Source organism: Hyaena hyaena, unplaced genomic scaffold (assembly GCF_003009895.1).
Source record: "Hyaena hyaena isolate Hyena2069 unplaced genomic scaffold, ASM300989v1 scaffold_131, whole genome shotgun sequence".
Classification (NCBI taxonomy): Eukaryota; Metazoa; Chordata; class Mammalia; order Carnivora; family Hyaenidae; genus Hyaena; species Hyaena hyaena.
In genome coordinates this window covers 1,375,634-1,431,232 of record NW_024080761.1, presented here as the reverse complement: position 1 = coordinate 1,431,232, position 55,599 = coordinate 1,375,634, and the positions used below count along the sequence as shown (strand labels likewise).

General features: G+C 54.9%; 1 protein-coding gene across 1 annotated transcript; it reads right to left on the bottom strand.

Annotated features, from left to right (window-relative positions):
• Nucleotides 1-8,202: 8,202 nt before the first annotated feature.
• On the bottom strand, nt 8,203-46,914 carry ANGPT4 (angiopoietin 4). The gene is made up of 9 exons (XM_039237755.1): nt 46,606-46,914; nt 24,755-24,910; nt 23,221-23,342; nt 20,638-20,870; nt 18,300-18,415; nt 15,953-16,054; nt 14,337-14,503; nt 9,355-9,485; nt 8,203-8,573 (listed from the first exon to the last, which is right to left on the bottom strand). The coding sequence occupies exons 1-9, from the start codon at nt 46,912-46,914 to the stop codon at nt 8,413-8,415; spliced, it is 1,497 nt and encodes a 498-aa protein (XP_039093686.1). The 3' UTR covers nt 8,203-8,412.
• Between the last annotated feature and the right edge of the window lie 8,685 nt (nt 46,915-55,599).

Genomic DNA, 55,599 nt, shown 5'->3' with positions numbered 1-55,599 from the left:
TGATTGAGTAATAGGGGTACAGCCCAAAGAGGCCAGGCTTTCTGTTCCAATCAGAAGTGCCTTTGTCACAGAAAGAAGGCACTGGTGTTCCCAGAAAACTCAGATGACCCAGAGCCAGATCATATCCTTTCTTATCCATGTTACTTCCCTGTATTAGCCAACCACTTGCACTAAGAATGATGGCCTAGAAGGAAAGGAGAAGACAGGGAACTCGGTACTTCCCTTTCCTTTCAGTGTTCCTTACTCACGATGAGCAGCAGGTAGAGAGTGTTGGTAGAAGGTGTGCACGTCAAGAAGTGACTACAAATGGTTCATTGGTTGGGTGCGGCTTCCCCACCGCCCCGGGGAGAATGACATACACACACACATATGAGCGCTGAGATACCAATGCTGTCATTTCAGTGAATCCACATAGGAGTTCAATGCTGTCCCATTTGCGTTCAGAACTGTCGCTGTACAATAGAAAGGTGAAGGGTAAAATTCATGCCAATAACTTAAATGAAAAAAATGTTTTACAACAACATTAAGTAGTGAATAAAAACACCATGGCCTGTTGAGAGAGAGACCGTAGGAGAAAGGAACAAGCACATTTTCCTGATCTTTGAACCGGGGGCTCCACGTTTTCCTTTTGCCCTGGGCCCTGCAGATCAGATTCCTGATCCTGCTTGGAATGCTTGCTGCCAGGTGCTACCTCTCAGAATCCCGCCGCCATGTTGTGAGGAAGCCCAAGTCAAATGGAAAGTGCTACCCAGGCCCGACCTTGGAGTCATCCTGGCCCACGTGACAGAAATAAAGCCTCTGGATGATTCCATCCCCACCTCTCCCAGAAGTGTCCCCTCCCCCACCCCACCCTTTACCCCTTATCCCTTCCAGACACTTCGATCTAGTGGAAGCTCAGTTGTCCTGGCATTGAGATGCGCCCTCCGGCAATGCCCTGTCTGAATTCCTGACCTACTAAATCCATGACCGGAATGAGGTCGATGGCTGCTGTTTTTCTGCCCCTGAGACTGGGGTCGTTTGATATGCAGAAATAAATGCACCGTCGTTTTATGCATTTGGGTGGCCCCCATCTTTTGTTAATACAAATGAAACTGCGGTGAATAACTTTGCACATATATTATGTATATATTCAGGGCAGATTGGTAGAAATGAAGATTACCATGTCAGAGGGCAAATGCATATGTGCTTCTGTGAGCTTTTTGCCAGGCTCCTCTCCAAACTCTTATTTCCTCCCCACATAGCTTTGGATTTACATCCGTACATGTATAATCTCCCCTCCCTGACATACCTATGTACATAGAGAGACACACACAGAGAAAAATGGACACAGGAAGATACAGCCTGATGCATTCTCCCAAACTGAACGTGTGCTTGTAATCCTCATAGGGTCAAGGAAACAAACAGTTCTCATCTCCTAAAAGCTGCCCTCACAGCCCCTTCTCACGTCCATGTATGAATTCACCACTCTTCATGTCCTTGCCTGTTGGGGACTCATATGTTCTCTACTGCTTGGCTTCTGTTCTAGTCAACAGAGCCCGTTGCATGGATATCAGGTTTGTTAGATGCTCCTTTGCCTTTCTGTCGGGTTATTGTTCTCAAACTAGGTTCCTGTGTAACCCTGGGGTCCCTTCTCAAACAAGAAGAAAAGAACAAAGGCATGGCTTGGCTTCTGTCAGTTAAAAACCTTCCCCCAAACCTTTGGAGGTCCACCCCCACTTGTCTGCTGTCAAGCTGAAGCAATGACAAAGGCTGCGTTGCAAATAATAGCAGACGTCATTTATAAAGTAGTCTTTTAGGTCGGGACAGGTCTTTCATGTACAGTAGATAGATTTTCTCCAAACTTCAAATACCTTGGCAAGATAGGTATCACAATCTCGATCTCCCCAGGAGTGGAAACCCAAGTTCTGAGAGGGCAAGCCACTGGCTCAAGGCTAAGGATCACATTGGTGAATGGGGAAGCCTATGAGCTCTGGTTTACACCCTGGCACTGGCTTCATGCTGTTTAGACCAATATCTTCTGTGTCACCTTCTCAGTCTGGCCCTCAAGGGCCCACCTACCTCAGCCCCTACCAGACCTTTGGCTTCTAACCCTTCCCTGGAGCTTTCCCCTTGGCCAGCCCCAGGGCCTTTGCATGTGCTGTTGTCGCTGCCTGGAGCCCTCTTTTCCTCTTCACCTAACTCCTCCTTGTCCTATAAGGATGCCTCCCCAACTAGTTGGTGTCATTAGAACCCACATTCATTGTACTTTAGGTTGTTTGGTTAATTTTTATTGAATTTCTGTCTCTTTCCAACTACCCCAGACTACAAGCACCTTAGAGCAAGCGTCGGTCTGTCTTGTTCATGGCCGTGTTCCCAGCGCCTAGCACTGTTGCTGGCATGTAGTAGTTAATAAATACTTGTTGAGGGAAGGGACCATCTTATTTGAGTCATGCCTGTGAAGCAATCAGAACTGGGCTGCTCATTCCCATTTTATGGATGAGGAGAGTGGGGTCCAGAGATGGCAAGTCTCCTGATTTGTGGACACAGGCCCACGTGGGCGGCTGTGGTCCTGACACCTCTCCCAGACACCAAGGTGCAGGTGAAGATGGAGGTGAGAGGCCTCAGCCAGGAGGCTTCTGGGTGCTCAGATGAAAGCAGCCTGTCCCTGTCCCTCCCCTGCCCGGGCCACGGCGGGAAGGCCAGGGAGATGGACAGGGAAAGAAGCAAAACCTTCCTCAGTAAAGATTTGAGGGGCGGTGAGCCCGTGGCCAAGTGCTGAAGCTGGGACAGGGAGTCGGGAAGTCAGAAGCAGGAAGGAAGGTCCTGTCTTGGCCCCAGGGGGGCCAAGCAGGGACAGCGGCCCTTCACTGTCCTGTGTCTGCTTCGAGCACCTGCCAGCTCCAGCCTGGCAACTGGTTATGTATTTATTGATTTTCCTTTAGTCTTGGTCACAGGGCCGGGAAGATCTAGGTGAAGCACGCCGTGGAGCAGGTGATGGGGGTCCAGAGCCACCTCTGTAGAATCTTGCTGAGTGACTTTGGCCAACTGACTTTACTTGCTGGGTCTCAGTTCCCTTGTTTGGAAAACGGAGAGATAATAGTCCCTATCCCATAGGTCGTTGTGGGGGGTCTGTGGATAATCTAAAGGAAGTTTTCATGAGGGGCCTGGTAGAGGGAAAGAATTGGAGACAAGATCACAGAGAGCTTACCATGTGCAGGCTGTGTGCTCGGTGCCTCACAACGTACTGGGCCCTCTCAGGGACTGGAGGCTCTTAAATTATCTTGTGCAGAGCAGGAGTGGACTCGGGCCTGGCTCTCTGCAGAACTGACGGGCTGAACCGATACACTCTGTTACTTATGGAGAGTAGCTCCCGCGAGCTGGGCCACAGGGACATAAAAGTCCAGTGGAAATGGGCAATTCCTCCAGGACGCTTTCCTCCTTGGAAGGAATTCATCAGGCCCACAGCCTCCGAGCTCCAGTGTAAGAACAGAGCAGACATGGGGCTGGAGAAGGACTGAGCGAGGTGGTGAACAGCCCCGACTGCAGGCTGAGCACGGGGTACCGGGGAGCTACGGAAGGTTCCAGGCAGGGGGAATGCCATGACTATAGGCGAGGAGGGAGTGCACCTGGAGATGGAGCCCTATAGCGAGACTGCTGGGATATTCTGAGCAAAAGGGGAGTCTGGGGTGAGAGCGCAGGTGTCGGAGGGGGAGCCATGCTGGACAAACCGTTTCCCTTCCTGCACCTTTGGGTGAAGGTGCCCTGGCCAGAGAGGGCAAAGGTGCCCACCGGCCATGGGCTGATCAGCTCCAGACTTACATGGAGGAAAAATATTTAACTCACTGAATTTTGGGGTCTATCTGCTACAGCAGCCTGGCTCGTACCCTAAGTTGCCATGTGGCCATATGCAAGGCATTTTACTTTTCTGAGCCTCTGTTTCCACATCTGTAAAATGGGGTCATATTGGAACCCATTGGGATTCAGAGATGGTGCATGTAAAACTAGCACGAAGGAGGTACACGGTCAGTGCCCTGTGTTCCGACCCAAGTTCCCCTTGGTTGACCCTGGGTCGGGGACACTCCCAACTTTCCATTCAGCCCAAGGGCACGTTCCTCATTTTCTCTTCCTCCTTCCGATGCCTCCACGGGCACCCAGTGCAGGGCAGTGGACCCAACTAGACCCTTGACTCAGATTGATACAATAGCCGGGTCTGGATGACTTTCAGACAGGGGTGGTCTCTCTCCTGTATTTTACAGACCGGAAAACAGGTCTAGAGAGAGCCAGGGGTTTGCCCCCGCTCCACAGAGACTCGGGCAGAGTGGTGGCTGGATTCAGTCCTTGGCGGGCACGGGGGGAGGCGTGATCTCTGATGTAAGTGCTGGGTTGGGGGGCACGCTGTCCCCCCTTGCTTACTGTGGCCCCTGCCACCCCGGTCCCCTTGTCATTCCTCATGATCACCGCAGGGCCTTTGCAATTGCTGTTCCCCCTAGTGAACTTACTCTTCCCTGGCTGCCTCTCTCTCGCTGTGTTAGTCCTCAGTTTAGGCACAACCTTTTCAGAGAGGGCTTTCCCTGATCACCTGAAGCTGGACCCTCTATAATCTATGTCTGCCTCCCATTTATTTCCCTTTTTTGCAATATATTATTAATTCAGTTTTACAAACTAAAAAAAATTTTCTTTTGGTTTGGGCCAGTCTCTCAGCCTGTTAAGTTCCGTGAGCACCGGACTCTTGTTGGCTCTACTCCCATCACGCAGCCTGGCCTTGACCCTGGCGGATCCTTGACACCTACTATGCTATGTGAATAAATGAACCGATGCGTGAATGAATAACTACATGAGTGAACGTTCCAGGCCTGGATGGCCACCATCACGTGGCATTTACGTGATTTCCCTTGTGCTGGGCTCCAGTCTCCCCACTGGGCAGGTGAGGGGAAGGGAGGCTCAGGGAGGTCTCACAGGGTAAGGCAGGAATGTGTCCGATGCTAATGGCCATTGGACATCCCTGACCTCGTGACATGTGAGAGCCTCAGTTGAGAAATTCAGTGTTAATCTAACACCGGAAAGTAACACATTTATCCTGGAGGTGGCCTGGACCAGACTCCATTCTCCAAAAGATGCTGATACTGTTGTTGCCAAGGCAACGCTGTTGGCTTTCGGAAGCATCGTGAAATGGGAGGGGAGAGGACTCACACAGAAACCCAGGGAAAGGAAAATCTGGAAAATGGGGTCAGAGCCCCCCAGCCACCAAGACAAACTGTCCTGATGCTGGCTGCTCCCTTGCTCCCTGCAGAGGGCCACCTATTACCTCGGCCGTGGCTGTCATCTGTGGGGGTGCACAGTGAACTCTCTCTGTCAGTATGGAAACTGCTTTTGCCGGGGACACGCAGAGATCTTGGGAACAATGTGATCTGCCCAACGTGGCTCCACTGCGACCTATCAGGTACCAGTGATAAAGGCTGACTGGTCTTGGAGAACTTTCCAGAGAGTTCCTTTAGTCCTTGAAGTAAGTGGAGGGGACACTGCCCCAGTGGTTTCGTGGTTGGTGCCAGGAAGCCTCAGAGAGGCCTGGGTGAGGGAGGCAGCTCATAGATGATTGGTGGTGATTGGCTGTGCCACCTTGGGTGAAATTCTCTCCCTCTCTGAGCACCAATTGCCTCATGACTAAAATGGGGAGAATGCGGATCTGATATAGGGAGCGGTGATTCTGGATGTGGTTCTGCATAAGGACCTGCCGATTCAGACATCCTAGAAGCCACTTCCTATGAGTGGGTGGCCCCCAGGAGGTGGAGCCAGGGCCAAGGCCACACCAGCCACACCCCCATAGGGCCCTTGGGCTGCCCAGTGTCCCTCCGTTGGGCGTGTCTACAGCCACTGTGGGTCGGCATCACTGTCAGGGGACTTTCAGAGGTCGGCAGGGCCTCTGTCCTTATTGTACAAATGGGAAACAGAGGCTCAGAGAGGGCCAGGGACTCTGCCCCGGGGACATAGGTAGGACAGCAAACGAGGGTCTGACATCCCCGGGCGGGACACAGCTGTGTCCTCGATAGTTTGGGCCAACCTGGGGATGAGCTGGAGCCTGGGGCCAGGTGAGAGACGGAGAGAGGGGAAATGGGGGTCAGAGAGATGGACAGGGGAAAAGCGATCACCGGCTCTGGTCTGTCCAGCATCGCTTCTTCTGGAAACAGTGCCTGGAAACTGCTAGCCCACATGACTTGGGTGAGCCTGACCCCAGTTCTGGGCATCATCGGGTAACCAGGTCTGGTCACTCAGACTCACAGTGTTAAGTGCAGCAATGGGCACTGAAGGACCAGTCCTGGGGGAGAAAATCTTGCCCTTGCTGGAATCACTGGGACGGGGAAACTGTCTGTCTTAGGGGTACTCAGCAGGGAGGCCACGAGCCCAGGGCTGCCGGGGCCACCTTCAGGAGAAAGCCTGATGGAGAGTGAAGTCAACATGGCAGGTACAGGGCTGAGCGGTGAAGAGGGACATCCTAGATCTAGCTACGCCTGAAGCCATCCCTAGACTTGCTGGTATGTGAGTCAATCCATTCCTTTGGATAAGGTTTCTATCCCTTGTGCTGGTGAGTCCTGGCATGGAGGAGGAAGGAAGGGGATGTGCGAGGCCTTCAGCGCCCGCCGGAGGAGGGCTCACAGCTTTGCCCCCATCTCCTCTCCGGCTCACCCTGGCCGGCAAACTCTGCAGCACACAGATAAACGCCATGGATTCAGAAATGCACGCTCACCTTACCTGGGCCCGAAAGTAGCTGGGGCACGCATGAGGGGTGGACTTCCTCACCCCATTTAACCTCTCTGGGAACTAACATTTATTAGGCACCTGCTCATGTCAGGCTCTGTTACTGACATACATGATCTCATCACCTCCTTGCCACAGCCCAGCCAGGAGGGGGTTTCCTCTCCATTTCACAGACACGACAACCGAGGCCTTGAGAGGCTGAGCCACTAGCCTCAAGTCCAAGAGCTGGAGCAGGTCCATCCAGCCCCAGAGCCCTGCCCACAACACGACGCGGCACACAGTAGATGTTAAATAAAGGCCTACCGAGCAAATGCTGTGTGGGGCTACTAGAAGGTTTCTGAGCAGGACCCTTCCCCACCCTCGCCTGAAATGCCCCACTGGCAACCACACCCTTCCTTGTTTCTAAAGAGATCAGCCTTGATCTGCATGGGATTTGCTCAGGGGGCTGGCTGAGCCCCCGGTCAAGGGCAAGCGGGGCAAGGGCCCCCATTTCCACCACCCCAGCCTCATCCAGCAGAAAGCCTTCTGAAGACAGAGGCGTTCCCTTAATGGAAGAGCAGGTCGGTCTGGGCTGGCCTGGGGTTTGGCTGCAGGTGGCAGGATTGTGGTGGCCTCGAGACCGAGGAGGGTGACACAGTGAGGGGGTGCGCGGCCCCTCTCTGACCCTGTCCTCCGAAGGAAGTCTGTGAGCAGCCCGGGCCCAGGTGGAGGCTGGCTCTGCCCTACACTCCCACCCCTCGCAAGCCCCCAGCTGCGGGCGGCATCGCCTTTGGATCAGGACCCTGGCCCAGAGCACGGATCGGAAACTTAGTTCTAGACCCTTCTTCAGGGGTGGCGTGTGTCTTCTTTCAACCCAAAGCGTCTTCCAGTTGTTTTTAGAGGCTGATCGAGACCCTCACGGTGGCTCTCGTAGCCAGAGTGAGTGAGTGCAGACAGGGGTGTGGTGGTGGAGCTCCGGGGCTCCTTGCCACACTCGACCAACTTTTTCCAAGGGCATCTATGGCCCCGAGAAACGGTCTGGGATCAACGGAGGCCTGTTTTCAAACAGGGACATTTGGAGAAAGCTGCCCATTCTGACTCCTTCAGAGGCAGTCAGAAGGCATACGGCCACATTAAAGGCTCTGACAGGTCCTGCAGCTAAGAATGCCCATTCATATTGATTTAACTGGGTGTCTCCCTCCCTCACTTGACCATAGGTACTTTTCGAGGGGAGCCTGAATTGTTCTCTCTGGAACATATTCTAGGACGTGCTGGGGGTAAGGGAATCCCCCTTAGATCTTCTGAAGCCCCCAAGAGACCAGGTCTGGGCTTCAGATGCTAGGACCTAGGAGAAGGGGACTGGAGTCCTGTTATTTCTTTGAGAACCTAAGTTAGGTCTGTTCTGAGCTCACTCAGGGTATTGTGACCCTCAAGCTGGCTGGGCACCCCTGCAGGAGACAGAAGGGAAGAGGAAAGAGGGACGCTGTAGAGTCAGGATCCCTACAACAGCCACCATGTTACGACTTGAGGGAAACGGGGGCCGCTGAGCCTCTGGACTCCTGGGCAAGGACGGCTGGCTCAGGGGGCCAGGGGGCCCAGGACAACACCCTGGCACTGTGTCCCGTGTTTGGGTCCAGCTTGTCTGGGGGATTCCAAGTCCCGGCTCTTCATGTGGGTAGGGCCTCCGGGCGTGGCTGCTTATTAGCCACCCACGGGACGCACCATCATGCGAGTGGCCCGCAGCGAGTAACTGGGGCCCTGGAAGTAGTGCCAGCGGATGCCGTTGAGCTTGCGCACGTGGTGGCGAGCTGGGTAGTAGATGCCGTTGAGATTCGAGAGGCCGCAGGCGTCAAACCACCATCCTGGCAGAGGGAGGGGAAGACGCTTTGGGGAGGTGGGGGCCAGCCGGTGGGCTGGGGGAGGCCCTCTGCCCCGGGGACTAATCAGGGCTGCTGCCTCCTCCAGGGAGGCGATGGGCAGGGTGGGATGGGCACGGGGGTGGGAGGGAGACTCCCGGACCCTCTGCTCAGCCTGTGGCCTCTGGAGGGCGGCACCTGGATGGTCCCCAGCTTGTGTCTGTCTCTCTGTGGGACTCTGTCTGAAGTCTCTGTCTCTCTCTCTCTGGTCTCTGTTGCCCTGCTTTTCTGGGTCTGTCTCTCACATGGTGTTTCCATCTGTCTTTCGGTGGTCTGCACCTCTTCTCTCCATCTCGCCCCCTGGACTTCCGTTCTCATGGACTCTCTGTCTCCACTGCTCTGTGTCTCTATGTCCTGATGTCCCTCTTATCTCTGTCTCTGCATCTCAGGACGTCTCTCCTCCTATCTCTGTCCCTCCTACTCACCCCATCTCCCGCTCTCTGACCTCTGTCCCCCACGCCCAGGAACATGCCTGAGCCAGGTGTGGCGGGGAGCCGCCCCTCTGTCCCCCACGCCCGGGTGTCCCCATCTTGGTCCTGCTCAGCCTGGGGAGCGGATTCTCAGGCCCGGGGGTGGGACCCCACCCTCTGTGTTCCCCTTGCCCAGTTTCAGAGGAAAGCTGGTAGCGCCTGTGTTAGGATGAGTTGAGACCCTGAGGGAACCTTGAGGTCTTGGTGGGGGAAGGGATGGGTGGGGCAGAGCCAGGCCTGAGCCCCGCTGCACCCACCTCCGGACAGCATCTGGGCACACTTGCAGAGGCAGTTGTCGTTGTCGGCATCTCGGGTGCTGAAGTTGGTGCCTTGCAGGACCAGGCTGCTCTGGCGCCCTGCTGAACCGCTGTATCCACTCAGAGAAAGCCTGGAGGCCACCAGGAGGTGGTGATGGGAGAGGGGTCCAGAGTTAGGATGGGGCTGCTTAAAGAACGGCTTCCCCAAGAGGTTTTGTCCTAGGCTGGGGCGCCTCTCTGGTTGTTCTGGGGTGAAGGGCGCCCCAGCGTAGGGTGCTTGGGCTATCTTCCCTCCCCCCCATTACCCTCCCTGTCTGCTGACTCCTGGGAACAGAGCACCCACTGTGTGCCAGGCCTCCCTCACCTCACTGAACCTGAGTCTTGGACAAGAGTGAGAATGATCAAAGCAACAATGATAATGAAGACGATGGCTACCAGTTTTTGAACATCTACGGTGCACTGGGCATTGTTCAAAGCACCATACATGGGTGAACTCATTCTTGCTCCATCCTCGCCACACCCTATTATTCCCATTTTACAGATGAAGAAACAGATCCTGAGCACCATAGAAGCCTGTCCGGGCCTCAGAACGAGAGAGGGTGAGAACCAGATGCCAGCCCAGCGTGGCCTGCCTTGGGAGCTGTGTGCGATTTCCTCCCCAGCTGACCATTCTGCAACCTCAGCCCACCGCCTCCAGGAAGCCTTCCCTGACCACATCAGCCTCCACGGCTCGGCGCCCCGGGGCACCCCCAGCCCTGTGGCGCGTACATCTGCAGCCAGCTGGGGAGGGTTTCTATGTCTCTGCCAGGCTGGGAGGTCCCGTTGGGCATGTCCAGGCCTGTGTGGGGAGGATGACCGTGAGGTCTGGGGATCGAATGCCTGGATCCGAATCCCAGCCCTGTCAGTCTCCAGCGGCATGACCTTGGGCACCTGTCAGCTGCAGTTTCTCCGTCTGTTAAAATGGTAACAATGGTAATCTTAACAGCGGCGCCCTGGTTGGGTTACTGTGGCCCAATGACTTCGCTGTGTGAGGGGTGCAGGGCAGGGCGGGCGCATGGTAAATGCCCAGCACATTGAGTGCTTGCTATCATCTGTCCCTGTGCTCCCAGCCCTTGGCAGGTGGCTGGCACAGGCAGCTGCGGCATGGACCCATTTTGAGAACCACGAAGACGGTCCTACGGGTGGAGAAAAATGGACGCCAGAGGCGGCCAGTGCAGCTCAGGGAAGGTCTGGCTCCCCCAGGGCAGGGCCTGGGAGATGCCCCTGATGGCATGAGGAGGGAACGTGGGGCTTGGGCACATGGCTTATCTCAGTCCCTGTGCCTCCCACCATGGGCGCCGCCTGTCTGCGATGAGGCAAGGGCATGGCCCTCGGGGCCTTAAACACACAACCTGGGGCTCGCGTGACTGGGGTTGAACCCCCCCTGGAAAGAGGCCTATCTGGCCAGGGCTCCCAGGGGTGGGGACAGACACAGACAGGTTGGCCCATGAGCTCCTATCATCCCAGTTTCTCTTTGTGGCCATTATAGCCTCCCCTTGAGGCCTCAGTGAAGTCAGTTCAAGGTCAGGCTTGCAGCTCTGGCTGAGGTTTGGGGTGACATTCAGCCTGAGGTGGGTGGAGTCAGGGCCAGACGAAGGCGACTGGCCTCACAGGGTCCCTCCAGCAGCACTGGCCTCCCTACTGTCTCCAAGTCCTCAGCTCAGTCTCTGCCTCCCTTCCCCTCCCCCATGGGAACCAGAAAGGGGAGCTTGAGACTGCTGGGGACCAGGAAGCCCCACGTGGCCCAGTGTCCAGACGCATTTTGAACATGGTTCATGGCTCGAGGCTGGAGAACCCAAACACACGGGTCTCTGGGAATCCCCAAGTTGGACACATGAGGTATGTTGTCTGTGTGTCCGTGGATCTGTGGGTGGGTCTGCGCATCTATAGCTGTGAGCGTTTGGATGCAGTTCTTCATGCCTGTGGGCGTCGGTGTGTGTTTGTTTTGAGTCTGTGGAGCGGTTCCTATGGTGGGTCCAAGTTCGTGCTCTGGAATCTGTCTTTGTGTCCGGAATTACGCGTGTGTCACCTGCGGGGGCTTCTGTGAAGCCCCTCTGCACGTATGTCTGGGTGTGTCTGTGCTTGTTTGCATAGCTGTGCACTGTGTGAGTCTGTGCACTCTGTGGGCCTATGTGTGTGCCCCGGAGGTGCAGTGAGCCCCTCCACAAGTACACGTGTGTCGGTGCACACCCCTGTGCATCTCTGTGTATCTCGCACTTGTGATCAGATCTGGGTGTGTGTCTGGTGTCTGTGTGTGCCTGTGCCTTGGCTGTGCCTCCTGTTTCCTCCCTCCCTGTGGGTCACTTGCAGGCTTACGCATGCGCCTTAGTCAGGCTCTAGAAGGCCCTTGTGGTTTTTTGTTTTTTTTTTTAATGTTTATTCTTTTTTTTTTTTAATTTTTTTAATGTTTTATTTATTCTAGGAGAGAGAGAGAGAGAGAGACAGTGTGAGCAGGAGAGGGTCAGAGAAAGAAGGAGTCACAGACTCTGAAACAGGCTCCAGGCTCTGAGCTGGCAGTCAGCACAGAGCCCGACGCGGGGCTCGAACCCACGAACCGCGAGATCATGACCTAAGTGAAAGTCGGACGCTTAACCGACTAAGCCACCCAGGCGCCCCTAATGTTTATTCATTTTTGAGAGACTGAGAGAGACAGACCACGAGAGAAGGCAGAGAGAGGGGAACACAGAATCTGAAGCAGGCTCCAGGCTCTGAGCTGTCAGCACAGAGCCCGATGCGGGGCTCAAACTCACACATGGTGAGATCGTGACCTGAGCTGAAGTCGGATGTTCAACTGACTGAGCCACCCAGGCGCCCCTGGAAGGCCCTCGTTATTGTGTCTGACAAATAAGGGTGGCCTTCCCACCCCTGACACCTACAATTTCCTGCCTCTGGGCTTCCCTGTGGGGATCCTCCCCACCTCAGCAGTCAGCTGACCCTATGGTGGGGGCCCTGGGACCAGCATCTGTCTGTCACTCTCTCCTCAGCTCTTCTCTGGCAGTTTTTGTGTTTCTCTGTATTTTCTAGGATCTCCGCCTCCCCGTCCCTCCCCCACCCCCCAGGCTCCCAAGCCTTTCCTGAAAGAGCGAGAACTCTTCTTTATGATCTTGAGAGAGACTTGCTCAGGTTTGGGGAATCTGGGGCCAGCTGGATGGACCTCTCTCTGCCTCTTTTCAAAACATCTCCACCGTCTGAGATGCCCTTCCTCTTCTCTCTTTGTCTGGAGGATGCCTACCCTTTATAGGCATTACCTCCTCCAAGGAGTCCTCCCTGTTCGCACAAGCATCTCTAGGCCCCCTGTGTTTCCCCCACAGGCAGCTACTGTCTTCCCAGAAGTGTGGGACTGCCTGTGGGCATCCTCAACCCCAGGCACACACGGGACCCACTGGACTGGGAATGAAGCAACGGGGATAGGAACAGCAGTGAACTCATGTCGAGCAGGCGAGCCACGTGTGTGAACGGCTACCTTGGGGTCAGCAATTATATTACTTGCTGAGCATTTACTAAGTGCCAGGCACTGTGTTAATGCTCTAAGTGCAGTATCTCATTTGAGCTTCGTCGCACTTTGAATGATGTAGGTACACCTAGGGCACCCATTTTACAGATGAGAAAGTGGAGGCACTTCTTCAGGATCACTGAGGGAGATCGGCACGGAGTCAGGACTCAAGCCTTGGCTTTAGTGGCTTGAATAGGAGTCAGCAGGTTGTTGTGGTTACTCACTGGTCAGCTTAAGGAGTAGCGGAGAGGGCACCATCCAGCCTAGCCCTGCCTCGCCCAGACCCAGGTTCATTTAGCTCTAAACCTTGCAGTTTAAGGAGGACTAGTATCAGATTGGGTCCTATAAGGAGGATGTCAGAACAACTTAGCTCAAGGATCCACGGCATTTAATCAGAAGAGAAAGGGGTGGGTGAGGCGTATTATTGAAAAGCTCCCCGAGATGGAATTAGACATAAAGTGCAGGAAGACAGAGAGCCCTCAGAGATTCCTTTGGAGGAAGTGACTTCCCTGTCAGTGGAGGCATTCCAGCCTGGCCGGCTGATGACTGTGGCTGTGGAGGGGATTCTAGCATCATATGAAGCCCCAGGTGATGTGTGACATCCTTTGAAGACTCGTGAGTGTGAGTCTATGATTTCAATTCTGTCCTGGTTCAAAGATAGCCAGGACCCAGGCTTATCTTCAAGAACCCTGAGTTTCTCAGAGAGGCAACACCATGTAGTAGAAACCCCCTGGGTTTTGGTAGCAGAGAGACCTGAGTTCAGATCTAAGCTCTACCTCACCTGTAACTTGGGACAGGATACTTAAGCTCTGTGCCTCAGTTTCCACATCAGTAAAGCAGGTGCAGCAGTGTTTACCTCAGAGTGATGTGGGAGGCATTATATGGAGTAATATGCCTGGAACGTGATAGGTGCTCAACAAATGCTCATTTCCTTTCCTAAATAAAGCCAAGAACCAGGCTGAGGGCGGTGTGGAGACCTTGATGATTTTACATTATACTCATATTTAAGCCCATCCTGCAGTTTAGAAACAGAAGTCCAGAGAAGCCAGAGCATTGGACTTGCCCAAGTTGACAAAGCGAGCTGGAACAGAGCCAGAATGAGCTCAGGTTCCCTGATTCTTAGCCCAGGGACCTTTCCACCTTACCCCACGGCATGGGGACAGGCTGGACTCCCCATTCTGGGCCTCAGGAATATGGCTGACTCGGGGTGACTGACCTTAGAAGGCCCTTTCTTGCTCCTGGGATGGCAGAGTCAGCGACATCCTCTCCACCCCACCCAGTGGCCGGGACGTGCTGAGTGTTAGCCGGCCGCCCCCAGATCCCGTGACGTGCGCCCAAATGGGGGACAGATGGTAGGAAGAGGAGACGCCCAGGGATTGACCCTTGGTGCAAACTGCACAGCCCTTAGCGCGCACCCCAGCCCGCCCACCAGCCTGGGCCCCCAGCCCACCTGTACAACTGCCCCTCGCTGCCCAGCTGGAAGTGCTCATACTGAGCAAAGGCCTCGTTGCCTTCCCAGTCTTGCAGCTCCACGCGCAGAGAGTAGGCTGCACTGCTGGTGAGCTGGTGCACCACCTCATTGCCCAGCCAGTGCTCCCCAGCCAGGTCGCCGAAGCCCTGTGGAGAGTGAAGGGTGGGGGTGGGCTTCATGCTGCCATGGGAGGCTGGGCCAGCCTCCAGGGCCACTTAGTCCAAAACCACTTTGCCTAATGACCAAGTCCATAAAGTACAGTGTGGGCAGGCCTGGAGATGGGAGTTCCCCACCTTCTAAGATTTTTGGAACATTCTGTAAATTCTGTTAAAAGTCATTGAAATCACATTTCTGTGGAGTTTAAGAACAGGCAAAATTAATCTGTTGTGATAGAAGTCACAATAGCAGCTACATTTTGGGGGGAGGGAGAGTATTGACTGGGACACAGGAGGCACAGGGGGCCACAAAGGGGACTTCTGTGGTCCTGGCAGTGTATCTAGCTTTGAACGGTGGGCACATCGGTGGGTACATGTGTAAAAATCCACTGAGTAGCTTACGCTTTGAGATTTGTGCCCTTAGCTGCATGTATGTTGAACCTCAATAAAAAATTGAAAGATTTTAATCAGCTGCATAAATTGTAGAGCAAACTTTGTTCAGTGACATGGCAGTTGCTGCAAAATTTCAGCCACAGAGAAATTCAAAGTTAAGCGCCGTAGGTATCAGCGCCCCAGGGCAAGGAGAACCCTGTCCTCGGCCAGAACAATAATTCAGCACCAAGGACAGGGCAATGCTTAAGCCCCACTACCCATTTTCGTTCTGCCTCACTGCTGATTCGGCCAAAAGTTGATACTCAGAGCTCTCGTCTATTTCTGCGTCTGAGCATCCTATTTCTTTTTGCCATTTTAATATTTGCTTAAAGCTCAACTGGCTCAAGGACATTCATATCTTAATTTGGTATTTATTTTTAAGTATTTATCAAATGAACAGTAAGCAGACACAACTAAAAATATCGTTGCATTTCTACGTATCTTCTTCTATTTCTTTTGCTTGTGGAAACTTTAAGAGCTTTTAAGTCAGCTCGCCAACAATTCTTTATTCAAAAGTTAGTGTAACAATTGGAAGACCGTCGGGCACTGCTTCTCATCTTGTAAAATGCACAGGGTCTTTGAGCCAGCAATTCCATATGAAAGAATCTCTCCTGAAAATGTGATTATATATGTGTGCAAAGATAAGGGCATTCATCAATGCAGTCAGGGGTAGGCAGGGTAGATTACTTTTCTCTGTTCTGTTTTTGTATTCTTAGAAAAATTTTTTAAAGCAATATGTATGTATAATCTTTACACCAACAAAAAAATAAAGTTAAACTTTTATTCTTAGGAAAGATGTCAGAACTTGCAAAAAGAAGTTCAATTTCAGGTGATGGAGTCCCTGACAGTGACTGTGCACTAGGAAAATCTGTTTGAAGGTGGTTGCTTTTAGGTGGGTTGATTCTTTTTTTTCTGGGGAGGGTTGAAGGCAAACCTAGAGCCCTGCCTACAGCCCACCTGCCCCAGGTTTTGGGGCTGAAAAGTCCCTTTCCAGGGCAGCAGTGTTACCTGTTTGTAATCTCTCCAGTTCCGCTGGAAATTCACACTGCCATTCTCACGGCGTTGAATGAGAGTCCATCCACCTCCGTTGGCCTCCATGTCACAGAACACCTGGAACAAAGAGTGGGGGGGGGTGCGGGGGAGGGGAGCTGGAAGCCCCTGAGAGATGTCAGAAGCAGGTCTGGACCAGCCCAATTCTGATTTGGCTGACCATCTCACAGAGCAGCAGTTGAGCCTGGTGGTGAAGGGCATCAGAAATATCCAGGTTCACATTTCCCACTTACTGTCATCATTTTTCTAAAGTCGTGGACAAACGATGTCCTCTCAGAGCCTTCCTTTCCTCATTTGTACAATGTAAGTGTTAGAACCTTAACCTCATTGTGCCTCAGTTTCTCACCTGCAAGTTGGCTTGATGTGAGAACTATGTATAATGAGTCATCTAAAGAAAAGAGTCTGGGCATATTGGGAACTAAGTCAATGGAGGCTTTTCCCTCCCTATTATTGCAAGGTTGTTGTAAGGATTGAATGCTGACAGGTGTAACATGCTTGGCACACAGCATAGACTCAGGAAATGTTATTACATTCAGTGAGCAAATATTTGCTGAGCACCTGCTGTACACCAAGCTCCCTTCAAGGCACGGGGGATGCCAGTATGGATAAGACAGAAAGAGTCTTTCTCTCAATGAGCTCACCATCCATCATGATCTCTTCTTTCAGCCTAATTTTTGCTCACATATTATTTTTCCAGCCAGTTCAGTACATGTTCAATGTTCAGTGAAGACCCATTTGGTCTCTGGTCTCATACTAGTCGAGAGAGACAAATCATGGATAAATCAACCCTCAGGGCTGGCTTGGTTTGGAGGAAGCTCTGATAGGGTAGGCAGTCTATTGATTATGAACATTTGTGTAGCCACAAGAAGAGCTCCTAAGGAGTCGTCACTGGGCAATCCCAGAAGGCTTCTCAGAGGAGGTAGCATTGGAACAGGGCTTTGGATAATGATGGGCCTGACAGGCAGACAAGTGGAAATGGCAATGGAGAGAGCGGCTCTGAGAAAGTAGAAGCCTGCTCAGGGAGAGAAGATAGTGGCATTTGTTGTAGGAGTAGCAGAAGGTGCAGTAAGGGAAACTGAGGTCCAGAGAGGAGAAGGGACTTTCTCAAGGCAAGTGAGGCTAAATTATGCTGATGTGTGAGCCCAGCTCTTTTGCCTCCCAGAATTTCACCATGTCTGAATTTACTGAATTTCATATAAAATATTTACTTAAAAGTAGCATCCCTTAAAAAAAAAACTTACTTAGATGAAATGTATTTTAGAAGGAAAGCTTATCAGTGCCACAAACTGAAAACTAGCAACACTTGCTTTTAGTCAAATAGTTGTAAAATAAATATAACTAAAACTTGAAGTTCTAACTAGAAATTGAGGGCCTGATCTCTCTGTTAAAAGAGGAGTTTAGCAGGTGTGTGTTTACAGCAGACTGTAAAGACAGTCGGAAAACAAACGAATATATACATATTCATAGGAATTCAAAGAGAATTGAAAAGGGAATTAGGAAGTTCAAAGACTGGCTAGTTGTTCTCCTTACTCTTTCACTTCCGGGCCTGGCCCCCAAACCTTCCCTCCTGATATCCACATGTATCCTTGACCCCTCATCATCTGATAACTGGACCTCAAAGCCCAGGACAACCATGGATACACTCCCTGGAGATAGTGGGGTCCCCATTGACCCTCGTCCCTAATTTCCCACATGGAGCAGACCCCCCACACCTGCACTCAACTAGACTATATGTGTTTATTAGAAATGAACTTCTTTGTGGGGCATTTGGGTGGCTCAGTCAGTTAAGCACCCGACTTTGGCTCAGGTCATGATCTCACGGTTCGTGAGTTTGAGCCCCGCCCCAGACAGCTCAGAGCCCGGAGCCTGCTTCAGATTCTCTGTCTCCCTCTTTCTCTGCCCCTCTCCTGCCTGTGCTCTGTCTCTCTCAAAAATAAATACAGGGTAAACAATTTTTTAAAAATTAGAAATAAACTTCTTTTTGTTAAGCCCCTGGATTTCCAGGGTTTGTTTTCTGCCAGCATTGCCGTAACCAACACAGCACTATTTCCTGCCATTCCAACTGAAAGCATGTCTGGAGAAGATGCAGAAGGATGCACTTCCAACTCTGGGACTTTCTGCTTTAACCCCACATTCTGACCTCTGGCTGGGCAGGGGCTCCAGAAGGTAGGGTCATGTCACCTCTCTGGTATCTCAGATGTTGGACGAGGCCCAAAGGTGATGCGGACACAGGGGTAGTGACCTGTTAGGGAGGCCCTTAGCTCAAGGCCCTGTGATAGCCTCAGCCCCCAGGGAGTCCCCTAACCTTCCTGGGCTCCGTCATATTGGCCACATGGATGGTGTAGATGCCACTGGCATTGGCCCCGTAGCGCTGGATCTCTGCACAATCCTGGAACACCTGCTCAGCTGCCCTTGAGGAGGCTGCAACGTGACAAAGCAAAAGCAATTGGAAGTGAGCTAAGGAGAGAGGGGAGGGGCTGGGTGGGCACTACTTCCTGCCATGTTCCGGGCTGGAAGGTGCTGGGGACAGGGTGAGGTGTTAGACCTGAGAAAGCTTCCTAGAGGAGGTGAGGGAGCTGGGATCTGGTTAAGGAGCAGGATCGCCCAGGAGAAGGGAGAACGTGTTCCAGGCAGAGGGAACAGCATGTGTGGGGGGCCCCACGGGGGGAACAGTCCCAGAGTGTGCAGGGGATGGTGCGGTGAGGAGAAGTGGCGGAGGCCGGGGAGGGGAAACCACCCACACCATGAGACCAGAGCTGAGGCCAGAGAGAGCTCTGGCTGTCTGATGAACTCGACAGGAGTAGGGCGAGGCTGACCCAGGGAGGCTCACAGAGGAATGGGGTTGAGTTTCAGCAAGGACCAGCTGAGCCTTGAATGCCGGGATGAGGAAGGAGCCCAGCCTGAGCGGAGGAAGAGTGCTCTGGCTGAAGCGTGGAACAGAGACCGCACAGGATAAGACTCAAACCAGGGAGGCCACAGACAAGCCTGCTGGAGTCTTCTCGGAGAGGCAATTGGGCTGTGAACTCCAATGAGGTATGTCCCCCTCAACCGAGGCCCAAGAATAAGGCAACTGGCTCAAGGGCACATAGCTGGGAGCGTGGGCAGAGCCTTCCCTCTCTCTAGGTCTTACGAGGGAGTCCTTAGAGCGCCTTTGGGTAGGAGGCACAACCCACAGTGCCCTTCTCTGGTGACGGCAGGACAGGGGCACAGGGCATTTGGGCAAAGGGTGCCAGAGGCCAGGCGCCCAACACAACCTCCTACCCAGACCAGCAGGTGGACTCGGAGTCACAGCTGGACCCTGGGGTAGTGGTGAGGCTGTGGGGAGAGGCACTGGGCCTGGGCCTGTGTCTGGGGCTGAGCTACAATAAACCCACATGTGGGACTAATTTCGGCAGCCTCGCTGCCAGGGCTACGCACGCACAAGCCAGGGACAGGTTCGGGTCACTCCGTATCTCATGGTTTGGAAGGAATCCACTTCTCCTGCCTGTGGCTTCCTTGGGCCCTCAAATCCCCCAAACCCAGCAGGGCCTGCCCCACTTAGATGGAGCCCCACTGCCACCCTCTGGCCCTAAATCACTGCCAGCTTAGTGCCTGGAGCACATCACTATTGCTTGATTCCTCGTGCCTTAAAGGCTTCCCGGCCTCCCATATGGTGACCCTGCAGCAGTAGAAACACCCTCCTCGGTCCTTCTCGACCCCCACCCCCCAGCCGTTGTCCACTGCCTGGTGGGTCCCAACTGAGCTTCCTAGAACCTAGTCCCAGTGGGTGTAAAACCTTCCCGTGGCTCCTGCCTGTCTTCCGGTTAATGTTCTGTCTCCTCAGCACCGCCTTTTAGGCCTTCTGTGGACTGGAAATTTCAAGAACATTGCTGGCACACGGTGGCACATAGTAGGCACTCAAAAAATACTCATTTCCTCCTCTTTCCCTTAGAGACCCAGAGATAGGCAGCCGGGTGTTTCTGCAAGACTGTGCTGTTTACTGCCGTGTCCCCAGCACGCAGTGCTGGGCCTGGCACACAGTGGGTGCTCAATAAGGGTCTGCCGGCCAGTAATTTCCTGAAGCCAGCAATGCTGTGGCCACCCCAAGGGGGCCTCATCAGGAGTCAGTGAGAACTGGGGGGCGGATTGGCATCGCTCTCCCTTCTCATTTCTGTCTCACTCTCCTGAGTTTGGGGACCAGGGCGACAGGGTGAGAGAAGTCCTTGGGGAACACTGAGTCCAATCTCTGCATTCCACAGATAGGAAACTGAGGCTGGGGGAGGGGACGGGCGAGCCGAAGCAGGGGAGGATGGAGGGTGGATCCTTGAACCTAAACCTGTCAGTCTGGGCTGCTGGAATCCTTGTCATTATTATCACTTTCACAAATAGATGGGGGAAACTGAGGCCAAGAAAGGGGTAGGTCCGTGCCCAAGGTCCCCCGTGGAGTTAGGGGGTAGAGTCTGGATTGGTCCTTCCTGGGACTCTGGTCTTCCCCATTATTCTTCTTTGTGGTCACTAGGGGACGGGCCTTGCCCGCAGTGGCTTCCAGGCCCCGAGGGAGCCTGGAGGGTAAGCCGGACGCCCCGCCCCCGGCGCGCCCCGCCCCCGGCCCCGCCCCCGGCGCGCCCCGCCCCGCCCCCGGCGCGCCGCCGCCGCTCGCTCACCGGGGCTCTGGGCCACGACGCGCACCAGGCGCTGCACGGACTCCAGCAGTTGGCGCTGCTGGCGCTGCAGGAGGCTGGAGTTGCTGCTGGCGGCGCGCAGGCTGCGCTCGAGGCCGGCGAGGGCGCCGCTCTGACGGCCCAGCAGCCGCCGCAGCCGCTCCTTCTCGCCGCGGAGCGAGGCCAGCTCGGCCTGCTGGTGCGTCTCCAGGGCCTGCACCCTCGTCTCCAGCGCGCTGCGGGGCGGGGCGCACGCGCATGAGCCCGCTGTCCCCACCGCGCGGTCACCCGCGAGGGCTCGGCCTCGGGGCCCCGGGGTGGGGACGGGGCCCTCCCCTGACAGACGGGTAAGGAGGCTCCGAGAGGTAGAGCGTCTGCCCGGAGTGACACAGCCCGAGAGGCGCGCCCACCGGTAGCAGAGAGTGAGGAGCGGAGGGAAGGCGATGGAGAGGAGGAAGTGGGGGGGGCGAGGGAACGACTTTCCCTTTCATTTTATACGGCTCTCTATTGTCCGGTGATATAATAAGCATGGAGCATTTTTGTCACGAGTTAATAAAAAAGAATTTTACAAAAAGAAAAAAGCTTTTGACTCGACTCTTCCACTTTTGGTATTTTATCCTGCAGGAGTGCTCCCGTGTGTGCAGCGAGGTTCGGGAACATTATTCACTGCCTCCTGTTGAATAGTAGAAACAGACAGGAAACAACAACCTTTACTGCCCATTAACTGGGGGCTGGGGAAATAAGTGTGGGCACAGCCACAGGATGGCACGTTATCGGGTCAGAGAAAAGAACCGGCAAGCGGATTCCGCAATGAGTTTCCGGGATACTTGGGGAAAAGAAGAGCGGTGAGCTCCATTTGGATTCAGGAAGGATTAAAAAAAAAAAAAGAGACTGTACGTACCTATTTGTGTGCATATTCATAAGCACACAAATGCCACCTCCAATGTTAGCTTATAGAAAGTCTGCTGTGGGACAGGGATTTTTGTCTGGTGTTCACTTCTGTAACCCCAGTGCCTAGAACAGTGCCTGATGCGTGGTCAGCGCTCAAAAAATGATTGTTGATTGAATGAATGGGAGGGCCGGCAAGAAACTAGGGAGAGTGGTTACCTCTGCTGTGGGCCGGCGGCTGGCTAAGGGGACCGGGATAGGAGGGAGACATTCCCTACCTATAAGGTTATGCTGACCCATTCTCCAGACTAGAACAGTGAGTCTAGCCAGGGCAGAAGGAATCTCCCCACAACCCCAAATTATGCCGTAGGAAGAGAAAAAATTGGGGCACGCTCAAATTCTAGACATTTAGCTGTCTCCATGGGCCAAGAGCTTTTTGGTGACCTCCTCCGTCTTCCCTGATTTCTAGCCACTTGGTGGCAATTCAGACTGTCCCAGTCCCTGCCCTGACCCGCCTTGGGATGGTGGAATAAGAAGGTGACAAACTATCATTAGCTATATGCAGATCAGAGAGACTTGGACAAGCCTTAGATCCTTATCGTGACCCTGCAGGTGAGCAACTATACCACCTCCCCCTGCACACAGGCCAGTGGCTGCTTCAGTGTGTGGGTTTTGCCTCCTCCAGCACCTTGACCTTGACAGTTTTTCCCCACTTAGCTCGAAACCAAGATGAAATCAGCCTCCGATGCCAGTTTCTCTGCCTTATCTGTACCCCATGACTCTTTTGTTCTGTGTAATTTGAAGGGTGTTCACCTCAAGTTCACCTCAAGTGTCTTTGCTTATAAATGCAGGGACTCTGCTAGTGTAGACGAGGAGTCAGTAATGTTTAGTTATTTACAAATTAGTAAATCAAATTAAAATGTACAGGATGAATTGTATGGTATGTCAACTGTAGCTCATTAAAGCTGTTGAAAATTTATAAAATGGGGGCTCCTGGGTGGCTCAGTCGGTTAAGAGTCTAACTTCGGCTCAGGTCATGATCTCACAGTTTATGAGTTCAAGCCCCGCATCGGGCTCTGTGCTGACAGCTCAGAGCCTGGAGCCTGCTTCAGATTCTGTGTCTCCCTCTCTCTCTGCCCCTCCCCTGCTCACCCTCTGTCTCTTTCTGTCTCTTAAAATAAATAAATATGTTAAAATCTTTTTAAAAATTAAAAAAAAATGTATAAAATAAAGGAAAAAATAAAGAAAGAGGAAGAAAGAAAGGAAGGAAAGAGGAGGAAAGGGAACAAAGAAAGAACAGAGAAAGAATCAGGGAGTTCTGAGCCCCTAGGGAAATGTCTGCCTCCCGCTTCCACCCAGGATGCCTGCAGGGCCCCCAGCCCAGCCTCGGCCCAGCCCAGGGCCCACATTGTCTCCCAGCCTCAGTCTGGACTCTAGCCCTGGTTTCAGTCCTTACCCCAGCTCTGGCTCCATCGTGAGCCCCCAAATGGTCCCTCACTTCAGTCCTAATCTGGGCCCCCCAGCTCCGGCCCCCACCCCTGTCCCAGGTATTAGCCCAAGTCCAGCTTCCACCCCTGGCCCCAGCCCCAGCCCGGCCCTAGCTCTGGTGCCCACCCTGGGTCCCAACCGCACTCAGGTTCCAGGCTGGCCCTGCCCCCCAGCCCTGTCCCGGCCCCGTGCCAGGATGCCGGTGCCCACTTGTTGCGGCCCTGCAGCCGGTGGAGCTCACGGCCCTGCAGCAGAAGCTGCTTCTCCAGCTTGTTGGTGGACAGCGAAGTCTCCAGCAGCTGGATCTCCATTCGCGACGTCTGGTTCAGGACCTGTCCCAGCAAACAGGAAGGGGTAGGGGGCTGGGCGAGCCCTGCAGGGTGCTGCTCTGTGCCAGTCTCGAAAGGCGCCAACCGATTTCCATCCTGCCTGCAGTTAGTTTCTATGGTCACTCACTCAACTCACTCACTCACAGGCCCTAACTGAGTTTATGACCTGCCTCTTGAGTTTGCTCTTCTCCATCACAGCACATGACAGTTCCATTCTTCTGGCTGCTCAGGCCCCTGGAGGAGTCCCCCTTGACCTCCCCCTCCCCACCCCAATCCAATCTAGCAGCAAGTCCTGTCAGATGCACCTTCCAGATGGGCATCGGACCATTCCCTCCCCCTCCATGGCCCCCACTTGGTCTTGGCTTTTGCCGTCTCTCACCCTGTGTCCTGTGTTCCTCACGGGGCTCCCTATTCCCACCCATGTCCCCTACAGTCCTTTCTCTGCTAAGCAGCCCAAGGCAGCCTTTTAAAAATGTGGCCCACCTTCCCATGGCTCCTACAGCACACAGCGGAAAAGTCCCAGTCCCTACCAAGCCTTGCGATGTCATTTGCCCCCAGTGCCTCTCTGAACGCTTGCCCACCCCTCTCCCCGTGGTGGTTCCAGCCACACCCACCACCTTGATGTTCCTGGAGCTTGCCGGCCCAGCCCCACCGCTGGGCCTATGCACATGCTGGCCTTCCCGTCTGGAAGGCTCTCTGGGTAAGCCTGGCTCCAATCCTACCTTCTCCACAGTGCCCTCCTGGCTTCAGTGTCTAAACTTGCAAGCCGTCCGTTCACCCCAGCTCACCATCCCTCTCTTCTGCCCTCGCCGTTTTCTCCTAAGCACTGTCACCCCCCGACATATGCAAGTTATTCATCCTGTCCATTTCCCTGGTGGTCATTGAAAGGAAATCCAACGAGGGTAGGGAGGCATGGCTGTTTCACTTATTGCTATAAACGGGAGCCAGGCATCTCCAACAGTGCCTGGCACGTAGTAGGGATTCAACAGACACACACCTATTTGTCATTCAATCTTTTCATCCATTCACTTGCTCGCCCTCCCATTTATAAGCCTGTCCCCCGCTTCTGTGGCCCTTGCCGCCCCCTGTGTCAGTCGCTGGCCCCCTGAGGTTGAGTGAATCGTTTATTATCTGTCTTTCCCTGGAGCCGTGTGAGTCCCCAGGTGCGGCTACCCACCATGATGCCGGTGCCCAGCGCAGACCTGGAGTCAAAGAGGCCGCAGGACCAAACCCGGAGTCTGTCCCCAGGGCTCGTGGCCTGGTGGCCGGAGTGTTTCGTGACAGGGTCATCGGGGAGGGGCCCCAGGGCGTTACAGGCCCAGGGGAGGCCCAGACCTTACCCAGGGACAGAGGCAGCTGGGCTGGCCACGGTCCTCCCTCCCCCTCCCCCCATGCCACCTGCTCGCCCTCCGTACCTGAGCCTCCACGTCAGTCAGCTTGCGGGTCTGGGCGGTGGTCTGGTTCAAGAGGCTGGTGCCTAGCTCCAGCATGGTGGCCGTCTGGTTCTGGACCATGTGCTGTTGGACCTGGGCCAGCTCTGACCTCAAGTTCATCTGGATGTACCTTTCTAGCTGTGGGGAGACCGTGGACTGGGGTCATGGGCAAGGGCGGGAGGAAGGCTCCTTGTCCCTTCCTGTGTCTCCATGAAGGACAAAGGGCAACCGGGGGAGGCCTCTCTGCCAGGCCGGGCCACCTTTACCTTTCACCTGGACTATTCCAGTAGCTTCTTCCCTGACTTGTCTGCCTCCATCCTTGTCCCACACACAAGCCATCCTCTACTCAGCAGCCAGAGGGCTCCTGTTAAACCTAAGTCACATCAAATTCTTCCTCTGCTAGAAAGAAACCCTCCCAGAATTCCTACCTTAGAGGAAAAGCCAAAGTCTTCCCCCTGACTTCAGCTTCCTCCATGACCTGGCCTTCCGCCCCCACTCTGATTTCTTCTCCCAGTCCTCTCCCTCACTCTGCTCCAGATGCCTGGCCTCTGTGACATCCCTCCAACACAGCAAGCATAACCCTACCTCAGGGCCTTTGCACATGCTCTTCCCTCTGCCTGGAAACTCCCTCCATCCCATCTCTGTCTACATGGCTCCCTCATATCATTTCGGGTCTCTTCCTACCACTTATCATTCCCCACCTTTGAATTACATATTTATCTGTCTGTTGTCCGCTTTGCCCTTAGAATGTCCATTCCATGAAGTCGGAGACTTGGTCTTACTCACCCTCTATCTCTGTGCCCAGTACAACGCTTAGCGCACAGTGGGTGCTCAATAAATATGTGTTCGATGAATTGATGGAAAAAGGGCGCCACAAGGGTCAGAGAACAGACTCCAGTGTCATGTGCATTACCCAGCCATCAGGGAGTGCGGATGCGTCTTCCCCCCAGAAGAGTTTGCAGGTCTATCCATCAAGCTGGATTTTCTATTTTCTGCTCCCCTCCATCTGCCAAATAGGCTGAACGAGACAGTCTCCAAGAGTTCTCTCTGCTGGGATGTTCTGGGATCTCCCGGGCTGATCTCTTTCCCAAGAGCAGTTGAAGCTGGTCTGGCGCGAGACCAGGATCAAGTTGCAAAGGTGAACAGAGTGTTCCCAGGGCTCGGTGCCCGCAGGCAGAGAGCTGGCGCCCCTCCTCCCTTCTCTCTCTTCTCTCTCCGTTTTTGCACACAGGCTGGCCTCCGGCCATCATCCCTACCTCCCCCCTCCCCCCCCACCCCCCCCCCCCCCCCCCCCCCCCCCCCCCCCCCCCNCCCCCCCCCCCCCCAGGCCCTGGCTCCATCCGTTGCCCTCTCGCTCAGTCTTCCAGGAGGTCTGACAGGGCAGCTCCCAGGATCCCTGGGAAGACAGGCATTCCCCAGGGAGAGGCGGGGCAGCCTCTGGCTGCTTCCTCCTTGGTCTTTTCTCCCCTCTCCCCTCTTCCATCTAACAGTCTGTCCCTTTCTCTGCCCCACAGCAACCCCCACCCACCCCGCTGCTTCCCCTCCTGGCCCCCGCCCCCCGCCCCCCGCCGTGATTTTGGAATGTGTTCCCTTGCAGTGTAACATCGAATCCTGGAGGGGGCGTATGTGGGTGGTGCTGGTATTTACAGCAGTGGTTCTCAAAGTGTGGCCCTTGGAGCAGCATGGGGCGGGGTTGTTAAAAATGCAAATGTCTGGGTCCCACCGCAGACCTACTGGGGCAGAAATTCTGGGGTGGTCCCCAGCTGTCCGAGTGAATGTGATGCTCAAGTGTGACAGCTCCTGGGGCAGCAGTCACAGAGCGACTGAGGGCCAGGGAGACGGGCACAGGGGAGCCTCTGGAGTCTTCCTCATATTGGCCCGTTCCTTCCTTCCCTGCAGCAGCAGCACCCTCCCTCCCCCCTCCACTGTTCCCTGTAACACACAAGCGAGATCCAACCGCTCCCAGGTCCTTGACCCCACGGTCCCTCCAGCCGCGTCTCCAGTTTCTCCGGCCTCAACAGCACAGCTTCTTCAATAAGTTGCCTCCGTTTCCTCACCTCCACCCTCACTCTAAAACATTAACAATATTATCCTGGTGTACTGCCCGCGCACAAGAAAGCTTAAGGAATCATATAATGCAGTCTGTGTATTTGCCACGTTCAAGAAAAAAAATAAATATAACCCAGACTGTAGATTTCTGTGCTCGCCAGCCGGCCTCCCCTGGGGGGGGGACCCTTCCCTCCTTAACTCGGCTGGTCATCGCCTCCTGGATGGAGCGACCCTCCCACGGCCTCTTACTGTCCCCCTCAGCAGCAGTTAGTGCAGACGGCTACACCCGCGTTCTGGAAGCACTGCCCAGAGCCTCCTTCTCCTAGCTGTCTTACTGTCTGTGGTCACCCCCTCTCTGCCCCCTCCTTTACCAGGCTCCTACACGTTGCGGGCTCTCAGCCCCGTTCTCGGCCCTAGTCTCTGTACACTCTCTTCCTAGGTCAGGGTTCCTTAGTGGGGACCCCAGGGGTCGCAAAGGGAACTCAGGGGGTCCAGGACCTTTGCTAGCCTGTAAGTAAAATTTGGCATTTCCTTCGACTACGAATGTGGGCCACAAACCACAGAGCGCTAGTAGCTGATCCCACAGCTTCGTTACCCGCAGAAATCACCGATGTTTCCCTCTCACGACGCAAGCATCCCAGTATCTTAAATTCTGTTTCTCCTCATCGTGACCCCAGAATGACGGACCTTCTCAGACCCTCCACTGGATAAAGCTACAATTCCAGCACAGGTTTTATCTTTAGTATTTTGATTACAATGGCGATAATCACTGGGTGTTCAGATGCTTTTATTTTAAGCGTTTAAAAGTGCTGCCCTGAAAAGGGATGTGTTAGCTTCGCCCAAGACCGGATGTCAAAGCGTTCGGGGCCCCACGGGCATCAGGACCTGTTAGATGCTAACAGGGCAGAGCACCTAACAGAGCAGGTGCTCCTGTTAGGCCCGGGACTGGCACACGCCGACGGCACTGGCTTCATCCCTGCCCAGACTTCTCCCCTCGTGCGCCACAACTCGCCATCCCCACGTGGGCTTCTAACAAGCATTTCAGGCAAAAGCATCCGGCATGGGGCCCTTGGTTCCTCAGCTCCCACTGCCCTGTCTCGGCCTCCCCACCCCACTCCCCTCTGCAAACCACCCCCCCACCCCCGTTCGCCATCTTTCCCATTTTAGCAAATGGCCCCAAACCCAGACGTCCTCCTTGACACTTCTCTTTTTCTCATCTGCTCCACTCGGTCCCCTAGTAGGTTCTGGCCATTACGAATGCAAGTCTCCCAATGCATCAAGTTTGCCAACGCATTCTCCCCCCAGTGCAAGTTTTGAACCTGCTCACTCCGCTCCCCCTCCCACCCCACCGGGCCAGGCCACTGTCATCCCCACTGGTCAGGCTCCAGTTCCGGTGCATTGCCTACCGCGCCTCCATCAGCACCCTATGCATGGCTGCTGGGGCGCCCCAGGGTGCGTGGGGGGAGGCAGAGCTATACTGAGGCTGTTTTCCATGCACTGTCCCACGAGTCACAGACCTCCGGGAACCTGGTTTAGACTGCAGCCTCCCAGACCCTGAACTTCAGCTCCAGGCAGCCAAATAGCAAGTTCAGGCCGGAGGTGAGGCTTTCTCAGGAGTCTCCCCCCCAAGCCTCTCATTTGCAGACGGACAAAAACTGAGGCCCTGAAGCCTTGCCCAAGGTCACTACCTGCTGGTCTACGTTCCCTGACTTCTTGCCCGGGGCCTTCTTCAGGTCTGCAGAGCTGGGCTGGGGACTCAGGGTAGCTTGGGGTCATCTCAAATGACAGGAGTTCCCTAAGTACCCACATTGGTCCCCCACTTGTCCTGTGGCCGCGAGCGGCTGGGTGGGGCAAAGGCCACCCACAGCTGGGGCCCATCACCCAATTTGCCACACCCGCCCACCGGCATGGGTCCTAGGATGGATAATGTGGGCCAGATGGGCCCGTTATGGCCATGCCGGCCTCTGGTGAGTAATGCTGGCATGTGCGGTAGGGACTGGGTCTGGTCTGGGGTTCAGGCACAGGTTATAAGGATGAGGGAGGGGTCCCAAGGAAGGAGCTCCCCTTCTTCCCCCCATAGGAATGGACCTGCCCCTTCCTGGTCACCTTTATGCTGCAGATTCTCAGGGCTGAGAATCTCAGGCCCTGCCCCCACCTCTCCAGCCTGCAGAGAGGCTGACCTTTGACCCTTGGGCTGCCAGCCCTCTCCCTTTGGCTCCGGGTTTGGGTTTTGGCTAGATGACACTCAACTGTGGGGCTCTAGTACTTGAAGGCTATGTTTCTCTGAGCCTCACTTGATTGATCTGTGATATGGGGACAGGAAACCTTGCCCTTCTTGGGGGAGAGGGTAGCTGAAAAAGGACTTCGAGGAAAGAAAAGGAGTCTGGATCCAGACAGGGGCTGGATGAGGAGGAAAGGTGTTCTGGACAGACCGTAGATGAGCATCTAATGGATGTGCAGTCTTGGTGACCAAGGAGATCCCCTCAAGCCTGTTTTTCTCCCACATTATTTACATTAAAAAAGACTATGACTGGAGATGGGATGAGCAACTAGGGTCCATCCACCCAGGGGACTCTACTCAACAATGAAAAGAAAGGAGTTAATGATCCACACAACAGTAAGACTCAAAGATTACACGTGTAGGATTCCGTATATGTGACTTCTGGAAAAGTTAGAATCCATAGTGTGGCCAAGGACTGGGTCTGTGGTGGGAATTGACAGCAAAGGGTCTGGGAGAACTTTCTGGGGTGTTGGCAACATTCTATGTCATGACTGTCGTAGTGTTTGCATGAGTGTATACATTTCTCAGCACTTGTAGAGTTGTATGTTACAGGGGCATCTGGGTAGCTCAGTTCGTTGAGCATCTGACTCTTGGTTTTAGTTCTGGTCATGATCTCAGGGTTCACAAAATCGAGCCCCACGTTGGGCTCTGTGCTGGCAGCATGGAGCTTGCTTGAGATTCTCTCTCTCTCTCTCTCTCTCTCTCTGCCCCTCCCCTGCTCAATCTCCCTCTTGCTCTCCCACTCGTTCCCCTCTCTCTTCGAAAAAATCAAGAACAAATATAAATAAACATTAAAAAAACCTGTATGTTAGAAGGGTGTATTTCACTGTGTGAACTACACCATAGTAAAAAACAAACCCACCAAAACCAGATTCTATAAAATGGCTCATATAAAAGTATGTATTATAACGATCCATATATTTTCTTAAACGAACCCCTCACCCTCTGAGTGTCATTTGTGTATCCACTCAGGATTTTCTTTTTTTTTAAGTTTATTTTTATTTATTTTGAGAGAGAGACAGAGAGAGTGTGCTGGCTGGGGAGGGGCAGAGAGAGAGGGAGAGAAGAGAGAGAATTCTGAGCAGGCTCTGTGCAGACAGATCTCCAGCCCCAGTGCGGGGCTCGATCTCATGAACTGAGACCATGATCATGATCTGAACTGAAATCAAGAGTTGGATGCTTAACTGACAGAGCCACCCAGGTGCCCCCTACTCAGGAATTTCTTGAGCACCTATTACGTGCTAGGCACTGTCCTGGGGGCTAGGACATCAAGAATGAACAAAATTGGAAAGTTTTCTGAATCCAGGGGACTTCCACTAAGTCATCAGTTAAATTCCAGTACTGATGAGTGCCATGCAGGATATGAGACATAGTAATGAGTGGGGTCAGAAGCAAGTGTGGCCAGAGTAACAGTGAAACCCTCACTGACGGCGGCTGCCTGGGCGGACAGGTTGTGAAGGAGCCAGCTGTGGGAAAGACAAGAAGACGGGAATTCCAGACAGAGGGAAAGGCAAATGCAAAAGCCCTGGGGTGTGAGTGTGTCCGGTGTATTTGAGAATCAGAGAGGAACTCAGTAATAATGACAAGTATCTTCCTTGGAAAATGGCGCATATGGTTTATATTTGGGAAGAGCATTTCGTCAACTGCAGATAAAAGCCAATGAGGAATGAGTAGTTAGTGTTTTGTATCCAACGAGCCTGAGTTCAAACCGAAGCTCTCAGCTTAGTGGCTGTGTGACCTGGGGCAGATGCCTCTTCCTGTCTGGACCTCTTCTCTAGAATGGGGGTCATCGTGGCTCCTATCTTCGGGTTGTAGGGAGCACTCCTGGCGCTATGTATCTATGGAAAGCGCCTGGAACATGGTTACGCAATCAGCACATGACAAATGCCGTACGTCTGTGTCATGGGTTACTAGGTAGCTGTTAAAAAGAATGAGGTTGACCTTCACCGGTGGCTGATCTGAAAAGATGCCCCAGTTATACTGTTGAGTGAAACAAGCAAGATGCGAGCGTTACCTACAGCAGGTCTGCTAATCTCTAACCAAAATGAGCTTTTCCCACGGTGGTGAACGTGGGTCACAGACCGCTGCTGTGGGGGTACCGGTGCCTATGACTTGGACACCCATAGACATCACGGGCATTCTTGCATCTCACTGCAGGGGTCGTGGACCCATGACACATTGTTTATACCCATCACGGCCTTGACAGGATGGAAGGTACGAGGTCTGCCATTAGATTTTGTTATGTAATGTTTTCACGCAGGAGCAGTATTGTGTGTCTCGCAAATCTGTTGTAAAAAAAATTGTATCTGTACTTCAAGGTGTTTGCTCCTCGAGGTCGTCGTGAGGTTAAAGGGGACTGTGGGCATTCAGTGAGCCCATGCCTGGCGTATAGAGCGTCTGTCCTGGCCTCTGGTCCCTTTGTCCTTTGCTGGTGGGGATTTGCCCGGAGTAAGAGTGGGGGGGCAGAAGTTGCGGGCCCTTGGGGAATGGCAGTTGTCCTGGTAACTTCTTATGGCACCCCATGATTGTCACATGTGCTGGGGTGCCTGAGAAATAGCCCCTTAGTGGGGCGCCCCGTGGGCTCAGTCGGTGAAGCGTCCGACTCTTGGTTTTGGCTCAGGTCATGATCTCGTGGTTCATGAATTCGAGCCCCACATTGGGCTCCGCACTGATGATTCAGAGCCTGCTTGGGATTCTCTCTCTTCTTCTCTCTCTTCCCCTCCCCCACCAAAATAAATAAATAAAAACTTAAAAAAAAAAAAAAAGAAATAGCCTCTTAACCGCTTCATGGAGGCTCTGCTCTTGACCCCATTTTATGGATGAGCAAATGAAGGCTCAGACACCTTCCCTGAGGTCACCCCTCAAGCTGGCAGATCCTAGATTCCTATCCAGGTCTGCTGATTCTCAAGGCCAGAAGGTCAAGTCCAGTGGGCATAGGAGGCGCAGGGCAGGAGCTAAGCAAGTGGCAGCCGTGTCCCCTTCTCCCGGTGCAGGCCTGGGTTCTAGCCTTCTAGCCAGAGAGCCCAGAGACGGAGTCAGCCCAGATGAGTCCTGATGTTGGTTTCTGCCTGTTGCCTGAGTTTCTGGGTCCCCTGCCCAGGCTATGCCTGAATCAGACCGAAGGAGAAGCAGGGGTGTCCATGAGCTGGGGTGTGTGTTAAGGTACAGAAAAGCAAGGTACAGAAAGGCCAAGGATTCTCCCCAAAACAACCCCTGAGAAACTGCAGTGAGGCAGCGGGGAGCACGGTTTCCGGTCTCTGCTCCCCAGCTCCGAGCTCCGTGACTTTGGCTAAATGATTTCATCTCTGAGCTAAAACCACCCTTCTAATGGCTCAGGCCCAGCCCCTCGGAAACCTGCTTCACCACCCCTCCCCCACATCCAATCTGCAGTCACGTGCAGAATCTGCCCCCCCCCCCCCCCCCGCCAAGCCCCATCACTTCCACCCATCGAAGCCTCCCCAGCCTCTATCTCTCTTGTGGAGCTTCCCAGACCCTCCACCCCCGCCGTCCCCCACCCCACCCTGCTGTGCCCTCAGTTTCTGTGCATGCTCCCCAGCCCCGTCTACGCCCCATGCAGTGGCCAGAGACAGCACCGTACACTTAAGCCAGGTCACAGCACCTTCTGCTCAAAACTCTGCTATCACTTAGAGTCCAGGCTTTTTCGTAAATTCCTTTCCAGGGGGGGGGGGGGAAGTCTTTGCTTTGGAAACAGGCAAAACTGTTCCATAGAGCAGGGTCCAAACCCGGCTGCACTGGAGGTGGGGTGGGAATGAGGGGGATGCCAGCCAGGCTGAACCTGCAGGGTAGGGGAGATAGAGCCTGGCCTGATGAGGAAGGGGAAAGCAGGCCGCCCCCCCCTCCCCAGGGACCCAGGGAGCTCCACACAGCCAGCCCTACTTCCCCTATGGGGAAACCGAGGCCTCAGTCTGGAAAGCGATTTGTAGGAGTCTGCACCCAGGAGCTGGTGGTCCAGTGTAGCCAGCCCTGTGGAAATCTGGAAGAACAGACCTCTGACAGCTTTGTGCGGCATTTCCATTTAAATGTAAATTTTCGAGATTTAAAATTTGTTTCGGAATGGGTGATGCGAGCCCATTGTACGGAGGTCCAAGCTAAGCAATCTCCCAGACCTGCTTGGTTCCCATCCCCAAAGGCCACTGCGCTGGGTTCACTTCCAGGGAAATGTGATGGATGTGCCCCACACATTCACTTCCCCCCGACCCCTCCCTCCACCGCTTTGGGCTCAGAAAAGGTCCCATCGCCATTCTGCGCCTTGCTTCTTCTCGCTTAGTGTAAATGTTGGAAGTTGTTCCACATTCATCCAGACAGGCCTGCCTCGCTGATTTAACAGCCACACGGGACTCCGTCTGCGGCCACCACTGTTTGCTCAGCGGGTCCCCAACAGCTGAGGTCATTTCCAGGGCTGCTGGGAACATCCTCACCCGCCTGTCAGTTAGCTCTCCTGCGAGGTTGCGTCAGGGACAAACCCCTTGACGCAGAGCTGCCCAGTTCGAGGGTGTGTAGCCTTGTGATGCGACTGCGGTTTCCACACTGGTTTGGGGGGAGTGGCCCTGGGGGCTAAGGCAGGGGCTGCGGGAGCCAGAGACGCCTACCCGGATCCTCCCCACACACGTCCACGCCCCTGATCTCAGGACCACCTTGTCAGCTTCTTTCTGTTTGGTCTCCCCACACATGTCACCTCCCCTGAGAAGTGTTCCCTGACCACCCCGTGGAAGGTTAACACCAGCCCCCTGCCCTCCCCCTCCCACTGTGACTGCCTGGGTTGTTTCTTCTCACAGCCCTTCACCCGTCTGAAACCACTGCAGTGATTTCTTATCTGTCCATTTTCTCCCCAGGAATATCAGCCCCGGGAAAGCAGGCCTGCCAAGTTCTCGGCCACACCCTCCCGGCCTCAGGGAGTCCCAGGCACACGAGAGGCACTCAGTGAGTATTTGTTGAAACGGGGGTGTCTTCGGGAGAATGTTCTGGAAATGACCATAACACTGTCCCAGCACTCATTCATCCATTTAACAGACTTGCTCAGATGAACCTGCGCCTGGCCCTGGGGAGAGAGCAGGCCTCACTCCTGCTCCAGGGATGGGCCAAGCTCTGCGCAGCCGCCAAGCCTCGGAAGGGGCATGGCCCTGAGGGCCTTACAGGTGTAGCCCATTTAATCCATGGCTCTCTCATCATCCGCATTTTACAGACGAGGAAAAGCAGCACAGAGAAGCTGAGCCTGTTGCCCACGTCACACAGCTTGTGAGCGCGACCGAGGCCTGCGTGGAACTTGGGAGGCCCCGCCCTTCACCACTCAGTGGGTGCCTCGAGGCAGCCAGACGCCAAGACAGCCCCAAGGATCCCTGCTGCTGGCACGCGTGCCATGCTAGCCCGTCCCTCACTGGGTTGAGCCTGGCCACCCTGACTGGCACATCGTAGGAATGTTGGAGTGTGATTTTCACGGCCACGTCATTGCGTTTTGGCTTCGTCTTTGCCCCTTCTCGGCCCTCTTGCTTGAGAGGAACTGGCAGAAGCGTCCTGAGGACCCTCGAGGCACCCTGCAGAGGGGCCCATCGGGAGAGGAACGGGGCTCCCCACCCCCACGATCAGCCAGCACCCACCTACCAGCCCCGGGAGGGGGCCACCTGGGGCAGATCTTTAGCCCCAGTGCACTGTACAGACGGCCACAGCCCTGGCTGATGTCCGAGGACAGCCGCAGAGAAAGCTCGAGTCGGATCTACCTTGCTAAGCTGCTCCTGAATTCTGGACTCTCAGAAACTGGGAGATCTTAACTGTTAGTGGTTGTTTCAAGCCGCTAAATGTTCTGCAGTGATTTGTGATGCCACAATAGACAGGACATGCACTACTGTCCTGGAGGCTACAGAGGCCAGGCCCTCCTGCTGTAGGTCTTGCCCACCCCCGCCCCTGCCCAGGCACACCTCATCCCTGCCACACCATCCCCATGCCTCAGTCTTCCCATCTTTCCAACGGGGCTGACTTTGCGGCCCTGAGCCCGATGGCTAAGAGTTGGCTCTTCCTCCTCTGCCTTGGCCCAGTCCCCTCCCATCCTCCCTCTGCCCCCTCCCCCCCCAGCCCACACAGGCCCTGACCCCGAGGTTCTAAGCAGCCAGGCCCAGCCCTCCTGGCTGTTTTCCCCTCTGTCGCTCTTCTTCTGAGTCAGGGCTCAGAGAGAGCTGAGCAAGCGGGCGGGGAGCCAGGGGTGGAGCGTGTCAAGGACCCACGGACTCTTGTGGAGGGGTGTGCTGCTCAGCTCTCAGCTCGGCCTCCGGTTCCCAGCACAGTCTGGACTTCTCCGGACTTCCGGCTGCAGCCCCGAGTCTAGCGGGGGCCGCCCTGCCCCTTCCTTTCTGTGCCAGTGACAAGTGTCTCTGGGCCTCAGTGGCCTTGTTGGAAAAGGGGGCTCATTGTTTCCTCTTGGCAGAGGGGCCCCTGGGGGTGTGAAGGAAGCGAGGGCTGGAATTCTGTGCTTCCCACGGGCTGGAATTCTTCCACCCTGTTCACTGGCGTCGCCCTCGGGCCTAGCAGGCCCCAGGCACATAATAGGTGCGCTGTTATTTGTTGAGTATTTTCACCTGTCTTAGTCTCTGAACCTCACCTTGTATGAGGTGTGTGTGTGTGTGTGTGTGTGTGTGTGTGTGTGTGTTGGGGGGGTTGCTGGAGTCTGCCCAAGGCAAAGAAGCCCCAAGGAAGATGAGGGGCACGGGGAAAGAGAGAGGGGCACGAGGCTGGCATTTTCTGTCTGAACGTGGGGTGCTTCTCGCATGTGAACAGGCTGCCAGGGCCTTCAGCCTCCTAAGACCCCACTATCTCTTCGTAGTTGTCTGTATCTTAACCTTGATCTTGGAAGGTTTGTCTAACATGGGGCCTATGTGATGGGTCCTTCTCATTCTCCCCTGTGTAGACCTTAAGAAGCTAATTGAGAAAAAAGCGCGTTTCTCGCGATTGCACACCTTCCCACTACCGGTGCGCCGGCCCTTATGCAGAACACGGTAGTGTGTCCATGGTGCTTGGCAAATGTGTGTTCAATACCTGGGATAGGCTGCGCGCTGTTCTAACCCCCCTGCATATTATTATTATTATTATTATTTTAATATTTATTTATTTTTGAGACAGAGAGAGACAGAGCTTGAGGTGGGGAGAGGCAGCAAGAGAGGGAGACACAGAATTTGAAGCAGGCTCCAGGCTCTGAGCTCTCAATACAGATCCTGATGCGGGGCTCAAACCCACGAACTGCGAGATCTTGACCTGAGCCGAAGTCGGACGCTTCACCAACTGAGCCACCCAGGCGCCCCGCCCCCCTGCATATTAAATCTTTGTTGCTGCTCTCTGTGGTAGGAGCTATTATCAGCCCATTTTACAGATGAGGCACAGAGTGGTTTTTCAGCTTGTCATGGGCAAACCCAGGCTGTGTGGGAGCGAGCTGGCCAGGCCACACTTCTGCAAAGTGTCCTTGGCTGCTCATTTGACAGCACCCCACCCGCACCCAACCCAGCTTGACCGTGGGGAACAGAGCCACGCGTGCTCTAGACAGAGTGAGGCCTCGCCTGCATGACTCTGGCATGTATCTGCTCTTTCTGATTCCTAGCAGTCTGGAGGGAAGGGGTGATTGTTCCCCGCTTGACAACAGGGTAGACTGAGGCCTGGAGAGGCCAAGCATTACCCACAGCTGGTAAGGGAAGGATTTGAATCCAATGTCGAGGCTTTGCCACTCACCCGTCTTGCACCTTTGGTGTCTGAGGCTGACCCTGAAAACAGGGTGACAGAGATGGGCTCGGGGTCAGGCAAGAAGGGGAGAAGGCCCAGAAGCCCATAGGCACTGCCCAATGCAGAGGCACCGTCACTGGGCACAGGGCACAAAAGTGGTTATGTTGGTTCCTGGCACCCAAGATCCCTGAGAGCAGGGTCTGGTCGGGCCCCGTGATGAGCACCCCAGGCCACACACTCCTGGCTGTCTACACTTCAGCCGCAAGGAACGCTTTTCACTTCCTCCAAATCACCTCGTTCATTCTCCCTCAGGGCCTTTGCACTTGCTGTTCCCTATGCCTGGATCCATTTTCCTTTCCCTTTTTTGCCTGAGAACGACCCATCTACATTTTAGAGCTCAGCTCTGTTCTTCCTCCTGGTGCCCTTCCCCCATCAAGGTCAAGTCCCCCCATTACCTATCCTTAGAACAGGTGGGGCCTTCCTCGCAGTGTGTATCATGGTTGACCATTACACATGAGAATTTGCTAGACTGGTGTCTCTCTCCCGCTGCTCCTGGAGGGGAGAGATTGAGTCTCCCTTGCTTACTGCTGAATTCTCATCCCCCGCACAGGGCAAGTTCTCAATAAACATCGGTGGAAGGGGAGATGGGGTGGAGAAATGAATGTTCTCACTTGTGTGTGTGTATGTGCGTGTGTGCACGCACGCGCCTGTGAAAATATGCTTGCACGCAAACTCGGAATTTTTTTTTTAATTCTGAGAGAGAGAAAGAGAGAGGGAGACAGAGAGAGAGAGAGAGAGAGAGAGGCAGCGTGAGAAGGGGAGGGTTAGAGAGAGAGAGGGAGACCCAGAATCTGAGGCAAGCTCCAGGCTCTGAGCTGGCTGTCAGCACAAAGCCCGATGTGGGGCTCGAACCCATGAACTGTGAGATCATGACCTGAGCCAAAGTTGGACGCTCAACTGACTGAGCCACCCAGGTGCCCCTCAGAATTTAATAACTGTAGGATGCATTCATTTTTCATGAGGCTCATGACACACAGTGTGTCATGTTGCTACAGGGGAGGAGACACAGGAGGCCTCCAGCTGGGTTTCAGGAACCCTGAGTTCTGATCCAGCCCCTGCCGCTGACTCTGGGGTAAATGTGATTGAGTCACTCACGGTGCCCAGGGTCAGGGGACCCATCTGTAAAATGGGGAAGGCGCATAGAGAGGCAGTGCAGGTGGCGGTGAAGTGTGAGGTCTGGACCCAGCCCCTGCCTGGGTTCAAATCCACCTCCCTCACTTCCTAGCCACGTGAACTCTCTGGGCCTCAGTTTCCCCATAACAAAGGGGAATCGTAACAGTCCTCACCTTTTAGGATGTGTGAGTTTAATAGACTGTTTGTAGGACATGTGCAGCAGTGCCTGGCACAGAGAAAGGCTTTGGGTATGAGCTACAGTAGCAGTTCACCGCAGGCGAGAGAAGAAACCGTAATGGCACCTCCTACTTCCCCGGGAGCTGATGCAGCACCAGGTGTACGCACAGACCCTGGTGTACCCAGGCACGAGCATACCACTGTCCTCAGTTTACAGCTGGAAAAGCTGAGGCTCAGGCCTTTCCCACATTGGCAGAGCTACAAATCTCACAACTCTAAGATGGAGCGAACTGGGGTGCCTGGGTGGCCCAGTTGGTTAAGCATCTGACTTCAGCTCAGGTTATGATCTCACAGTCTGTGGGTTCGAGCCCCGCATCGGGCTCTGTGCTGACAGCTCGGAGCCTGGAGCCTGCTTCAGATTCTGGGTCTCCCTCTCTCTCTGTCCCTCCTCAGCTTGCGCTCTGTTTCTCTCTCTCTTTCAAAAATAAATAAGCATTAAAAAATAAAAAAAAAAGATTGAGTGAACAAAAACAAATTGCAGAAAGATATAGATGGCATGACACCAGTTACATAGGAAACAAATATTCTCCATTGGTTACAGAGGGATAAACATGGGTAACAGGTTACCAACACTGAGCTCACAGTACCTCTCTCTTGTGGGGGGGATGCAGGAGAGGGACAGGAGGGAAACGGTATTGGTAAGGCTTTGTTTCTTAAGCTGGGTTGTGGGAGCAAGGAATTTTATTAGATTTGTTTCTATCTTTACATACTTCCAAAACATTTCAGTAAAAATTTAAAATGCATAGAACAGGGGCACCTGGGTGGCTCAGTCTAGTAAGCGCCCGACTCTTGGGTTTCTGCTCAGGTCACGATCTCGAGGTTCGTGAGTTCAAGCCCCGCACCGGACTCCGCGCTGACAACGTGGAGCCTGCTTGGAATTCTCTCTCTCTCCCTGTCTCTCTCTGCCCCTCCCCCTGCTCCCGCTCATGCTTGTGCTTGCGCTTTCTCACTCTCTCTCTCAAAATAAATAAAGAAGGCGAAACTTAAAAAATAATAAAATGCATAGAACAAAGTGCAAGGAAATTAACTGGGAGGTGACCAGGGAACCGGGAAGACCAGTGACTTTTCCCCTCGGTGTCTCCACACATTTCCCTATTTCCCAGCATTTGCACCAAACACCAGGAGAGACCCAGGTGTGAGGGACTGGAGACAGGAGTAGAGGGCCACCAGGCTCTGTTCCTCTGTAGGGGAGGGGCCGGGAGGGGAGGTAGTTCTGTGTTCAGTTTCACAGGTCTGTGGGCATCCCCTCGCCCACAGACCCCTCGCCCACAGACCCCTTGCCCACAGACCCCCCTCCCCGCCCTACGTCTCTGCATGCTTTGCCCTGTTTTGACCTCCTCCAAGGTCATTGTTTTCATAATCTCTATTTTACAGATGAGGAAACTGAGGCCCAGGACAGGAGGCAAAGGGACTCTCCTAAGATCACATAAGGCGGGGTGTGCAGAAGCTGCTGCCGAATTCTGGGGCTGACCCCACATGGGGTTCCCTTGCTGCGCTGGATTCCAAGTCACTCCCTGACCCTCACCCACCTCCTCCTTGATGCTGGATTCCGTGCCAGCCCTGCACGGGCACGAATTCATCGAATTACCCTACCCCCAAAGGGGCTTCTCTCACTTCCCTCATTTCTCAGATGAGAAAACTGAGGCACGGGGCAGCCACGTGTTTGGGGCCACACGGCCACCTAGCAGCAGAGCCTCTGGGAGGCAAACGGAGTCAGGTGGGCTCCAGAGGCTCACTGTGATGGTGAAATGAAGTCACTGCCACAAGGCGTGGAGGACAGTGTCTGGCACACAGTAAGTGTTTAATAAATGCTGGCCTGAAATTCCTGTTATCTTCCTTTTACCCTACACTCTCTCCAGGAGGCAGCGAGTGTTGTGAGTTCCGCTTTACAGAGGAGCCAGTTGACGCAGGTGGCATCCCCGGGGTCCCACAGCTGGTCAGCGGCACTGCTGGGACATGACCCTTCCCCTCCCCGCCCCTCTGACTCTGGGTCCATTCCAGAAATTTCAGAGCTGACTCTGAGGTTAAGCAAACGCTGGGTGGAGGTGCAGAATTAGGGGGCAGACCTGGGGTCTGTTTTCTCACATTTCCTGCCCTGGGAGACAGGGAGGACAGGCTCTGGTACCTCCCAGCCCAGCTGAGCTGTGGGGCCTAGGAAGAAAGAGCCAGAAGCGCAGGGCCCTGCCCCCACGGGGATGGCCAGGCGGAGGCGCTTGAACAAATAAGCCTGTCCCTTGGGGGACAGGGGAGGGGGGGTAGCCCCTGGATCATCCCTAGGTCAAGGGCATCTGTGCTGGCCATTTCTAGGCTCCCTTCTTGGAAAAAGAACCCCATTTCTCCAAGAGGCAGATGCTATTCTCGCCCCCCCCTCCCGCCCCCACCCTCAACCCCAACTGCTTAGAAAGCAGCCAGCGGTGAGGTTAGGAAATCAAACCCCAAGACATTATGTTCGGCAACGGAGATTCATTTCTTGTTTGGATAACCGAAGGCTGAAAATGCCAAGAATTTACGGGCAGCCTGGGGAGGCGGGGGCAGCTGGGAGTCCCGGGCGGGCCGGTTTGTGCTTTTGACCCACATCCAGCCAGGCAGGGCCTTGGACCGCTGGGCTGGGGGCTTGAGCTGTTCTGAGGTCTGGCGTCAGGGGCCTGGAGTGTGAGCAGCAGAGGCTGGGGGCAGGGCCAGGTTGAGAGCATCATATCCAGCCCTTCACCCCTCCTCACTTGGCTTTGGGTGCAGAAAGGGAAGAGAAAGAGGCCCCAGCTGAGCACCCTGGCTGGGGGGCTGGGGGTGTGTGTTGGGTCCTGGGCATCTGGCTTGTGTGTGTGTGTCCTGGGTCCTCTGGGGAGGACAGAGGGTGTGGACACCCAGGGAGGTAGAGATGGGAGGTCTAGCCGGCCAGGGCGGTGGGGGGCGAGGGGGACAGACAGGGAGAGACCTCAGGGACATGCCACCACACAGGAGAGTCACAGAGTTGCAGAGACACACACAAGAGTCAGAGACAGTGTCAGGACCACTGCGAGAGTCCCAGGAGAGACCCACAAGAGGCAGAGAGACCCAGAGACAGAAAGGGAGAGGCAGAGAGACACAAGGGGGATGGGCAGAGAGGGCCGACTGTTGCTGGTGCAGGAGAGAGAGTGGAAGGGGCCACATCTTTGGGGTTTGAAGCTGGGCTGCGCTCAGGTGCTGGGTGGGCCGGGGAGCCTGGCCCTGGGTTTCCTACTCCCCTCATCTGTAGAATGGGTCCTGCGTGGGAGAAGGCGGAGGGGAGCACCTCCTGGCAGAGACCGGGGCCACAGCTCACCGGGTGACAGTAGTCAGAGGGACCCTTCACTGAGCACCTGCTGGGGACAGACGCTCTCCGGGTTCTGCGGCTCTGGAGCCCACATCAAACCGTCTCATCGCACAGGCGAGGCCCTGAGCGCAGGGCCAGCACCGGCTCACACAGGCGGCGGACCCAGGAGGCCACGCCACATGCCACCGTGTTGCACGGCCTGCTGGGGGACCCTGCACCCCCGCTGGCTCCGTCCGCCTGTCCGCCCACCCCCTCTACAGTCCTGGCTGCAGCTTTCGTCCCAGATGAGGGGGTGGAGCAGAGCCAGGAGCCGATGTGCAGCCCACAGATAGCTGACTCCAGACGGGAGTCATTAGTGCAGAGGCTTTCCAGGGGGAGGGGGGAAGAGGGGAGGGGAGAGCAGTGGAGGAAGGGGAGAAGAGAAGGAGGGAGACGGGTGGGGTATGGGGGGGAACAAGGAAGGGGGAGGGGGAACAGACCTTCCCGCACCCCCCCTCCCTGCCCCCTGCACTCTGAGTTTCGGAGGACACCGGCCAGCTGGCCAGCTCCACGCTGGGAGAAGGGGGTGGGTGTCTGGGACTCGGGAACCCCAAGGCACCAGGGAACACGCCACTGTCTCTCATATCTTGCCTCCCTCACCTCCCTGATACCCTCCAGAGTCAGGAGAAAGGACCTGGAGTTTGGAGAGAGAGTCTGGGCTGGCTGCCACTGCTGGGTGACTCTAACAAGTCGCCTCCCCTCCCTGGCCTGTCTCCGCACCTGTGCTGGTGGGGACCGGGGTGGGGGTGGGGGGGGGTGGGCGGGGAATCAGGGGCACACGCTGAGCAGTGCTGGCCGCTGGCCGCTTGCGGCAAGGAGGGTCTCCTCTGCCACCGCCCCGGTGATTGGAATCGGGCCAAGAGCTCGGTCTGGATAAGCTGGTCCTCTCCGCTCATCCCCAGTAATCCTTAATGGCGATAGTGGTAATAATGATGCTTCCAGATCAGAATATTTTGAAACTCAATTTTTTTCTCTCCTGGGATGTTACTGCAGAAACCAGAAGAGGGCGCTGTTTCAAAGGCTCAGAGATAGGCCCAGCCCAAGGGGCATTCACCCCGAGGATCCCTTACCCAGGAAATGGCAGAGCAGGCACCTCCTTGGACCCCAGCAGCCCCTGGGGCACACCAGCATGGACAAATGACAGTCCCAGCCCCAAGGTTATTGGATAGGGACCATCGGACTGACTTGTCCACAGGAGCCCTGCCCTCACCCCGCAGTGCAGGGCCCAAACTGGAGATGCGGTGGAGTTCAATAATAGCCCATCGGTCCACTGCATCCGGGCACAGGGGGGCTACCCTGTGCTTCACGAGACACGAGCTCTCGTCAGGCAGCAGGCTGACAGCGGCGTGGGAGTGCTCTCAGCTGCCATCCCAGCCATCCTCCTGACACGTTCCCGTTTTGCAGATGGGGAAACTGAGGCATGCTCATCCACAGCCATGTGGCAAGTAAACGCCAGACCGGGATGGGAACTCAGGTCAGCCTGACTCCTGCAGCAGTGCTCTTTGCCCCATGGTGCCCCAGGGACATCTGGAGAGGACATGATGCCACAGGCTGAAGAGGTGGGCTGGGTGGCCTTCTGAACCGAAAATCATGGGTTTGAATCCTTCCTTTGGCTCAGCCCATGATGCCTGAGCACCAGGCACCCTGGGGAGTCAAGGATGGATGGGAGGGTGAGGCTTGGGGTAGAGGGAGGCAATGAGGCAGAGGGGGCCAGGGAGGCAGCTGGGGAGACAGGAGGGTGCACCTCGAGGAGAGAACCGGAGGCCACAGGATGGGCGGACCTGCTGTCGGCGGGGCAGGTGGCTATGAAGGCCTTAAACGGAGACAGGTGGGCAGGGAGGGAGGCGCTGAGTGTCCGGCAGCATCAGGGTTGAGGCACCTCGGGCTTTTGGAGGGAAGACACCTTCAGGGTCAGGGTCACGGATTTGGGGCTCAGGAACCCATCAGATGCTGATTTGGTAGCATTGTGGGGCAGGAGGGAAATGGCGCTGCAGAAGCCGTGGGGACAGCCCTGGGGCCCGTGCTGTGAAGCGTGAAAGGCAAAGAGGAGCAGGGACAGAGCCCTGGGAAACACTGGCATCTCAGGGTGGGGAGGGGCTCGGGGGCTTCACGCATGTGCTCATTCATCCCGCGGACGTGTATGGAGCACCTGTGCTGCCTCAGGCACCGTTCTGGGCTCTGGGAACCCAGTAGTGAACAAAGCAGGTGTGATCCTTGCTCCCCTGCTGTGCACAGATGACAGAAATGCTCTCAGAATGGGTAGTGATTGTGCTAAGAGAGAAAACCGAAGCCGGGTTCAGGGGATACAGAGTGACAGAGAGAGAGCAGTTTAAATGGGACAGACCGGGAGGGCCTCTCTAAAGAGGTGACATTTAAGGAGAGACCTGAAGGAGGTGGGGTGAGCAATGTGGGCTTCTGGGAGAGGAGTGTTCCAGGGACTAAGGATTTTTGCTTTTATTCCAAAGAGATGGGATGGTCTGAAGCCGAGAAGGGACAGAAGCTAAAGATCTGTCTTTAAGATCTTTAGCCAGGGTGGCTGCCATGATGGCCGCCCAGGTAGGAGATGAGGGTGGCTGGCCCAGAGTGGGGCAAGGTAGAGAAAGGGGTAGGGAGGTAAGTAAGCGTGGGCATGTCTTGTGGATGAGGGCTTGCTGATGGCGACGGTTTCTGGAAGGATGGTGCTGGTCAGCAACGTAGAATTTGTCGGGAGATCAAGTATGATGAAGACTGGTGGCCATTGGATGTAGGAGGTGGGAGGTGACTTTTGGGGGAAGGAGCACATGGGATGCGAGGAAATGGAGGCAGAGTGTATGGACTTCTGAGACCCAGGCCAGAAGTCAGATAGCGTTGGTTGGATAAGAGCCTTGTTTCCTCTACTCTTCCTTCTCCATTTTTTCCCCATGGGAGATACTTATATGGGACTACACACGGAGGGGGGAAGAATCAGCAGAGGGGGAGTACAGAAGGGGAGAGCTGGCTTGGGAGGTTCAGGGGCTGCACAGGGATGGGATCTACATCCCAGAAGGGAAGAGTGGCCTTGGCCCATGGAGGATCCCCTCCCTCTGAGCTGGAAAAAGGCCCTGGGGACTGGTGGATGCATGGGTGAACCTATAGGTGTGGGATAGGCAGCTGAAGAGTGGCTCTTCCCCGTTTCTCATTGAAGCAGGGGGTCATTGGTCTGGTGGGAGGATGGGGGACAATAAAAACGGAGGCTTGAGGAGGAGGTGAGGGTTGGGACAGATTTCAGAGCAGCATGGAGCCCCCACTGGGTTGGCTCCAGCATGTGAGGCCAGGAACTCCCCCAAGAGGGATCTAGGGGTGGGAATGGCAAGCTGGCAGTGCTGTAGGGCAGGTGGGAGGGAGGGCAAGTGGGTGAGGGCCTAGGGAAGATGGTGAGTTGGGGGCTGAGGAGATAGATGGTTAGGCCAGGAGTAAGCCAGGAGGTTAAGTGTGGGTGCACAAAGCAGTTTGGTTAGATACAGGCAGGCCAGTCTCCCCACCTCAGGGATGCGTAAACCCAGAGTGTGCTCAAAGCAATCCTTTGGAAAGCAGGGGAAACTATCAGAAATTCAGGTAACATGATTTCGTGTATCATCTTTTTGGAAATGGAAGGTTCCACTTCATTTTGTTTTCTACCCTGCACATATTATATGAATAGGGGCACGTGTGCAAAACTATCAAGTAAATACGCACATATAGGGGGAGTGGACACTGTTTGCTGCTTGGGCACGTGCTTTGAACAACTTGGAAACCAAGGAGCAGGAAGGCACTGCTCCTTGCAGAAGCGGCTGGTCAGCTGCCGTGTCCTGTCGAAGGCTCTAGGAAGCAGTCCACCTCTCTCCACCCCGTGCCACTGCTCCAACTGTTTTCTGCACCTGGGGCCCGGGGCTCATTCTCTCTGTCGCTTGCTGTCACTTAGAGGCTCCTGCCCACCTGGTCTTGGGACCCACAGGACACCCTTCCCGCCCCCACACCTGTGCAGGGCCAAGGCTGCCTCGTTCGTCTCTGTACTCGGTGCCTTGTTGCGGGCTTGGCACATGGCGGGTGCTCAGAGAGTGTTCACTGAAAGAATGAGCGCAGAAGACCCTAGAATGTCCCTGGCCTTGGGCCAGAACCGCAGGGGGTGTCCCTAGCTCCTGGTTCTCTGCCGCCTGCCCGGTACCCAATTCATCAGCAGGATCAATGCTCCCACTTCAGAATAATTCCTAATCTCCCGCCCGGTCACACTCCAGGCCCCCATCACCTCCTGCCTGGTGGCGAAGCAGCCTTCTTCTCTGGCTCCCGGCATGCACCCCGCCCCCTACGGCGTATTCTGTTTAAGGCAAATCAGGGGTGTCTCAGAGCAAGAGCCAGAGGCCTCCCAGTGCTCCCAAGGCCCGACACGACCTGCCTCCCCACACCTCTCCGATCTCCCGGCGTGCCCCTTTCTCCCGTCCTCTGCTCCAGCGGCGCTGGTCTTCACGGTTCCCTGGCCACCCTGACTGCATTCCTACCTCACAGCCTCTGCCTTGCTCGTCCCTTTGTGGCAGATGCCCTCCCCGCAGGTACCTGCACGGGCTGCTCCATCACCTTACTTTATTCTCTGGGTTCACGTGTCACCTCCTCCGAGAAGTCCTCTCGGATTGTCTGGCCACAAATAGCCACCCCGTCACTCCTTGCCTGCTTCCCTCCTTCATTTTACTTCACCATCTGACAGAGCAGGTATCTAGGGCTCATCTCTTTCTGGCCTCTTTCTCCCACCAGTCCCGCAGGGGATGTGATGTTCTGTTGACTGTTATGCGCCTCGCCCCTAGGATGGGCCAGGCCTGTGATTAGAGCTTGGTGAGTTTCTATCGAATGAGTGAATGAATGGCTGTGAGCGAGCCAGGTGTCGAGCTCTGACCCTGCCTGGTCTTGCTGTGTGGCATCAGGGCCGTCGCTGCCCGTCTCTGTTCCTCGTTACCCCCATCTGTGCACTTCGGAGACAAGGGCTGCACCAGCCTGACCTTTGTGTCGGGGGACAGGCCCCCGTGCCCCCCGCCCCCCCGCAGGCCCCGCCCTTACCTTCTGCAGCCACTGCGTGTTGTTCTCCAGCACCTTCTCCAGCTGTCGCACCCGCTGGGCCGGCCAGTCCCCTAGGTTCAGTGCCGCTGCCGGCGAGTCCCTCTGGAGGCTGTTGGAGCCTCCGAAGGCCTCGGGGTCCGGCGGGCAGGGCTCAGGCTCAGGCAGCACGAAGGTGTAGCTGCACTGGCCGTGCTGGACTCGGTGTGCCCGGCGGCGCCCGGCCGCCTCCTGTCCCCTCCGCTGGGCCATAGTCACGGCGGCCGCGGCCAGGAGGAGGCCAGCCAGCAGCATGGCTGGCGGGGAGAGCATCCGTAGATGTGGCGGCGGTGGTGGGGGTGTCAGGTCAGAGCCCCCCGGCGCTCCGGCCGCCTCGGTGCCCGGGGTGCACCCCCGGGGCCAGCAGCGGACAGGCCTGCCCCTCTGCAGCGCAGCGCAGACCCCTGCTCTGACGAGCTCTGTCCAGGAAGGCTATTTATACTTGCTCCACATACCACAGCTGCTGGCTTCCTCCCCTCGCCTCTGCTCCCGCCCGCAGACACCCCCTCACCTCGATTCTTCCCCCTTTCCCTTCCTTCCCTCTCACCCCTGCCTGCTGCTGCCCTGTCTGCAGGCGCACCGGGCCTGCTCTCCCTGCGTGGCCTCGCTTCTGAGTTATTTATTATCCAGTGGAGGCCGGGCCTCCCCGTGCAAAAGAAAACAGCACACCCAGGCACACACGCGTGCACGCACACACTCCAAACCCCCAAGCCGCCTGCCTCGGAAAACCAAGCGCAAGTGAACCCTCTCTTCCTGTCTCTGTCCGTCTCTCTGTGTCTCTCCAGCCTCCCCCCACTAAGGCTGGGATCTCAAGTTTCAGCTCCCCTTTCCCTTCCCTCTCCGCCTCTATCTCCCCCCCATTCCATGTTAGTGCTTGGAACATGAGTAAAGTGACCCCCGAGAGAGCAGAAGGGGGGGAGAGGGGCGAGGCAGGGAAGGACGCAATGAGTCCCAGTCTGTTTCTAGAGAAAAGAAAAGGCTTGCAAGGCCAGGGAAGTGGGTGCTGCAGCTGGGAACCGGCTCCTCTGCTCCCTTTTCCCCCGAGGGGCCTGTGGGGTGTTGTGCCCTGGGGTGGGTCTGGGGTGGCCCTGACTCAGCTGCTGGAACAGTACTGAAGGGTTGTCCTGTCATGGGGCAGATTGGTCCAGGACAGCCTCTGGCTGGAGCCAGACATGGATCACAGGCTGAATACATACCTTCTGGAAAAGAAGCGTCTCTGCCAGCCCCGGGATCAGAGGTGGCTCCCCAGCCCCTGGCTTCTGGGTGGGCAGCTGAATTTCTCCATGTGGCCGCGTCCTGTGTGGTAAGAGGGGTAAACCCCATCTCCCACACGATGAATGTATGTGAGTCCTCAGCCTGGAACCTGAGGACTTTTGCATTCCCTTGTTTACCTGTTTCCCGGTTTAAGTCCTGGCTGGGGGGCGCCTGGGTGGCTTAGTCGGTTAAGCGTCCGACTTTCGCTTAGGTCATGATCTCGCGGTTCGTGGGTTCGAGCCCCGCTTCGGGCTCTGTGCTGACTGTGAGCTCAGAGCCTGGAGCCTGTTTCAGAGTCTGTATCTCCCTCTCTCTCTGACCCTCCCCTGCTCACGTTTTCTCTCTCTCTCTCCTAGAAAAAAATAAAAATATTAAAAAAAAAAAAACAGTAATTTAAATCCTGGCTGGACCTGCTGTGTGACTTTGGGGGAGTCCCTGAACTTCTCTGTGCCTCTTGTTTCCTCATGGCTAATGGAGGAAACGAATACCACCCACTTCACAGCATGGGAGAATGGAGTGAGTTAGAGCAGGGGTGGCAGAGGGTGAGCACTAAATAAATACTTTCTATCATGCTGTTTTCAGCGTCATAGTTACCATGTATCTCCCCTCCCCCGACCTGCTGGCATGGAATGCCCACGAAGGCATGACTTGTTTTGTATGGGGTCGTGGTTGCTGGGCAGGAGGTGCCCAGGAGTGCCGCCTTCCGCCTCTCTCTGCTGCTTTTCCCAGAGTGGGGGCCCCGGCCAGCTGTTTGGTATTGTTCTTTTCCCTTTGTTTTCCCCAGTGCTCTGGGGCTGTGAATGGGGCGGGCTGCTTGGGGGCAGGGCGAGCCCGGAGCTCGTCAGGGGGACTGAGGACGCGAGACCAGGTGTGTGGGGCTCCGGCAGGAAAAGGAAAGGCAGCTGGGTCTCCGCTGCCCGTGTTCCCTGGATTTCCTGTGTGCTGCGGACCCAGCCTGCCCGCCCCTGCCTCAGTTGTCTCGGCTGTCAGCGGGGTGCCACCAGCCCCGGCCTTGCGAGGAAGAAGCTCGGCAGTGCGGCTGTGGGTTTCTCCTGGTGCCCGGCACAGACCAGCCCAGAGGAAAGGGCGGCTGTCTTGAGGATTGTCTTGGTCGAGCCACTTGGTTCGAGCCCAGCAAGGCCGGTGTCATCAGCGTCCCCATTTTACAGAGCAGGAGTGTGGTTTGACCCGGAGCTGGGGCAGGGGGTGGGCTGCTGCCGTGGCTTTGGAGCCCATCTCACCGCCGCTGACCTACTGCTCAGGGCAGTGCGGGAACATCCGCCCCCTCCCCCCCACGCAGCCTCAGTCCCCTCTGTGCACTGCAGGGAGGAGCACCGACATGACAATGGAGGCCCCCCCCCCCACACACACCCGGGCCATGCATTTAATCTTCCTGATGGAGAGAATGAATGGATGTGTGAAATGTAACTTTCTTCCCATGGTCCCATTAAGTGGCTCTGTGTACAGAAGAGGAAACAGCATTACCTGTTCACTGGAGAAATGCAGGTAGGATCAAAAGAAGGATCTGGAAAGCTAGGGGGATGGCCCTGGCAGCCTCTGCACCTTCGTTTCAGCGCTTCCTTTTCACCTCAGGGCCTTTGCACATGCTGCGCTCTCTGCCCAGAGCACTTCTGTCCACCACCTTTCAGCCGTGTTCCAGTTACTCTGGCTGTCAACCAGTTACACCAACATTCGGGGGCTTAAAACACAAATAACCATTTATTATCTCTCAAGGTTTCTGTGGGTCCAGAATTCATCTCAGCTGGGCTTGGGTCTGTTTGGGTCTCTCGTGATGTTGCAGTTGGATGGTGGCTGAGTCAGGGTCATTCTAGATTTGTTTGTTTGTTTGTTTTATTTCTAGGAGAGAGAGAGAGAGAGAGACAGCGTGAGCAGAGGAGGGTCAGAGAGAGAGGGAGTCACAGACTGAAACAGGCTCCAGGCTCTGAGCTGGCAGTCAGCACAGAGCCCGACGCGGGGCCCGAATCCACGAACCGCAAGATCATGACCTAAGCGAAAGTTGGACGCTTAACTGACTAAGCCACCCAGGCGCCCCGAGTCAGGGTCATTCTAAAGGCTTCTTCCATCTCCTGTCAGCACCTGGGCATTCCCCCTCTCCCCCGCCCCTCCAGCTCCCTCGCGGTCTCTTCAGGTTCTGTCTTCAGCATAGTGGTATCAAGCAGCCAGGCTTTGACATGGCTGCTCAGGGCTACAGGGGCGCGTGTCCCCAGAGAGCCAGGAGGAAGTCACATTGCACCTCATGACCTAGGCTTGCAAGTCATTTAGTGGAGTTCTGCCATATTCTATCGGTCAGTGTCCATCCAGTCCAAGGCAGGGGACATAGACCACACCCTTCGATGGAGGTCATTGTCCCAGGAGCACACAGGCCGGAAGGTGCATCGCTGGACAGACTAGCCGTCTCTGGGAAATTCTACAGACAAGCGGACTGACACACCCTCCCCCTGGCCCTTGAGCCCCTTTCATGTGTAAATCAGAACCCCCTCTCATAGTCTCACCTTTATCTTAGCTCTTCTCGAGGTGCTATGAGGTTAATTACTTGTGTAATGAGTCGTCTTTCTCTGTTCAGCCCCAGTGTTTATTCTGTAGTATGTTCTTTAGTAAATACCCGCTGCATGAATGAATGAGTGAGTGAATGAGTGAATGCAATGCTTGAGCCAGGTTCTAACATAGCAGCCACCTTGGGCAGGTGGCCAACCACTTTGGGCTGTAGGTTCCACCTCTTCACAGAGCATGAAACAGCCTCTACCCACGTCTCCCCGAGATCTCGCAGAGGGGAGCTCCAGGGAAAGCTTCCGCACCATCAGGTCCTCAAGGCCAGTGTCTGAGGCAGTTTGGGTGTAAATCTAGCCTGGAGGCAGAGGATTTCCCAAAGCCACCTCCAGCCCTCAGGGAAATGGGAAGCAGATGTTCCAGCAGGTACCAGGGCGGGCGCAGGTAGGAGGAGCTGGCACCAGGACCCCAAAAGGGAACCTGAAAGACATCATCTGGGGCCCGTTGGCAAGCTCTGTGCTGGTGGTGAGGGTGGCGTTGAACTTTGTAGCTGGAAGGGCCTTTGGTATCCAGTGTGCTCTGTGCATGGACCTGTGGCCCCCACCTCACTTCTGAGTGCCGGGCCCAGAGCCATCCGCCTTCTGGACTTGGACCTCAAGGTGTCACACAGAGCTCCCCCATTCTGGACACACCAGAGCCAGTCTGTCTCGGTTGGAAATTTGGCATCGCCGCCTCCAAACATGTGCTTAATTGTTGTGTAGCTTAGTGTCCATTTCTGTTCAATGGGGTGGATGCTAGTAATCGCCCGACCGGGTTGTTACGAGGGTGAAAAAGCCGATCCCTGTAAAAGGCTTAACACAGAGCCTGGCACATACTAAGTGCTCAATAAATGGCAGCCCGATAATGTCATCATTTCCCGCCATCACTCTCTGGGCTGCTTCCTCTCTTGCCGAGGGGAAGAAAAAGAGCCTCAGAACTGAACTCTCTCGTTAATCCATCTTTGCTGCTGCTGCCAGAGTGGTTTTGCCAAGATACAGATCCAGCCCTTGACTCCTTTGCTTAAACCCTTCCGCTTTAAACGCCAAGCTTTTTAGTGGTTTGCAAATCCCAGCGATCTGGCTTGCAGCCTTATCTGCCTTCCCTTGGACTTGGCACCTCTGTGATGAGGGATTGGTTTTATGTCCCAGCAGCCCTCTCTGCTCTCTCTAGCCTCTGCGCTTTTGTTCTTGCAGTTACCTCTGCGTGGACAGCCCCTTCCACCTTTATTCACTGGCTTCCTTACATCTAAGTCTTTTGGGTCTTATCTCAGGCCTCCCTTCCTCCGGGAAGCCTTCCATCATGGCCTCCCTTACATTAGCGGAAATAGACTCTCTGCCTCTGGGATCCCCATGCTCCTTGCCTGCGTGTCCCCCATTGAAGCATCACCTGCATGATGAAGGCTTGTTTGCAGAGCTTTGTCCCCCCGAAATCTGAAAACCCTTCTAGAGCACTGACCACCTTTCCATTTCCGCGTCTGTTGCCTGGCCTCGGGTCAGATTCAGAGTCGCTTCTCACGAGTGTTTGGTGAATGAATCGTCACCACTTCAGGGTGGGGGCTGGAGCTACAGTCCCAAAGTGGAGACGAAGGAAGTCACCCTTTCCAGGGCAGGGGTGACAGGAAGTTTCTGTCTTGGGTATTTCTATGTGGGTCTTGTCTCCAAATATAGAAAACAACCCACCCCTCCTGGTTTATTTCCCTTCTGCTAGCCTGTTGTGGCCATGGAGCCAGAGCGGGGAGAAAGTACTTATACCCACCTGGAGAATCTGGCTTCCGCTCAGATGGCTTAGGCAAAAAGGGAACTTGTTGGCTGAGTGTAGGGGTTTCTAGCTTCAGGCATGGCTGGATCCAGATGCTCAATGATATTAGGAATCTTCTTCTTTTTTTTTTATTTTTCTTTTTCTTCAGCTCTGGGCCCTTGTTTTCCTGTTGGCTTTGTCCTCTGAGTTCCCACCACTGCGGCAACAGTTTCAATCTATCAACTTAGCACCCCCTCTGCCCTGAATGGAATGCCCCTTTCCTGATAGCTCTTGGGAAAGTTCGGGCTTGCATTGTACAGACATTTCCTGCACCAAATACTGTAGCCAGAGGGATGGGATGCTCTCGCTGGCCAGGCTGGGCCGTGTGCCCGGCCCTGGAGCCCTTGGGTGGGGTCAACCTCCCGGGACCCAAAGGGATTGAGGGAGGGGTAGAGTGCTTCTCAAGGAACTCTGGGATAGAGGGGCTAGAAGGAGGTGGGCGCTGATGGTGCACAGCACCTGTCTGCGTGCGTCCCTCTGTCCTCGTCCCCAAAGCCTCTTGTACTGCGCTGTGCACAGCCCCGAGGGCAGGGTGGCAAGTCCTGGCAGGAGACTTGGGGGCTGCTGGCTACCTCGGTCCCCAGGAGCTGAGGGGTGGATCTCACGGAGCAAAGAATCTTGGTGTCTCCTTGAGACTTGCCACTCAAGACAATAGTCTGTTTGTCAACTGCTTCCTGCCTCCCCAGACCCAGAGCCACAACACAATTGATGAACCAGAAGGGACCGGAGGCTAGGTTTTGAGGTCCCTCCTGTGACCCAGGCCTCTTGGTTACGAGCCCCTCGCTCCTGGCACTGGATCTTGATTCTATTTTAGGTTGAGAGTCTCCATTTCCTCATCTCTGAAAAGGGAGACCATTAGCAAGGTGGCGATGGCTTGGGGGCGGGGTCCCAGTTACCAGCGCTGCCTAACAGGGCACGCTAACGCTTAACGGTTTTAAAGAACGGCAATGCAATTTTATTCATATAGGTACATTTTTAAATTAATTAATTTTGAGAGAGAGAGAAAGAGAGAGAGAGAGAGCAGGTGTGTGTGTGAGATCAGGGGAGGGGCAGAGAGGCAGAGGGAGAGAGAGAATCCTAAGCAGGTTCTGCACTGCCACCCAGAACCTGACACAGGCTCCATCCCACAAACCGCGAGATCATGACCTGAGCCAAAATCAAGAGTCAGATGCTTAACCGACTGAGTCACCCAGGTGTCCCTCGTGTATGCAGCCTGGAGTCATCTGAAAGCTTGTGCATTCGCATATCTGAGAGTCACCTGGGGCTGTCAGTGAGAACGAGGACACGCGGGCTCCGCATGGAGCCGGACCTTCCTGACCATATGGTGGCTGCGTTCCCAGGGTGTGCATCTCAAGAGAATTGGGCAGAAGGCGCGAGCCCTTTTATGGCCTAGCCTCACACATCACTCAGGATCAGGTCTGCGTTCTATTCATAGAGGCAGTAGCCAAGTCCCACTCAAGTTCAAGGGGAGTGGGAAAAGACTACCTCTAGGTGCAGAGGGGCAAGGCTTCAAAAGAGCGTGTGAGGTAGGAGAGATCGCCGTGGCCATTTTTTTGAAAACACAATCGGCCACAAGAGGGTAGGAGGAGAAAACGCCGTGTAAGTAATTCGCACGTCAGAGCTCAGGAGTTAGTAGCTGTTATTATCCTTGCTCTTAGTGGAAAGATCCAGCCTCTCTGCACGAAAACGTCCTTTAGACCCTCTGACAGCCAGGGGCGTCCCGGTGGCTGAGTCGATTGAGCGGCCGACTCTAGATTTCGGCTCAGGTCACGATTTCGTGGTTTGTGGGTTCCAGCCCAGCATCGGGCTCTGCTCTGACGGTTGCTCTATCTCAAAATAAATAAATAAACTTTAAAAATATATATTAATATAGACCCTCTGGTAGCTAAAGGTGCAGTAGAAAGTGGATTATTTCCATCGAGGCTGCCAAAGAAATTGGCCCAGACACGCTCCTGGATTTGTCCAAAGTCACCCAACACCTAGTGCGGTCCTGGCAAGCCGGGCTCAGCTACAGCTGCGTCTGCGGTTAGCAAAGCTTGTCCCTCCCCGGGGCAGCCACCCTGGCCTCAGTTTCCCCTCTGAGCAGGGGGAGCGTCCTGGTTCTGCCGCCCCAGAGGCTGCCGGGTCCAGGGTGGCGGCCATGCCCCCTCCTGGCTGTGCTGCTCAGCCCCGGCCACCACCCTGTACGTCCTTTCTCAGGCTGCCTCTCAGCCCGCGTCTGGCACTCGCTCCAGGATGTGAAGAATGAGCCTGCCGGGTCAGAGGGCAGATCTATTTTTGAACCCGGGACCCCGCGGAGGTCCAGAAGAGTCTGTGACCCAGAAAACCAACAGGCCCCTATATATTTTGTTTGTTTTTACTAGGCAAGCACAGCATGTCCTTCAGAGAAAAGTCAGAAAATACATGTTAGCAAAAGGGAAAAAATAAACAGCGTGTATTGTCATCAGCTGGAGGCAAAAGCCAGAGCTCACATTTTGGAGTATTTCCCACTTATTTCCTTCTACATATAGATGTGTGTATTTCGGGGATGGGGTTTCTAGCATAGACACACACATACACATAACCCCCCCCCCCACACACACACCCAGAATATTCCCTAAATTGTATTTTACTTCTTTTGGATTTATCTTTTGAAAAAAGAAATAAAAAATGTGCACAGGGTAATATAATACAACTCCAGATACCATCACTTGAAATGGGCACATGCCAACATTTTGCATATTTGTTCCGGATTAAAAAAAATTTTTTTATATTTATTTATTTTTGAGAGAGAGAGAGCATGCGAACGGGGGAGGGTCAGAGAGAGAGAGAGGGAGACACAGAAACTGAAGCAGCCTCCAGACTCTGAGCTGTCAGCACACAGCCTGACATGGGGCTCGAATGCACAAATTGTGAGATCATGACCTGAGCCGAAGTTGGATACTTAACTGACTGAGCCACCCAGGAGCCCCTGTTCTGGATTTTTTAAAGACGTAAAATATTAGGATGCCTCGGTGGCTCAGTCGGTTAAGCATCCGACTTCGGCTCAGGTCACGATCTCCCAGTTCAAGGGTTCAAGCCCTGCATCAGGCTCCGTGCTGATAGTTAGCTCAGAGCCTGGAGCCTGCTTCAGATTCTGTGTCGCCCTCGCTCTCTGCCCCTCCCCTACTTGTGCTCTGCCTCTCTCTGTCTCTCAAAAACAAATAAATGTAAAAAAATTTTTTTTAATAAAGAAGTAAAATATTAGGACCCCTGGGTGGCTCAGTCGGTTAAGCGTCTGACTCGATTTTCACTCAGGTCATCATCTCACAGTTCCTGAGTTTGAGCCTCGCATCTGGCTCTGTGCTGACAGCACAGAGGGATTCTCTGTCTCCTCTCTGC

Bases quoted from the DNA above. Each gene is read 5' to 3' on its own strand.
- ANGPT4 (XM_039237755.1), bottom strand. From the start codon at position 46,914: ATGCTCTCCCCGCCAGCCATGCTGCTGGCTGGCCTCCTCCTGGCCGCG. The intron at 20,871-23,220 runs GTGGGCACCGGC...CCCGCCCCGCAG, and splicing joins CGGCTGCAGGGCCGCAACAA to CGCGCTGGAGACGAGGGTGC. The intron at 18,416-20,637 runs GTGAGCGAGCGG...GTCACGTTGCAG, and splicing joins CGTCGTGGCCCAGAGCCCCG to CCTCCTCAAGGGCAGCTGAG.